This window comes from Triticum urartu, chromosome 4A, assembly GCF_056163025.1.
Source record: "Triticum urartu cultivar PI428250 chromosome 4A, HENAU_Tu73, whole genome shotgun sequence".
Classification (NCBI taxonomy): domain Eukaryota; kingdom Viridiplantae; phylum Streptophyta; class Magnoliopsida; order Poales; family Poaceae; genus Triticum; species Triticum urartu.
The window spans coordinates 305,524,371-305,596,459 of record NC_141876.1 but is presented as its reverse complement, the minus strand read 5'-3'; the positions used below and the strand labels follow the sequence as shown (position 1 = coordinate 305,596,459).

The 72,089-nt window shown below is 47.9% G+C and overlaps 1 long non-coding RNA gene and 1 pseudogene across 2 annotated transcripts; both read right to left on the bottom strand.

Annotated features, from left to right (window-relative positions):
• Nucleotides 1–56,716: 56,716 nt before the first annotated feature.
• LOC125553769 (uncharacterized) lies at nucleotides 56,717–57,840 on the bottom strand (annotated as a pseudogene). The gene is made up of 3 exons (XR_015601009.1): nucleotides 57,674–57,840; nucleotides 57,465–57,583; nucleotides 56,717–57,350 (listed from the first exon to the last, which is right to left on the bottom strand). The product of XR_015601009.1 is annotated as an uncharacterized LOC125553769 (transcript).
• A 762-nt stretch (nucleotides 57,841–58,602) lies between these two features.
• LOC147975672 (uncharacterized) lies at nucleotides 58,603–65,829 on the bottom strand. Its single transcript, XR_015601010.1, has 3 exons — nucleotides 60,324–65,829; nucleotides 58,825–59,695; nucleotides 58,603–58,737 (listed from the first exon to the last, which is right to left on the bottom strand). It is a non-coding gene; the product is annotated as an uncharacterized LOC147975672 (long non-coding RNA).
• Nucleotides 65,830–72,089: the final 6,260 nt, after the last annotated feature.

The following is a 72,089-nucleotide window of genomic DNA, read 5'->3' as shown; positions in this document are numbered from 1 at the left end:
CAAGGGTCTGCCGGAACCCATGATCCGACATTTGGCATGCCAGGTAGGGGTGTGCCAAAGCTTCCCTTCCATCGACCGGCGCTCCGTCGCTCCATCACTCCATCGTCGCTATGGCGGACGCTCACCGCACTCGAGCTGAGTGCCAGGATGCCCTCACTGCCTGCGTTGCTCAGACGGCTCCCGTCGGCGAGCCACCTCGCCGTTCCCCGTCGCCTGCCGCCAACGCCGCAACCGGCCCGGTGGGGAACGAGCAGCAAGCGTCCTCGCTGCACCCATCGGTGTGGCAGGAGGGCCGCACCGCCACCCCATCACTGACCCCAGCCGGTTCCTCGTCCGACGCACGTCGCGCTCCTGTGGACGTATAACACCCACGATGCGGCTATATCTCCCACGTGTCAGAGCATGACTTAGAGGCATAACCGCATAGTAGGCATGTCGCAAGAGGGGTCATCTTTACACATCCCATGTACTGAATAAGAAAGAGATAAAGAGTTGGCTTACAATCGCCACTTCACACAATACATAAATATAGCATTACATCATCCAGAATACAATCAAGGTCCGACTACGGAACCAAAATAAAGAAAGACAACCCCTAATGCTAGATCCCCGATCGCCCCGACTGGGCTCCACTACTGATCAAAAGGAAACAAAACAAAACAATGACCAAGGTCTTCATCGATCTCCTCCTTGAGCTTGGTTGCGTCACCTACACTGGTATCATCGGCACCTGCATCTGGTTTTCGAAGTACTCTATGAGTCACGGGGACTCAGCAATCTCACACTCTCGCGATCAAGACTATTTAAGCTTATGGGTAGTAAAAGGTAGTGAGGTGGAGCTGCAGCAAGCACTAGCATATATGGTGGCTAACTTATGCAAATGAGAGCAAGAAGAGAAGCAAAGCACGGTCGTGAACTAGAAGTGATCAAGAAGTGATCCCGAAACTACTTACGTTCAAACATAACTCCAAAGCCGTGTTCACTTCCCGGACCCCGCCGAGAAGAGACCATCACGGCTACACACACTGTTGATTCATTTTAAATTAAGTTAAGTGTCAGGTTTTCTACAACCGGATATTAACAAATTCCCATCTGTCCATAAACACGGGCACGGCTTTCGAAAGTTCAAAACCCTGCATGGGTGTCCCAACTTAGCCCATCACAAGCTCTCACGGGTAACGAAGGATATTCCGTCTCCCAGGAAGACCCGGTCAGACTCGGAATCCCGGTTATAAGACATTTCAACAATGGTAAAACTAGACCAGCAAAGCCACCCGATGTGCCGACAAATCCCGATAGGAGTCGCACGTATCTTGTTCTCAGGGCACACCGGATGGGCAAGATGTCGGGTTGGCATAGACCTTAGTTGCCCAGGGGGCGCCGAACATCGCCCAGTTTGGACCAACACTCAGAGGAGCACTGGCCTGGGGGTTTAAAATAAAGATGACCCTTGAGTCTGCAGAACCCAAGGGAAAAAGGCTTAGGTGGCAAATGGTAAAACCAAGGTTGGGCCTTGTTGGAGGAGTTTTATTTAAACCAAACTGTCAAGGGGTTCCCATTATAACCCAACCGCGTAAGGAACGCAAAATCAAGGAACATAACACTGGTATGACGGAAACTAGGGCGGCAAGAGTGGAACAAAACACCAGGCATAAGGCCGAGCCTTCCACCCTTTACCAAGTATATAGATGCATTAAAGTAAACAATATATAGCAATGATATCCAAACAATATCCATGTTCCAACATGGAACAAACTTCATCTTCACCTGCAACTAGCAACGCTATAAGAGGGGCTGAGGAAAGTGGTAACATAGCCAAACAACGGTATGCTTGGAAAGGTGGGTTAGAGGCTTGACATGGAAATATGGGAGGCATGATATAGCAAGTGGTAGGTATCGCAGCATAGAAAAAGAGAGAAACAACTAGCAAGCAAAGATAGAAGTGATTTCGAGGGTATGGTCATCTTGCCTGCAAAGTTCTCTGAGTTGACGTAAGCTTGATCCTCGTAAGTGTACTCAACGGGTTCCTCGATCACATAATCGTCTCCCGGCTCTACCCAAAACAAGAACACAAGCGAAAGACCAAAAATCAATCACGGTGCAATGCGCAAGCGCCATGATGCAAAACATGACATGACATGCGGGATTTGATATGCAATGCATATGCATGCTCTGGAAGGAAAAGATTGAACCAGGCCTCAACTTGACAAACCAATAGTGCCTTTGGAAAGATGAGATGATTTCGGTCGAAATCAATATAAAGATCACCGGAAACGGATGCACGGTTTGCAAATGGCAAGCAAAACAAGAAAGGCACAATTCTGCGATTAACAGCACGATGCCATCTAAAATGCAACAAGAAACTAAGCTACTGCACTCTAACATAGCAAAAAAGCACATGGTAGTCATATACTCAAGATGCTTGACCAAAGATGAACACTGAGCTACGGCTAAATCACACCATAGCAGGTTCAAACAAGCATGGCAAAAGTGCAAAAGATATCAGCATCACAGACTTAGTGAAAATAACATGTCAGGATTTAACATCAGGAAGCAATGTTTAAAGCAAGTAAACGACATGCTATAGGAACAGAACATAGCAATACAAGGCACGTAATGAATCTACTTAAAGCATATAACAAAAGTCCCTTACTGACCATAAGCCAAAAAGGATCATAACATAAGATGGCACCCATGTAAACATAGCAAGTTTCGTTAACAGATTCAGACTTGGCAGAAAACTGGGCATGACATAAACAGAATTATGAAGGCCTCTTTGCGAGCTCAATTTACACAACACAAGGCATTGCATGACAAGATAAGCATACTACCAGAAAGAAGACATGATCATGAAGCTAACCAAAGCAAGAACAAGCTCATAGCATGCATAGATCAACCACAACAACCATGGAAAAATTGATTAACATGTAAACAATCTGCCAGGAACATTTTATAGCAAAAGTAGAGTAAGATTGAGTCATGCTAGGGCACTCCATAAATTCAAATAGGGGCATGGATGGATAGACCACAACCATATGTCCAAATCATCCTTACTAAACATACTCAAAAGAAGCATGGATCTCTTTGTAGCAACATGAACACATGGCATAAAAATAACAACAGCGCAAAGACTTAGTGAAATTCTAAGTCTCTGAAATCAGCAATATCACGAGAGCTACTTTGCATGCTTGGTCTAGTCACCACATTGATCACAAAAATACATGGCATAAACCCCTGTAAAGATGGCATGGCATAGCCCAAAACACATGTAGAGCTCATGCCCATATGCAGCACACAATAAATGTAGCAAAAATGACAAATGCTCATAATCTGATAAGAATCAGAACCTAACATTTTATAGCACTCTTGCGTCAACGATTTGGGAATCAAGATGCACTCAAACAAGCATGGCACAATGGAACAAAATGAAGAGAACATCATGATGAACAATTTGATATATAGCACACACAAAATGGAGCTACGGATGAGGAGTTATGGCATGATGAAAAAAGGCATAAAAATATGAGCAAGGACAAAGACTTAGTGAAAACAACCGAAGAATCAAACACCGGAAAGAAGCACACAACGTATTAAACAAACCAACACATGAACAAGATATGATATGCGGGATGCGGAAAGCGAGGCATATGCATGATTTGACAAGAGATGAATGAACCTGGCCTCAACTTGGAAATCCAAGTGTGCCACTGGAAAGGTGAGTTGAAATCTCTTGAAAACGATATAAAGATCACCGGAATCGGAGTTACGGTTTGGAAAAGGCAAAGCAATTCAAATATGGCACCGGTCTGTGATAAACAGCAAGTAGCCATCTAAATGCAACAAGTTAAACATGCTACAGCACACAAACATGGCAACAAAATACATGGCAGGGATCCACTCATGATGCTTAACAAAAGATGAACACTAAGCTACGGCCAAATCATCCATTAACAGGTTCAAACAAGCATGGCAAAAATGCATTTCGTAAACAGATTTCAGACTTAGTGAAATTAACACTTGTCTGGAATTTCAGATCAGGTAGCATACTTTGGAGCATGAAAACTATATGCTACAGGACCTGAACATGGCAAAGTAAAGCATGGCATGGAGCTACTCAAGGAGCTTAACAAAAGTCCCTTAGTGACCTTGAGCCAAAAGGGGTCAGAAAATACATTTGCAAGCATGTGAACATGGCAAAAACATAATCAGTTCTCAGACTTGGTGGAAACTGGAGCATGCTGAAAACAGATATCAAGTAGGCATGTTTACGAGCTCGATGCACTCACTACAAAGCAAGGCGTGACAACCTAATCATACACCCAACAAGAATACACATTACACAAGCTAGACATGGCAAGAACAACAACATAGCATGCACGGATCAACTACAACATCCTCGGCAAAATCGCTAACAAGTAGACAATCTGCCCAGATTCACGAAATAGCAAAAGTAGAGCTCGATTGACTCAAGCTAGAGGTCTCCATAATGGCAAACAAAGACATGGATGGATAGAGCACTACACGATTAACAAAACATCCTTACTTATAATCCTCAAAAGAGGCACGACTCACTAGGAAACAACATGAACATATGGCATATTGAGATAAACAGATCAAGGACTTGGTGGAAATGCTAAGTCCCTGAAATCAGCATTAACGAATGCTCCACTTTGCAAGCTTTTTCTAGCCACCACACACATCACAAAAATACATGGATAGCACCCCTGGAAAGATGACAAAGCATATAACAAAACACATGCAGAGCTCAGGGGCATATCATGCACACAATAATCATGGCAAAAAATGACAAATAGCTATTTGGTGCAGCATATCTGACAATAAACTCAAATAGCACTCTTCCAACAGCATTTATGGCATCAAGATGAACTCAAATTAAAATGATGAAATTAGATGAAATGATGTGCTCTCTGAGACAAACATTTTGATATGCTAAACGCACAAAACGGAGCTACGGATGCAAAGTTACGACATGATGAACATGGGCATATGAAACATGGAAATCTCGGGGACTTAGTAGAAATTGGACCTCTCCGAGAAAGTCAACCCGGGACGGAGACGTGCGGGACGGAGGGATCCGGATCTGGACGGGGCGTTTGGATCGGGGGAGTGGTGGATCTGGTCCCAATCCACGGAACCTCGCCGGAGACGATGGAGATGGCCGGACTTGGAGGAGACCTCGCTGGAGCGTGGTGGAGGAGGACGCGGGGCTCGCCGGAGTTGCACCGGGGGCGGACCCGGCGACCCAAGGCGGCGGCGGGGCGCATGGCGGCGCCGGCGGGAAGGAGGCGAGGCGTGGTGGCGCATGGCCCCGGCGGCGCATGGCGGCGGCCGGAGCGGCGCAGGAGGCGGCTCGGGCGGGCGCGATGCCGAGCGGCTGGCGGCGGCGACCGGGCTCGGAGGGCCCCGCGCGGGCCCTGGCGGGCCGGCGGGTGAACCGCGGCGGCAGGGTTGAGGCAGGAGGCCAGGTGGCGCGAGCCGGTTGGCCCAGAGCGGCGGCCGAGCTGAGGTGGCACGACGCTATTGGGCGAACTGAGGTGGCGGTGGCGGCGGACCTGTCCGGCCGGTGCTGGGGAGTTATGTCCGGCGGTGCGAGGAGGAGTTTGCTAGGGTTTGGACTGCGCGAAAATTCGGGGAGAGCCACATATTTATAGGTAGAGGGAGCTAGATGAGTCCAAATGAGGTGCGGTTTTTGGCCACGCGATCGTGATCGAACGACCGAGATGATGGAGGAGGTTTAGGTGGGTTTTGGGCCAAATTGAAGGGGTGTTGGGCTGCAACACACACGAGGCCTTTTTGGTCCCTCGGTTAACCGTTGGAGCATCAAACGAAGTCCAAATGGTACGAAACTTGACAGGTGGTCTACCGGTAGTAAACCAAGGCCGCATGGCAAGTCGTGGTCCAATCTGGAAATGTTTAACCCCCACACATGAAAAGAAGGTAGAAAAGACCACCGGAGGAGATAGGAGCGCCGGAATGCAAAACGGACAACGGGGAAAATGCTCGGATGCATGAGACGAACACGTATGCAAATGAAATGCACAAGATGACATGCTATGCAATGCATGACACGCAAGCAATGACAAGGACACAACAGCGAATGACCGGACGACACCTGGCACATCGATCTCGGGGCGTTACATATTGGGCCACTTTGGAGGAGTGGTGGGCTGCAACACAAACGAGGCCTTTACGGTTCCCCGGTTAACCGTTGGAGTATCAACCGGACTCCAAATGGCACGGAACTTGACAGACGGTCTACCGGTGGTGTATCAAGGCCGCTTGGCAAATCTCGGTCCATTCCAAGAAAGTTTAACACCCGCTCGCGAAAACAGGCAAAAGGGGGCGCCAGAGGGCGTAGGAGTGTCGGATCGCAAAACGGACAACGGGGAAAATGCTCGGATGCATGAGACGAACACGTATGCAAATGAGATGCACATGATGACATGATATGCAATGCATGACATGAACAAAATGCAAAACGAAGACAAAACCCAACCACGAGGGAATCTCATATCGCATCTCCAGAAAAGGCAAGAGTCGGAGTACAAATATGGAAAGTTGTATCCGGGGCGTTACAGGATGCGCAGGCCGCGCTCCTCATGGCGAACGAGCTCCTGCGCTACCGCCCGATCGACGACCTCTACGAGGACTGGCTCGACCGCGTCGCCGAGCTCGTCCGCGTAGCAGGGGGCTCCCCGGTGCCATCCCCCTCTCTGCCTTGCCCTCCTCCAGGCACAGGCAACTTGGCTCGTGGAGCGCCTCCACCACCTCTGCCCCAAGACGGTGCCTTGGCGCCAAGGCGCGTGGCCCCACGGTGCAATCCACCGTGCCTAGTGCCCGCATGTGAAGAGAGAAGCTGCCAAGAGATTCCTTAGCCGCGAGAAGCTGCACCTGCGCTCCCCGCACCGCCCCGCCAAGCCCGCGTGCTACCCGCGGTGGTGGCGCGCGGGGCTCATCAAGTCCAAGCTCCACCTCCGAGACAGGCCCCGGCGACCACGGCCGGCTACCGATCCTTCACTCCCGAGCTAGTAACGTCTCCTGGCCGGGCAACTTCAAGCCGGATCTGCCTCCACGCTACGACGACACCCCCGACCCCGCGAAGTTTCTGCAGCTCTACGAGCTGAGCATCGAAGCGGCCAACAGCGACGAGAAAGTCATGGTGTACTGGTTTCCTATGGCTCTCAAGGATGGTGCCCGCTCTTGGCTCCTGAACTTGCTTCATGGCTCAATCTCCTCCTAGGACGAGATGCGTGACCGCTTCGTCGCCAACTTCTAGAGCACTCGCGACCGCCCGCCGGCCGTGGTGACCTGCGTCGCATCAAGCAACAACCGGGAGAGACCCTCCAGAAGTACATCCAGCACTTCAACAACACTCGCCCCAAAATCCCCAAGGTTACGGACGAGGCCATCATCTCCGCGTTCTCTGACGGTGTCCGCGACATCAAGATGAAAGAGGAGCTTGCTATCCACGAGGAGCTGAGCACATCTCAAGAGCTGTTCAACCTGGCAACCAAGTGCGCAAGGGCTGAGGAGGGGCACCTCTCCCTCCTCGAGCTGCCAGCTGCGGGCGTAGAGGAGAAGAAGGCCAAGGCCAAGGACGTGAAGCGCAAGGAAGCATCCATGCTCGTAGCGGAGCCAGACACCAAGCGAGGCAGAGACCAGCCCGAGTTATCCAAGAGCAGCCGACCATTCCGCGCCTTCCACAACTTGAACACCCACAACACCAGTGATTGTCAAGAACTCAGAGCCATTCATGAAGGACGCTTCGGTCGACACCCCGAGTGCAGCGACCAGGGTTACGGCCGAGGAGGAGGACGTGGAGGCGGACGCTGGGACGACCGTGGCCTGCACCAGGAGTGGCGCGACAGGCCTTGTGAGGATCACTGGCAGGATTATCCTCACAAGGGCGCCTGGAGGTTTGATCGCCCACGAGTCTTGGCGGCTTCCGGGGGACGGGACCGAGCCGCGACGGCAAGAGGGTGAGTGTGTCCTTCTTGCGACCCACGTCGACCGCGGTTTTTCTTTGCCCCCCCATCCTTTCTTCCGGGGTTTTTCAGAATTTCTTCGGAGCCCAACTTCATCACTTTTCCCCCGAAACAATCACACACCTCGCTGCCTATTTGTCCATGTGCGAGAACTTTTTGGGTTGTCGACCACACTAGGGCCTGTTCAAACACATTTTCACCAGTCGGTTAAAAAGGCCAATCCAAGTGATGAGAGGACACACGTGATCCAGATGTGTGGGGGTTTAGGGATCCATATGAGAAACAAAAGCACTTTCCCTGCCATGATTCTTCCCGAGTCAGTCAGGGGTGGCAGTCGACCTGGTTCAATTGTAAGGATGAACCGGCCCCAGGTCAGTCGACCGGTCTTCCTCCGTTTTCCACTGAGCGAGTAGAGAAGCCTTCTCCGATGAGAGTGACTCCAGCGGAGAAAGAGGAGGTTGCTATGCTGGTTGAGCGAGTGGTCCACCTTGTCCGTGATGGCGTGACTGGCATGGATTTGTTAGACGCATTTCTGAGTCGGCGCATTCTACCACTCCAAGCTCGTGACCATCCAATGTGGATGTACTCGGGCGTTGAGGACAGCACTCGAATCAACCCGGAGGAAGTCAATGAGGAGACAGTGGAGCTGTGGTTACAAGGCATCACTGGGAATAAGGACAACCCCAGGGGGTCCAAAAGGGTTCATCCACTCAAAAACACCACTGAACCCGACAAGGTTCAATTCTTTCCTTCCGAGTGTATTTTGCTTTGATATGTGCTTGCTCTTGAAACTGATTAATATCCACTCAACTCTATCCTTTGTAGATCTTTACCAACATGTACTCCATGCCCAATGGAGAGCAGGAGTAGGAGGGTGAGGCGAGTGGGGGTGACAGCAGTGACTGGCACTCTGATGGAGGAGGAGACAAGGAGAGTGAGGACTCGAGCAGTGGCGAGGAAGTCGACTCTCCGCCTTGCACAGAGAGGCGCTCCAAACAGAGGCAGGATCCAGCAAGCACTCGGGGCAAAACGACTCCGACTGGACAGCCTCCAAAGCTTACTCAGACGTCTTCTCCTGTGCCGACTGAAAAAGCTCCTAAGCAGCCCAAAGTCGTGACATCAAAGCCCCGAAAGGCTCTGCCCAATATTAAAGTGTACGTCCTCATCGCTTTTGGGTAATTGATGAGCCCAACTCTTTAGATTTTGCACGATTCAAACTTTGGTCGACTCACTTTCTTGTTTTGACTAAGTGAATTATGAATTTTGTAGTGCCGCCTCTGGGACTTCTATTTAACAAGATGACGATAATGAGGAGATGGAAGACGCGGTCACCTCTCATGCAGGTATAACTCTTTGCCATTATGTCATTACTTAATCTGCTCTTTTGACGGTCGAGTGAACTTCTGTAAACGATTGCTTTGCAGCTCCACCCAATGTCATTGAACTTCCAGATGATGACGAAGACGTGCCACAAAGGGCCATGGGAAGGAGGGGCAAGGCTTCGAGCAAGAAGGCATCCACTGGCCAAATGGCTCAATCGGTGCCGGTGACGGAGCCAGTGGTTCAACAGCCTGGAGATGCGAACCGGACTTCTGTCACCTTTGTTGTTCTAGTGTCGAGTGAACGCCCTTCATCATCGACTGTGCCCATCCTTGCTTCATCTGTTCAACGTCACGCCTCAGATTCTCTGGCTGCCGCGACTGAACCGTCGACTTCGTTCTTCACCACCCATCATGTCCCGGAGGACCAGGCAAGCACCGCTGCAGAAGCTATACGCCAAGCGGTCCTGATGATGGAGCGGGTGAAGACCGTGCACAAGAATAGTCAAGCTACTTATGATGCTAGTGCAGCCCTCCGAGCCAATGTCCAGGTAAGTTGGTTTCCGACTGAACTCCTATCTTGACACTTGTTCTTTAGGATATGCTACCCGAAAAAACTCTTCTTTGTGCATCCATCTGTTAGTCTGCACTTCGCACCTGCACACCCACTGGGTGTTTTAATTTATGTCGAATAATTTTTCCACTTGAGTCGACTAGGTTGTGTCGATTGTAGTTTTTGGACTAGTGGGGGCACGTAGAGTGCACCCACTGGGTCTAGTCCCCGAGGCCGCTGTCGAATGTGTGATTCGGCGGGGGCCTTGATAAAAAATATCTTATCCTTTAGTTCTTCCACTCGGTCTGGGTGGACCATGTCGAGTGGAACCTGAACCAGTGGGGGCACGCAGAGTGCACCCACTAGGTGTAGTCCCCGAGACCGCGGTCCACTACAGGCAGTCGGTTGGGGTCTGAGAATGACTATTGCTGGCCGTCGTGAGTTTGTTGTTTTTTTTCTTCCACTCAGTCTGGGCGGACCATGTCGAGTGGAATCTGAAGCAGCGGGGGCACGCTAAGTGCACCTACTAGGTGTAGTCCCCTAGACTACTATTGAATGTTTGATTCTGCAGTAGTCTTAGATTTCTTTTCACTCGGAAGCGAATAATCTTTGATCCTATCCATTGATGTATCTTTTTGCTGACTGCAGAAATCCTGTGAGCTCATCTCCAACTTTGCCGATTTCAAGGAGAAGCAGAGACAGCTCAACCTTGACTTGGAGTTGGCCAATCAAAATTTGAAAAAGGCTAAAGTCGAAGTAGCTGGTACGGAAGGTAACAACCTGTCGACTGTCTATCTTGACCATCTCTCAAGTTGTCTCTTCGTTCTTCTCTCCGAACAGAGTGCATATTCTTCAGAGAAAATGAAGCAAGCTCTGGTACAGAAGGACCTTGACCTTGCAGCTGCACAGAAGGAGGCTCAGGAGCAGACAAAAGTCACCGACAAGAAGCTGGCTTTAGTCGGGGCACTGGAGGAAGATAACGCCAAGCTAAAGGCATCCCTCACCGAAGCCAACAAAGAAGTGACCCATCTGAAGAAAGAACAAGTTGCTTTGAATGAGAAGATTGAAGGCATTTCTCGTAAGAGGAATGACCTGGAGGGTTATCTAGGGGCACTCGCCAAGAAGTTGTTCCTTATGCTCGTAGGTATTTTTCCTTATCTGATTGTTTAGCTATCATCGATTCACCATAAAACCGTCGAATCATTATTTCTTTGTGTTTATAGAATTCTGTCAAAACATTGAGGAAGAAACTGGGCGGATCGAGACAGGCCTGGACCCCATCCTTTCCCTTGTCGGTGATGAAGCTGCCATGAATGTGCTCCGACTGGAATCTCGTATCGCCAGTGTTACGGACTACCTTGCTCGCCTGAAGGTTGAGGTGTCGCGGATTGACTCAACGCTTTGGCCACAGGAGACGCTCCAGAATTACCTCGAGTCTTTGATGACTCGACTCAATGAGATCATTGGCCGAGTGCAGGAGTGGAAGAAGTCATCTGCTCGCTGTGGTGCTGACGTAGCTCTATCGCTAGTTCGATTCCACTACAAGGAGGCCAAGGAGGAATAGCTAGCAGCGATCAAGGTTGCCAATACCAGGAGACACGACTTCCAGTCTTTCATGGAGACCTTCAGTGCTGCCGCCACTTGAATTGCAGATGGAATCGACCTGGACGAGTTTGTCGAGCCTGCCAGTCCTCCACCCGCACAGTGAACAAACTTTTATAATCCGATTGAATTTGCCTCGGTATGGCGAGTGGTCTTATAACCGTTAAACTCTTTCAGGCCTGATGACCGAGTACTTTGAACTGTGCTCTGGAACCTCTTAGGCTTTATCTGAACTTGGTTGTTTGTGGATCTCTTGGCTCTGATTCTTCAGTCTGAATTGCTACTAACTTTGTGGTGCAGCTCAGTCAAGTGGATCATAGACAAGGGCATTTGGTGCCGTCCATGACCTGCCCGTCATCTTCTTTGCAGGTAAGGATGGAGTGGACATTGTATTTGTGTCCTAGCTCCGAGGATAAGGTCGTGGTCGACCTGCACCTCGTCGTCCTTTCGCATAAGGATGGAGCGGATGTCGTATTTGTGCCACAGCTCCAAGGATAAGGTCGTGGTCAACCTGCACCTAGTCGTCCTTGCGGATAAGGATGGAGTGAACGTTGTATTTGCGTCGCGGCTCCAAGGATAAGGTTGTGGTCGACCTGCACCTCGTCGTCCTTACGGATAACAATGGAGCGGACGTTGTATTTGTGTTGCAGCTTTGAGGATAAGGTCGTGGTCGACCTGCACCTCATCATCCTTGCGGATAAGGATAGAGCGTGTTTCAAACTTAGGCGAGTACGAGACTGCAGCTAATCCCCTCGAGTGGGAGGAATGCTCTCCACTCGGTAGGATTTTTTTGAAACTTAGGCGAGTACTGGACTACAGCTAAGCCCCCGAGTGGGAGGGTTGCTCACCACTCGGTAGGATTTTTTGAAACTTAGGCGAGTACTGGACTGCATCTAAGCCCCCGAATGGGAGGGTTGCTCACCACTCGGTGGGATTTTTAAACTTAGGCAAGTACTGGACTGCAGCTAAGCCCCCGAGTGGTAGGCATGCTCTCCACTCGGTAGGATTTTTGAAACTTAGGCGAGTACTAGACTGCAGCTAAGCCCCCGAGTGGGAGGGTTGCTCACCACTTGGTACGATTTTTTGAAACTTAGGAAAGTACTGGACTGCAGCTAAGCCCCCGAGTGGGAAGGTTGCTCACCACTCGGTAGGATTTTTTAAACTTAGGTGAGTATTGGACTGCAGCGAAGCCCCCGAGTGGGAGGCATGCTCTCCACTCAGTAGGATTTTTGAAACTTAGGCGAGTACCAGACCGCAGCTAAGCCCCAAAGTGGGAGGGTTGCTAACCACACGGTAGGATTTTTGAAACTTAGGCGAGTACTGGACTGCAGCTAAGCCCCCGAGTGGGAGGGTTGCTCACCACTCGATAGGATTTTTGAAACTTAGGCGAGTACTGGACTACAGCTAAGCCCCCGATTGGGAGGCATGCTCTCCACTTGGTAGGATTTTTGAAACTTAGGCGAGTACTGGACTGCAGCTAAGCCCCTGAGTGGGAGGGTTGCTCACCACTCGATAGGATTTTTTAAACTTAGGCGAATCGGATCCGCAGCTAAGCCCTCGAGTGAGAGGATTGCTCCTCACTCGGTGGAATTTTGTTTTTTGAAACTTAGGCGAATAGGATTTGTGGCTAAGCCACCCACTAGGGGATTTTTGACAAATGTATAAGTAATAACAATCATTCAGGAGGCTGCATAACCATGTCTTTGATAAACAAACTGAAAGGTACTTCTCATTACATCTCGACGGTCTGAATGCTTCAGTGTTAAAGTGGCGTATCAGCTCCGCATTCCAAGCGCGTGGCTCGTTCTTCTTGTGCTCCACATCGTACAGGTGGTATGCTCCATTGTGAAGCACTTTGGTGAGGATGAAAGGGCCCTCCCAAGCGGGAGCCAGCTTGTGTGGTCGTTGCTGATCCACTCGTAGAACCAGGTCCCCTTCCTGAAATGTTTGACCCCTGACATTTCTGGTGTGGAACCGATGAAGGTCTTGTTGATAGATGGTCGACCTGATTAGGGTCATCTCTCTTTCCTCTTCTAGAAGGTCAACAACATCTTGCCGGGCTTGTTCTACTTCTACCTCTGAGAAAAGCTCTACTCATGGGGCGTTGTGAAGCAAATCAGTCGGCAGTACCACTTCAGCTCCATATACCACGAAGAAGGGAGTCCTGCCAGTAGAACAATTTGGTGTTGTTCTCAGACCCCATAGTATTGATGGTAACTCATCTACCCATGCGCCACCTGCATGCTTGAGGTATCGCATCAATTTGGGCTTCAACCCTTCGAGGATCAAACCATTTGCTCTTTCTGCTTGTCCATTCTACTATGGGTGAGCGACTGACGCATAGTCGACCCGAGTGCCTTGGGAAGCACGGAAAGCTCTGAACTCATCTGAATCAAAGTTTGAACCATTGTCTGTGATGATGTTGTGTGGGACTCCAAATCTGAATGTTAACCCCCTAATGAAGCTGACAGCAGTGCCCGAATCGAGGTTCTTGATGGGCTTGGCTTCAATCCATTTAGTGAACTTATCGACTGCAACAAGAAGGTGAGTGAAACCACTTCTGCTAGTCCTCAAGGGTCCAACCATATCCAACCCCCAAACGGAAAATGGCCATACGAGTGGAATGGTCTTCAAGGCTGAAGCGGGCTTGTGAGACATGTTGGAGTAGAACTGGCAACCCTCACACTTGTCGACTATTTCCTTTGCTATTTCATTTGCTCGCGGCCAGTAAAACCCTGCTCGGTATGCTTTGGCCACGATTGTCCATGAGGACGCATGGTGACCACAGGTCCCCTAGTGGATATCAATGAGAATCATTCAACCTTCCTCTAGGGTAATGCATCGCTGGGCAACTCCCGTCACACTTTCCCTGTACAGTCAACCACTTATCACAGTGAAGGCTTTAGATCGACGGACAATCTGTCGCACTTCATCTTCGCCTTATGGAAGTTCTTTCCTGAGGATATATGTGATATACGACACTGTCTAGTCAGGGATGATGACCAAAACCTCCATGACTAAGTCGACCACACTGGGACTTCGACTTCAGTCAGATCAGTAGAACTTTTAGGTTGTAGGGGCTCTTCTGTAAGGGGATTCTCCTGGGCTGATGGTGTGTCAAGATGCTCCAAAAACACATTGCTGGGAATGGGCTCTTGCTTGGAACCTGTCTTTGCCAGGTCATCTGCAGCCTGATTCTTCAGTCGGGGAATGTGGTGAAGCTCTAGCCCTTCAAACATCTTTTCTAACTTTCTCACTTCATTACAATAGCCAGTCATAGCTGGGCTTCTGACATCCCACTCCTTCATTACTTGATTAACCACCAAATCTGAGTCGCCGTAGACCATTAGGTGACGGACGTCGAGCGAAATGGCCATTCGCAACCCATACAAAAGTGCTTCGTACTCAGCTTCATTGTTGGAGGAGTCAAAGTGAATCTGAAGGACAAAACTAAGTTTATCACCTCGCGGGGATACTAGAACAACTCCAGCGCAAGAGCCACTCAACATCTTGGATCCATCAAAGAACATACTCTAATGTTCCGACTGAACTTGAGTCGGCTACTGTTGTTCAATCCACTCGACGAGGAAATCTGCTATTGCTTGGGACTTGATTGCTTTCTTTGCCTCAAACTTGATATCCAATGGAAGGAGTTCAATCACCCATTTTGCCACTCGACCAGTTGCATCTCTGTTGTTCAGAATTTTTGACAATGGAGCATCGCTGATGACTGTGAATGAGTGATCTGAGAAATAATGTGCCACCTTCTTTGAAGTCAAGTAAATTCCATAGACAAGCTTCTGATAATGTGGATATCTCTCCTTGGACGGAGTTAAGACTTCATAAATATAGTACACTGGGCGCTGAACCTTGTAGGCTTTACCTTCTTCTTCCCGCTTGACCGTGAGTACTGTACTGACAGCTTGTCCAGTGCCTGCAATATAAAGAAGTAAAGGCTCTTTGCTGATTGGAGCAACGAGCACCGGCTAGGTGGAAAGCAGGGATTTGAGCTCTACAAACGTTGTGTCAGCTTCAGGACTCCACTCGAACTTATCAGATTTCTTCATCAGTCGATAAAGAGGCAATGCCTTTTCACCAAGACGAGAGATGAATCGACTCAAGGCAGCCAAACAACCAGTAGGCTTTTGAACGTCGTGTATGCGCACATGGCTTTTCATTCAGAGTATTGTGCCAACTTTCTCTGGGTTAGCATTGATCCCACATTCGGAAACGCCTGGAACTCCAAATGTACACCTTGACGGGTTAAGCTTGATATCATATCTTCTCAGGTTGGCAAAGGTTTCAGCGAGGTCAGTCAGCAGGTCGGAATCTTTACGTGACTTAACCACGATGTCATCCATGTACGCTTCCACATTCTGACTAATCTGAGTGAGCAGGCACTTCTGTATCATGCGCATGAATGTGGCGCCAACATTTTTGAGACCAAAGGGCATGGTTACATAGCAAAAACACCCAAATGGGGTGATAAAGCTGTTTTTATTTCATCGTGTCCATACAGTCGGATCTGATGATACCCGAAGTACGCGTCTAGAAAGGACAATCGCTCACATCCCGCAGTCGAGTGGACTATTTGATCGATACGGGGGAGACGGAAATGATCTTTCGGGCAGGCCTGATTGATGTGTTTGAAGTCAAAACACATACGGAGTGAATCATATTTATTGGGAACCATGACAACATTGGCGAGCCACTCGGAGTGGTAAATCTCTCGGATGAACTCGGCTGCCAGAAGCCGAGCCATTTCCTCGCCAATTGCCTTTCTCTTCTCCATGGCGGATCGTCAGAGGTGCTCTTTGACGGGTCTTGCTTTTGGGTCGACTCGCAAACAGTGCTCAGCCAGTCCCCTGGGCACACCTGGCATGTCAGAAGGTTTCCATGCAAAGATATCCTAGTTCTCACGGAGGAACTGGATGAGCGCTTCTTCCTATTTGCTGTCGAGTGTTGTTGATATATGAGTCAGAGCAGCATTGGGATCAGTCGGGTGAATATGAACTGACTTTGTTTCACCAGACGACTTAAATGCAGACTCTGAAGCAGGCTTCTTAGCTATCAACAAATCACTCGGATCTGCTATCTTCTTGTATTCCTCCATTTCTATTGCTGCCATCTGTTCATCGGCAATCTTTGAGCCCTTCTGGAAGCACTCTTCTGCTCGCTGCTGATTACCAGTGACTGTAATCATGCCCCTAGGGCCAGGCATCTTGAGTTTAAAATACACATAACACGGTCGAGCCATGAAACGGGCGTACGCAGTTTTTCCTGGGATAGCATGATAGGCATTGTGAAAATCCACGACTTCAAATGTCAACTTTTCTTTCAGCTAATTCTTTGAATCACCGAAAGCCACGTCAAGATTGATCTGGCCGAGTGAATCGACTTTCTTTCCCGGTATAACTCCGTGGAACCGCATGTTACTCTCACTGAGTTTGGACATCGGAATGCCCATCCCTCGGAGGGTCTCAGCATACAAAATGTTCAATCTGCTTCCACTGTCCATCAAGACTTTGGTCAGTTGGGTGCCTCCAACGACCAGGTCGACCACCAACGCTTGCCTCCCAGGGGTGGCAACGTGCGGTGGGTGGTCTGACTGGTCGAATGTGATAGGAGTCTTTGACCATTTTAGATACATCGTCATTGCCGGAACAACCATGTTTACTTCTCTGTTGATGACTTACAGTCGACTTTTGCTTTCAACATCAGCAAAAATCACCAAAGTGGAATTGATATAGGGAAATCTGTCATCATCCTCTTCCTTGTCCTCAACCTTATCGGACTCCTTTTCCTTCTCACCGGGTTGCTTTTCTCGGAACTGCTGAATAAGGACTCGGCACTGCCGAGTGGTATGCTTGGGATAGATAAGATTTCCCTCTTCATCCTTCATGATGTGAATGTGACATGGTAAATCCAACACGTCGTTCCCGGCTGAATCTTTCACCTTCTTAGGGTCCAGGGCCCTTTAGGTTTTCCTTTAGGTTTCCCTTGGGTTGCGACTGCAACCTCTCCAGGCGCTGCAGGTTCCGCTTTGCTCTTTTGCTTCCGATTGGAATTACCTCCTCTAGTGTCCTGGCCGATTGGTTTGCTCTTGCCACTGCGGAGTCGGTCTTCTTCTTCACCGTTGGCGTACCGAGTGGCTATCTCCATCATTCGAGTCAAAGACATGTCTCCTGTCCGACCAAATTTCAGGTTGAGCTCTCGGTACTGAACGCCCTCCTTGAAGGCGCAAACTACTTGATGGTGAGACACATTCTCCACAGTGTGGTGTAAAGTGGTCCACCTCTGGATGTAATCCCTCAAAGTTTCATTCGTCTTTTGCACGCAATGTTGCAATTCTGTCAATCCTGTTGGACGTTTGCATGCGCCCTCAAATGTTCTAACAAACACTCGGGCCAACTCTTCCCAGCTAAAAATACTGCCTGGAGCCAACTGATTCAACCAAGCTCTAGTTGACCCTTCAAGTATCAGGGGAAGATGCTTCATGGCAACTTCATCATTTCCTCCACTGATCTGCACAGCCACTCGGTAGTCCTCAAGCCAGGTGACAGGCTATGATTCACAAGTGAACTTACTGACCCCAGCCGCCAACTTGAAGTTGGGAGGGATCTCTGCAGCCCTGATGGCTCTGCTAAAACACTCGGGACCAGAAACATGTACGCTACTTCCAGTCGGGCGATCTCTATCTTGCCCATCTCTATGTGCCCGATTCCTGTCCACGAAACCTTGTACCAAAATGGACCTTGCGTCAAACCCTGGTTTTCTTGGCTCGACTGGCCTCCTCCACTCCTTGCTGTACGGGCGCCTATCATCATAATGCCGGGGCACGTATGATTCTCCCCTTGGAGGGGGCATAGGCACTCGACGTCGGGTCATCACGGTCGAGCCGGAGATCTTGTTGCTCATGATTCCGACCCATATACTACCATTGTTGATGCCCACGTCCCTCACGCCGCGGGGTTGATCTTGGGCTGTGAGCCGACTGAACAGTATCAGCCACCACAGATCTACTATGAATTCTGTTGCGCAACTGATATACTACAGTGTTCTGCTCTCCTGCTTCTCGGAGCAGCGCTCTGATCTACATCAAACCTCTACCAGCTTCCTACTGGGATGGCTGAATGGATTCTGCTATACGGGCCGCAGCAGTAAGATTCTGAATCGGAGTGTGGTATACCTGTCGTTCGGGTGGAAATAGCTGACGCTGCCGTCGACTGGACTCGGAGATCTGTCGGCAAGCACGGTCGTTGAGTGCATGCTAAAGATTCTCCAGTCGGGTGCGCTCAGCCAAAGTGTCCAAACGCGCTGCCTCCAAGGCCCGAGCCTCAGAGGACTTGCCGACAACGGGCGTGTGGAGGGCCTCCACATTGTGACGGTGAAGTTCCTCCCTCTGCTGAGAAGAGAGAGTTTCGGGGTGGTACTCCTCATGAACACGTGACGGATCGCCGCCGCCATCATCGCCGCCATTGCGACGCATGCCAGGCGGACTGCGAGGTGTGTCGTCCATCAGGACCTCCGCCGCCGGTCGTTGCTGTCGCACTCGGACAGTGTCTTGACGGAGCCAGTCGAACATGCTATAGAGAGATTCGTCGGACTCGATTGCCGTGACTTGAGGGGTGGCCGACTGACGCGCCACCGCGTGCTTCACCCACCACTGAAGCCGTGACCGACCGGATCGCTTGTGATGAAGAACAGCAGGGAGCGAAGATGCTGCGGGGGCCGACCGATACTGAGTCGATGGCTGCCACAGAAGAACGCCGCGAACGCACGCGCGAAAGTGCGTCGCCCCACAGACGGGGAGCGCCTCAACGTCGAGAGGAGCTCCCTGAAGCCAAGGGGAGTCGTCGGCGATAAAGACGAGCGCGCCAAGAAGGATCTCGCAGCCCTCAGCCAAACCTCCGCCAGAAACCATGATGACAGGACTCGGAGAAATTGCAACCTCACCGAAAAGTCGCTAAGACACCTGCCCCACGGTGGGCGCCAACTGTCGTGGTTCTAAATCTGATAGTAAAGTAGGGGGTAGGGATGTAGAGGCAAGATCCTAGCTACGGTGAGATTCTGCACGCAAGATGTACGAGTTCAGGCCCTCCGCGGTGGAAGTAACAGCCCTATGTCTCGGTGCCCGAAGGCTCGGTCGATTGGATTATGCATGAAGTTACAGGGGGTGTGAACCCTTGTGCCAGAGGAGGGGGTGGCTTATAAAGAGTGCGCCAGGACCCCGGCCATCCCACATTACACATGGTTCAATGTACATAAAGATGAGGCGTTACTGGTAATGCCAGTAATTAAGTCATATAACTGATCATTAATGTTGCGGAGTGAATGCTTGACCATTGCTACCTGGAGTGACTTTAGGCCTTCTATACTCCGAGTGGTTCCTGTACGGTCGAGTGATGATGTACTAGTCAAATGGAATTGGGATATCTGAGTGGAGATGTTGGTTGAGTGTTCATGTGTTGAGGTGACTCCAGTCGGTACAATCTGCTATCTTTTGATTATCTTTGACTGTAGGGCAGTGCCCTTGGGGGGTGTTTAGATCAGGTCTATTGCCCTACCCTAGGTGCACGGCATCATCAGCCTGGGTATGGAGATCGGTGGGTAAGCTGCACGGGCAAACCGGCAGATGTTGACAATGGAGGCCTTGCGGCGGTGGCGGCGGCGGTGGCGGGGACCTTGCTAGGGTTTCGAGTGAGGGAGGGTGTGTATGTGCACGCGCGCACGCCCGAGGAGGTTTTGGTGTGTGTGTGTGTGTGTGTGTGTGTGTGTGGAGGGGGCGCGAGGTATTTGAGGAAATGATGCTGGTACTAAAAAATTTACTACACAGGAGTCAAACACGGGATTGAAATGCCGGGCTATTGAAATTTTTAATGATAGTGCATCGCACACGGTCCGGAGATAACAACCGTGTGTTATGAAACAGAAAAACCCTCGAGGCAGGCAGATATTTTCTAGGGATGCAGGCGGGATTGGGAAAAAGAAACATCGCACATGGCCCGGAGATAACAACCGTGTGTTATGAAACAAAAAAACCCTCGAGGCAGGCAGATATTTTTGAGAGGGGGAGCCTCGTGGAGCCCAATGTACTGTGTGGATGTGTGCATGATAGGTGCACCAGCATGGCACACGGTTAGTTTGAGCGAACCGTGTCTATTGCATCACCCGACTTATCTAATGTTCATAAATTTGGCGAAAAATGACACGAACACACTTGCATGTGGACCAAATTTATGTATCAAAAGGGTAGTTTGATTTTCAAATACCAAATGCAACTTCGAGGTGGCACCTCTCTCGCAAAGCGCACTGTATTGCTTGCCCCCACCCCCACCCCCCTCGTGTCGGAACGAAGGGAATCCTAAGCTATGAATGCATGCCCCTCCCCCCCAACCAAGGTTCACCTAGCAAAGTGTGAAGTAGCTAGCAGCCCCCTTACTCTCATGTGTTGGCACGAAGGGAATCCTAAGCTATGGCATCCCCCCCCTACCGAGGTTCATTCACCTAGCAAAGTGCGAAGTAGCTAGCAGGCCCCCCTCCCCCCTCCCTCGTGTCAGCACAAAGGGAATCCTAAGCTATGAATGCATGCCCCCCCAACCGAGGTTCACCCTAGAAAAGTGCGAAGTAGCTAGCAGCCCCCCCTCCCTCGTGTCGGCACGAAGGGAATCCTAAGCTATGAATGGATGCCCCCCCCCAACCGAGGTTCACCGGAGCAAAGTGTGAAGTAGCTAGCAGCCCCCCTCCCTCGTGTCGGCACGAAGGGAATCCTAAGCTATGAATGCATGCCCCCCAACCGAGGTTCACCTAGCAAAGTGCGAAGTAGCTAGCAGCCCCCCTCCCTCGTGTCAGCACGAAGGGATTCCTAAGCTATGAAGGCATGCCCCACCCCAACCGAGGTTCACCTAGCAAAGTGCAAAGTAGCTAGCGGCCCCCTCCCTCATGTCTGCACGAAGGGAATCCTAAGCTATGAACGCATGCCCCCCCAACGAAGGTTCACCCTAGCAAAGTGTGAAGTAGCTAGCAGCCACCCCTCCCTCGTGTCGGCACGAAGGGAATCCTAAGATATGAATGTATGCCCCCCCCCCCCGACCGAGGTTCACCTAGCAAAGTGCAAAGTAGCTAGCAGCCCCCCCTCGTGTTGCCACGAAGGGAATCCTAAGCTATGAACGCGTGCCCCTTCCCCCCCAACCGAGGTTCACCTAGCAAAGTGCAAAGTAGCTAGTAGCCCCCCCCCCCCTCATCTCGCCACGAAGGGAATCCTAAGCTATGAATGCATACCCCCCAATCGAGGTTCACCTAGCAAAGTGCGAAGTAGCAACCCCCCTCCCCCCCCCACACACACACACCTTTAGTAGGCGGGCCAGAGAGGCATATATCTCACCAAGATGGATTGTAAAATGGATCAAGAATAATCCTCCTTGGTCGTACAACCTCTTTATTTTTGTTGGTCAAAGTGATGGCCGTGCATGCGACCCCGGAGATGGGCTAGCTCGCCAATAATCACATAAGTAGCTAGCCCCCAAAGACAACCACTGCATGTGTGTGGCCCAAACATATGTATGGAGAGGTGTCTTTTTGAGTAACAATGGAACAACTTTGATGTGGGACCGTGATTTCGAACTAGAAATCCCCAGAGTGAGTGAGGGTTAGGTTGACGATGCATATGTATGTTACACCACACTTCAAGCCAACGACGGGGATTCATGCATGCATGCGTGCATAGTATACGCGCTCAAACTTAATTAGGTCTAAATCTCACCATGACCTATACTACGATAACACGAAGCAAATGAAGAATCCGCCATGGTAACCTATCTTCTTGTTGGTCAGGTGATCATGGATGCCCACACGGGCCCACGAATATATAGGCTTGTTACCGATAACCACGCGAGGGAGTGTACCGTTCGAAGGGAACCACTACATGCATATGTATGGAGGTGATGCATGCATGCATGTTTGAATACACAACATTGATGTGGCGTGTGTGTCAAAAATCGTACACTAGCTCCCCACACAGAGTGAGATCAGTTCATGATGTGTCGTTGTACTAGCCTCTTTGACTCGATGGGAAGGATTCATGCATACACATGCATGTGTGTGTGCTCAAGATGTATCATGCATGTCATCCCAGAGGAAAAATAATAATCCCCTCCTAAGTCAAATTAACCTCTCTTGTTGCCAGGAAAAAAGTAGTGATGGACCAAGTGGGCCCACAAATGGAAAGCATCGATATCGCTAATAACCGCTTAAGTGGGAGGAAGAGGACAACCACCACCGCTTTGCATGTGGGCAAAACATATATATGTTGAATACCCAAAATGCACAACTTTGATGTGCCACATTGTCGGCGTTCTGGGAACGGGGGTCCCCAGACTTGCCTGCCTGCGGCCTGCGGCGTGGCTCAAAGGGGGGCCCAGCGCGGCCCATCTTCACCAACACAAACCCAAGACCCTCGCGAGGGGCCAAGCCTCGCGGGGAGGACGACGTGGAGCTTCCTCAGGCGCGGCCTCGTCAGGCTGGCTCACGAGGAGGCAGAGAGATCAAGGCGGGGTACCTCACGAGGTGCCCGTGATGCAAGCCATGACGACCGGGGGCGCCAGGCGGGTGCCAGCCCGCGCAGTGTCCTCCCTTCCTCTTTGGTGCAAAGGGGGCAAGCGCAGCCGCGGAGTACCGAGGCATCAAGCAAAGGTTGCCATTTCGGTGCAACGAGACCAAGACCAGGAGGACTATGAGACGGAGGTCACCGTGGAGCCCAAGACGGCGTCATCACCAGAGCTTTGCGCAGGCGAAGACTACTTTTGTCAGGATAGCTGATACTAGCTGTCCCCATTCAAATTAGCCTGGCATTGTTGGCTCCCTTCCCGCTCGATATTTGGGAAGAGGACCAGGGCCTCTATAAATAGGACCAGCCACCCACAGAGCAAAAGGGGGCCGGGGGGTTGGAAGGATAGAGAAGATCAGGTAGAGAGAGACAGGCGATTGAGCTCCTCACAACAGTTCATCGCCCCAGCCAAGAACAGACCCTCGCGAGGCTGTTCTTCCTTGTATTGTTCATCATCATCAGCCCAAGAGGCAATCCACCACACCACACACTGGAGTAGGGTATTACACCACAACGGTGGCCCGAACCAGTATAAACCTTGCGTCTCTTGTGATGTTCTTTCCTTAGTTTAGATCCTAACAAGGCGGAGGAGTGCAGGTAGGTAGGAGGCGAAATCTCCACGCGCACCCCAGTGTTCGAACCTCAAGTGTCTGCCGGAACCCGAAATCCAACATTTGGCGCGCCAGGTAGGGGTGCGCCGGGATTCGTCTTCCACCACCCCGTTCTCCTCCGACCATCACGCCCATGTCTAACACTCGTCGGGCCCGCGCTGAGCGCCGGGCCGCGCTCGCTTCCCACGTCGCCCAGACGGCCCCTGTCGGCGGGCGCCCTCGCCATTCCCCGTCACCTGCCGTCAACACCGCCACCGGCCTGGCGGGGGACGAGCAGCAAGCATCATCCCAGCATCCGTCCGTGCGGTAAGACGGCCGCACCGCAACTCCCTCGCTCACCCCAGCTGGTTCTTCGTCCCGCGCGCTCCGCGCGCCCATGGAGCCCCGCAACCTCTCCCCCGCCCATCGCGCTGCACCAACACCCCTGGTCGTCGCGGCCCTCTTGGGCGGCTCGCAGGTGCCGCCTACAAGTCACCACGTCAAGCTGTTCATCCACCGGGTCAGTGCCGCTTCCACACGGCAGGGGGCTCCCCTGGACCGGGCGGCGCCCGAGGCCGGCCTGACCTTCAGCTCGGAGGACCACCCCTCCAACTCGGCCTGCTTGGGTGCACTCCCCATGCTGTGCACCCCCACCATTTGCCAGGTGGCCGTCACCAGAACCCTCATTGATGGCGGCGCGGGCCTCAGCATGCTCTCGGTCGAGGCCTTCAACCTCCTCTGCATACCCCTGGAACGGCTGCAACCCAGCCGGCCCTTCTCAGGCGTTGGGGGCAAGTCGTCCAGCTCCTTGGGACAGATCCGGCTCCCAGTGACCCTCGGCACCTACGACAACTTCCGCACGGAGCTGGTCGACTTCGACATCGCCCCCATCGGCCTCCCCTACAACGCCATCCTCGGCTACCCAGCGCTGGCCCAGTTCATGGCCGCGATGCACCCGGCGTACAACCTCATGAAGATGCCCGGGAGCAGCGGTGTCCTCACTGTGCACGGGCACACCGGGGACGCGCTACGGGTGCTCAAACTTGCCTTCAAGACGGCGGCGTCAGCGCAGCCCGCCGACTTGGAGACCCCCGGGCCCAAGGGGGCTGCACCCGCCAAGAAGAAACAGTTGTTCACCCAAGACAAGGCAGAAACCAAGCAGATACCCATCGATGAGGACGGATCCACCAAGGCCACTTTCACCATAGGCGCCCACCTCAAACCCGAGCAGGAGAAGGCCCTGGTCGGGTTCCTGCGCGCAAACAAGAAGGTATTCGCTTGGGAGCCTGACCAGTTGGCAGGGATCCCCAGGAGTGTAATCGAGCATCACCTCAACGTGCGCCCTGTGAAGCAGAAAGCCAGGCGGCAGTCCACAGAAAAGCAGGCCTTCATCGTCCAAGAGACCCGCAAATTAGAAGCCGCTGGGGTCATTCGCGAGGTTCGATACCCGGATTGGTTGGCCAACCCTGTCGTTGTGCCAAAGAAGGGAGGGAAGGAGTGCATGTGTGTCGACTTCACCAATCTCAACAAAGCATGCCCGCAAGATCCGTTCCCGCTCCCCTGCATCGACCAGATCATCGATTCCACTACGGAATGCAAACTGTTATGCTTCTTGGATGCCTTCTCTGGGTATCACCAGATCAAGATGGCGGTAGAAAACGTCGAGAAGACAGCCTTCCTAACCCCGTGTGGGGTGTACTTCTACACATGCATGCCATTCGGGTTGTGTAACGCAGGGGCGACCTACGAGCGGCTGATGCACATCACCTTGGGCCCGCAGCTCGGGAATAATGTTGAAGCTTACATCGATGACGTTGTGGTAAAGTCTCGGGAGGCCGGGACCTTGATACAAGACTTGGAGGAAACCTTCGCGAGCCTCAACGCAGTGAATCTACGGCTCAACCCAGAGAAGTGTGTGTTCGGAGTCCCCTCGGGCAAGCTCTTGGGTTTCCTCGTGTCCCACCGAGGCATCGAGGCTAACCCAGAGAAGGTCAAGGCGGTGGAAGACATGAGCCCACCAAAGACCCTCAGAGAAATGCAGAAGCTCACGGGGCGCGTCACCGCGCTAGGGCGCTTCATATCCAAGTTGGGGGAATGAGAACTGCCCTTCTTCCAGCTAATTAAGAAAAAGGGGCCCTTCGAGTGGACTGAAGAGGCCGACAAGGCGTTCCAGGATCTCAAGAGATACCTGACCAGCCCACCGGTCATGGTGGCTTCGTGCCCTCAAGAGCCCCTGGTGCTTTACCTCGCCGCCACTCCCTACTCCGCCAGCGCAGCCTTGGTGGCAGTCAGAGAGGAGCGCTGAATCAAAACTGCGGCAGTAGCCCGAGACAAGGCAGAACAGGGACAAGGAAGGCCTACGGAAACTGCCACCGCGGCTGAGGAGGATGGCCAGTCACGGGAGGCCTCATTACCTCGAGAGGCTCCACGGTCTCCAAAGGGAGCCACCAGCACTGACGCACTCCACCTCGTTGAGCACCCAGTGTACTTCGTCAGCACGGTGTTGCGGGATGCAAGGGCACGGTACCCCATGCCTCAGAAACTCCTCCTCGCGCTACTGGTGGGCTCGCGCAAGCTGCTGCACTATTTTCAGGGTCACCCCATCAAGGTCGTCTCATCATACCCCCTGGAGAGAGTGCTCAGGAGCCCTAATTCAGCTGGAAGGGTCGCTGAGTGGAACATAGAACTGCAAGCATTTCAGCTCGAATTCAGCACGATCAGAGTCATCAAGGGAGCAGTGTTGGCGGATTTTGTGGTAGAATGGACGGAGGCGCCAGGCCTCAAGGCCGATGAGGATCGGTCCCTGTCCCTGGGAAGCGAGGCGCCAGAAGGCTGGGTCATGTACTTCGATGGGGCGTTCTCCAGGCATGGCGCTGGGGCTGGGGCGGTGCTTATATCGCCCGCTCAGGACAAGCTCTATTACGCCATGCAGCTCTGTTTCCAGCAAGGTGAAAAGGTCTCCAACAACATAGCGGAGTATGAAGGTTTAATAGCGGGCTTGAAGGCCGCGGCTGCCCTGGGGGTGAAACGCCCCACCATCAAGGGCGATTCGCAGCTCCTTGTCAATTTCTCCAACAAGGTGTATGAGCCGAAGGATGAGCACATGGAAGCCTACCTAGCGGAGGTCCGCAAGATGGAGAAGCAGTTCTGGGGGTTGGAGTTGCAGCATGTGCCCCGTGGTACCAATCAGGAGGCCGACGACATCGCCAAACGGGCGTCCAGGCGGTTACCTCAGGAGCCTGGTGTTTTCGAGGAGCGGCTCTTCAAGCCATCAGCCCTGCCGTCATTATCGAACACGGCTCAGCCCCGGGAGGAGCTCCCCCAGCCACCTGCCTCATGGGCTCCGGCCTGTGGCCCGGCCTCAGGAGCACGCCTGCTCCTGACGATGGAACCTCAGGAGTGATGTTGGATCGCGGAGCTCCGGAGTTACCTAACGCAAGGGACCCTGCCGGAGAAGGAGGAGGAAGCGGAGCGAGTGGCACGCCAGGCCACGGCATACTACATCAAGGATGGAGAGCTCTACCGGAAGCAGCCAAACGATGTATCCCTATGCTGCATCTCCAGGGAGCAAGGGAAGGAACTGCTGGAAGACATACATGGCGGAGACTGTGGACATCATTCATCATCACGGACCCTCGTCGGCAAGGCGTTCCGCAGTGGGTTTTATTGGCCCACCGCGCTCAATGACGCCGTCGAACTAGTGAAAGCTTGTGAGGCCTGCCAGTTCCACGCCAAGCAGATCCATCAGCCAGCAGGAGGCTTGCAGACTATACCCCTTTCGTGGCCATTCGCAGTCTGGGGGTTGGACATCTTGGGCCCGTTTCCTCGGGCGCCCGGGGGCTACCGCTACCTCTACGTCGCCGTGGACAAGTTCACCAAGTGGGCTGAAGTAGAGGCGGTCCGCACCATTCCCGCGGGTTCCGCGGTCAAGTTCATCAAGGGCATCGTGAGCCGGTTCGGGGTGCCGAATCGCATCATCACGGACAACGGTTCACAGTTCACCAGTAACCTCTTCAAAACATACTGTGCTAACCTTGGAACGCAGATATGCTACGCTTCGGTGGCGCACCCCTGAAGCAACGGCCAGGCCGAGCGAGCCAACACGGAGGTCCTGAGGGGCCTCAAGACCAGGACGTTCAAGAAGAAGCCGGAGGCCTGCGGCAGAGGTTGGTACGACGAGCTTCAGTCCGTGTTGTGGTCCATCCGCACAACCGCGACCAAGCCGACTGGAGAGACCCCGTTCTTCCTGGTCTACGGAGCCGAAGCGGTCCTCCCTCACGAGGTCAGATGTTGCTCCGCGCGGGTCCTGGCGTTTGACGAGGCACAGCAGGACGCCATGCGGGGGATGGACCTCGTGCTGGGGGAGGAACGTCGCCGAGAAGCCGCGCTACGAGCGGCGAGGTACCAACAAGCACTGCGGCGATATCACTGCCGCAACATCCGCCCCAGAACTCTCGAGGTAGGAGAGCTCATGCTCAGGTGGGTTCTCTCCAGGGAGGGGCTGCACAAGCCCTCTCCCATGTGGGAGGGCCCGTTCAAACTTGTTCATGTTTCCAGGCCCGGCTCCGCGCGCTTGGAGACTCGGGAGGGGGTGCCAGTCCAGAATGCATGGAACATCCAGCACCTCCGGAGGTTCAACCCCTAAAAAGGCCCAGAGCCTGTGAAGAAGGCGAATGCCTGTGAAGCTATCGCGTGGAAAAGGCCCAGAGCCTGTGAAGAAGGCGAATGCCTGTGAAGCTATCGCGTTTTGGAAAAGGCCCAGAGCCTGTGAAGAAGGCGAATGCCTGTGAAGCTATCGCGTTTTGGAAAAGGCCCAGAGCCTGTGAAGAAGGCGAATGCCTGTGAAGCTATCGGGTTTTGGAAAAGGCCCGGAGCCTGTGAAGAAGGCCAACACCTGTGAAGCTCGCCGCCCGTGACACTCTCACGTAATAATGAGTTGGGGATGTACACGCCCTGGAGTCTCAGGAGCGTCGGCCTCAGGCCCTGGGGCTCCCTCCCACGCCTAGTGGCAGCACTTAGCTCCGCGCTGGTGAGAAGACATCGAAGACTAGATTAGGTGCCGGATGCGGCTTTTCATTTTCTTTCCGCAGTTGGCTTGTTCCTTCTCTTTCAAAGTTTTATTGAAGTTGTCGCCGTCTTTGGCTTGTGGTTCTTCGACTTTTCACTCTCCTGCCTTGATCTCTCTTGTGCAAGGCCTCGCGAGGGGGGCAGCTGAGCGCCCTCGCGAGTGTTCCTATCCTAGTCATTCAAAGAGTTCGCGACCTGGGCCCCTTACAGGAGCACCCCTCCAGTCCGTGCCCCACGGGCACCGCGACACAAACAAAGGGCCTAGGTCGGTCACCCCCCACGGCCGGGGCCGGGAACTATCCACGCTCGGGCACGTAGCCGGAAGGTACGGTAACGAAAGCAAAACGATGATTAATAGAAATAACCCAAACACGCCCCCGCGGGGCTCCACACTATTGTCTTTGTTACGCAGGAAAAAGGAAAAGAAAGAACAAATCTAGTGCAGCTCGCCTCACACCGGCCCGCAGGGAAGGCCCGAGCTGCCTCCGGAGCTCAGGCGGACTCCCTCTCGCGCTTCACCAGGGCGCGACGGCGGGCGGACACGTTGCCACCTCCCAAGCAGATGCGACGGCGTGGAGGCTGACCACGGCCACCACTAGAAGAGTCGCCGCCTGAAGAAGAACCGGAGAAGCTTGAGGAACCCTGAGCGCCGCTGGCCGCGCGAGCGCTGCCCTCTCCATCATCGCCGGAGCTGGGTTCCCAGCCGCGGTCATCACCCTCGGGGCAACACCCTACGCGGCGACCATCTTCCCCAAACACCCTCACGTAGAGGGTGCCATCGCCGTCGAACTTGAAGAGTAGGGTGCACCGACGGCTTAGGCCACGCGCGCGGGCAAACGTCTGCCAACCGCGGGCCAGGAACAGGCTCCCGGCCGCGGAGACCTCCAGTGAGACCCATGAGGCCCGGCTGCAGCAGCCGTCGGCCTGGAGCCAGAGGCCGCCCGGGGCGCCGGTCGGGAGCTCACCAAGGAGGAAGCGAGGAAGTGGAAGTTGGGTGCTGGTCGGCCCCGCCGACCACACGACGAACTCCGGCAGCACTTCAGCAGCACGAAAGCGCGGCCTAGGGGGACGCGCAGCCGGAGCGCGCGCCCCGGCCGCAGCAATCCGCCTGTCGCTGTGCTGAAGATTGCCTCCATGGCCGCGGGGAGCCACCATGGTGGCCACAGGATGTTTGCGAGGGCGCCCTCGACCGCGCTTGGGTGGGGTAGAGGCGGGCTCAACCTGGCGAGCCTTCCCCTTCTCTGCGGCCGAGAACCTCCTTGACGGGGCCATGAAGAAAAGGAGAAGCAAGGAGGGATGAACTGGAAGGGCGCGCGCCGGTCCATACTTATAACTGGCGATGGCCAACCAACGGCCCCCACAATCGCAGGTAATTATGGCCCGCTTTGCATGCAGGGACTTGTCCAATCCGTGCAGTTGCCGAGGCGCCAGGGGGAAGTGGAGACGCCCACGACCAACCAACCGCCACGCGGCGCCCAAGGCCGCAGGTTGTTAGGGTCCGCGGCGCTTCGCTCTTGCCCTTCCGCCTCCCTGCACGGCCAAGTCCGGGCGCGCCTTGGGCCCGGGGGCTACTGTCGGCATTCTGGGAACGGGGGTCCCCAGACTTGCCTGCCTGCGGCCTGCGGCATGGCTCAAAGGGGGGCCTAGCGTGGCCCATCTTCACCAACACAAACCCAAGACCCTCGCGAGGGGCCAAGCCTCGCGGGGCGGACGACGCGGAGCTTCCTTAGGCATGGCCTCATCAGGCTGGCTCACGAGGAGGCGGAGAGATCAAGGCGGGGTACCTCACGAGGTGCCCGTGACGCAAGCCATGACGACCGGGGGCGCCAGGCGGGTGCCAGCCCGCGCAGTATCCTCCCTTCCTCTTTGGTGCAAAGGGGGCAAGTGCAGCCGCGGAGTACCAAGGCATCAGGCAAAGGTTGCCGTTTCGGTGCAACGAGACCAAGACCAGGAGGACTACGAGACGGAGGTCACCGTGGAGCCCAAGACGGCGTCATCACCAGAGCTTTGTGCAGGCGAAGACTACTTTTGTCAGGATAGCTGATACTAGCTGTCCCCCTTCAAATTAGCCCGCCATTGTTGGCTCCCTTCCCGCTCGATATTTGGGAAGAGGACCAGGGCCTCTATAAATAGGACCAGCCACCCACAGAGCAAAAGGGGGCCGGGGGTTGGAAGGATAGAGAAGATCAGGTAGAGAGAGAGAGAGGCGACTGAGCTCCTCCCAGCAATTCATCGCTCCAGCCAAGAACAGACCCTCGCGAGGCTGTTCTTCCTTGTATTGTTCATCATCATCAGCCCAAGAGGCAATCCACCACACCACACACTGGAGTAGGGTATTACACCACAACGGTGGCCCGAACCAGTATAAACCTTATGTCTCTTGTGCTGTTCTTTCCTTAGTTTAGATCCTAACAAGGCGGAGGAGTGTAGGTAGGTAGGAGGTGAAATCTCCACGGGCACCCCAGTGTTCGAACCTCAAGGGTCTGCCGGAACCCGAAATCCGACACACATGCCTCAAAAACCGTAAACCATGCACCCACATAGAGTGAGGTTCATATCAAGCGTACTACAAATGATGGTCCCCTTCCCCCCTCTTCGCCGCATACTATATGCTCATGTTGTAATATATGTAACCCAAAAGAATCCTCATCGATGGTGAAACTAATTAACTTCTCCCGATGTAGGTCAAAGGGATGCATGCATGCATCGACGATGGCCTCTGGGCCCACAGATGGAAGCGTCACACGTGAGTGTCCTAGCTAGGATATGCATGTGTCCCGAAAAGGTGTTGTGTGACATTTGAATAACCAATTTCACAATTTTGACGTGGCACGTGCCTCCGAAACCAAAAAGTCCCAACACTGAGTGAGGTGTACTTGTTCACGGACGCATACGTATAGTATATATGCTAGTCCCCTCCCACCTCTTTGACGCGTACTATATACCACCATAACATAAAGAAAAAAGATTCTACCTTGCTGGTCAAATTAACCTCACTGCCGGTTGTTCGTCAAAGTGATGGACGACGACCTCGCGGGCCTACAGAAAGCGTCACACGCGAGTATCGAGTGTCGTGTAGGACAACCATCAACTGCATGTGGCCAAAACATTTATGTATGACAGGGTTGTGTAATGTTTTAAATAACAATTTCATGACTCTGATGTGGCACCGGCCTGCCTAACAAAACGGCCAACCCACACGGTGGCTTACAACTCGTAGTGTACTGCAAGCCACCCGCCACCCCCAGACGCACACACACACACACACCACGAATCTACCGCAACTACGATGCATGTCAAACTAATTATCCCATGGTGAACATATGTTACCAAAGGAGGGACGTTTTAATTTCAAAAAAATCATAGAGATCATTAAGATGTTTTAGTACATTGATTGATTGATTTTCTACGGGTATAATGTGCAAAAGTTAAATTTGAGCTACATGCACACGTGACAGTGCACCTAACTGGATTGCAAAAACACATGTGTATCACTTGGTGCATGTTTACTCCCCGTGCAACAAATTTCAAACATTGAGAATCTTGATTTCTAAATTCTAGTACATCCAAAACGTATTTGAACTTCATGAAACTTATAGTGTTGCCATATGGACACCAATACAAAGTGGCATTGTGCTTTTTTTTGTCAAATTTGAGACCAGTTTTGATGTAATCTTTATCTAATTACAAACAAGATATTATTAATGTGGGGACCCCGACTCATGAGTCATGATCACCGAATGCACGTGTAAAGTGATCCCAGAGATCAATGCTCACTGAACACACAGAAGCTGAATAACAAGAGTCTTACATCCATACGTATCGTATTACACAAATTATGACCATTATGGTCAGGTCTTACATAGATAAAGCCACATGGGCTGAATACCAAATAAACTTAAGCAACGGAAATTCTTCGTCGATAAGTAGAACCCATGCCATCTGCCTTAACCCTACAGGCATTCTGACTGGGAAACGACCTAGTTCGCATGTTCGTCTCCAAAGAACTCTTCTTCGAACTCCTGTTCTTCCATGCCTGGCCAATTAAATAACCAGTGGCAAGCCAATGAGTACTTTGAATGTACTCGCAAGCAACCCATGTTTTGGTCAAAGTACAACAATGCATGATATAGGTAAATTTTTGCGGAAAGCTAGTTTTTGAGTGCTATGACATGTTCAACCACGTGTAAGACATGCATCAGGAGAATTCAGTTAACCACAAGGACAGGTTACAGATATCAACATAAATAGAGTGGGCATCAACCCAACTCAATCATGTCAAGTCCTTTGACTTGACCCACGTAGATCTTCCCACTTATCCAAACACACACACTGGTTGGTAACATGTGGACGTAGCCCAAGAGTGGTTACCCAACTGTCCTTGACTGTGGACATGGCTATTCGAATAGTTTTACACTCTGCAGAGGTTGCACACTTTACCCACAAGATCCGGGGAGCTTCCGTGTCATCCACGACCCGCGGTACCTCAAGTACCCGGGGTAAGCACCCGATCACTATCTTTCCCTAGATGACACTAACAAGGAGTCCAGTCGTTGTTCCATATCCTCACGATGTACATCATACGAGACTCACTCGAGATCGTATCATCCGAGAGGGGACACAACGGTGTATCCGGTGCCCTGTGAAAACAGTCATGGCCGCCCTACCTGGCACGACCCCGTCCCGAGAGAGCGCACCAACAACTCTCCCGTCACTAGTAATGCGGGCTCCAAGCTAGTATCGGCCTAGGTAATCAATAATGCCCTTTCCCATACAAGGGTAGAGTGGTTGCGCATGTAAGGTTGGAATAACGGTCGCAACTTAAACCAATCTGTTTTGAAAATCAACACCCACACTTGCCTCGGTACACCACTTCGTCATCAAGTGGTTACCCAACTCATCATCTCCCTCGGGCATAAGTGGCACCCGACGGGGTTTTCGAAAAGTCCTTTGAAAATACTTTGTCTCCACCATGCACATTCCAGTCCCTTTTTGCGTAGCAACTACTTTAGCATCCTATCTACTCCCACCGGCATAACCCTCATAAGGAGGTAGGGTCATGCACAATGCAAGTATCAACAAGGAAGTAATGGAGGCAACCCATCAAACTGGTTACCATCTCATCATGATTCTGATGCAACACTAATAAAGTGCTATACGACATGCATAAAAAGGGTTTCATAGACATGGTCAAAGGGTTGCTTGCCTGGCTCAACAAAGTCTTCTGGGTCTTCAAAGTCTTCTGGTCCAACTCCTTCGTCAGCAACACAATCTATCGTCGCAAAATAATAACGAGAAAAATAAGGCAATAATAAAACAGAAAAGCTCAGAAAAATGTCAACTCATTTTTGTTAAATACTAGGTTGAAAACTAAGAAGGGGAAAATTCCTAGTTTTGGATTTGGAGTAGCGGAATAGGAGAAATGGATTTACAAAGGTATATTTAAATGCTTAAAATCACATTTAAATATTTACAGTCAAGAAAAAGGTTGTTGGATTTGAATGAAAATTGCACCATTAAATAGGTTGCAATACTTTAGGAATTTAGGAATTGGAATCAATTTATTTGGACATATATTTTATCCTGTGGAATTCTTGGAAAAGTGATAGAAAAAGAAAAAGGAAAGGGCTCTGTGCCTGCTGGGCCAGAACAGGCGCAGCGCAGCAGGCCCAGCCAGAGAGGCCGCCCGGCGCACTGGTGCACGCGCGCGCCAGATTTAAACCTGACGAGCAGGGCCCAGGCGTCAGGACGTGAGGCTGAAGGACGGGCCCCATGACCGTCGTCGTCAACCCTGGGTCAGAGAGGGCGACGAGCTCACCGGCGACGACGCAGGGCACGGCGAGGTCGGGCGAGGGCACGGCTGGGCTCAGCGTCGTGTCGCCGTTCAGGTGGAGGTGGAGTTGGACACCGGAGCAGCCTGGTTCGCCGGCGACGAGGTCACGCGGCGGAGGTGCTTCGGGCGTCGATGGTTCCGGCCATTCCCGGCTGCAAAAGAGTGGGGAAAGAGAGAGAAAGGGGTCAATGGTGCTGCGTGGTTCTAGATCAAGAGAGAACGGGGGCGGAGGAGGCATGTACCGCGCGAACGCCGACGAGCCGAGGCGGCGGAGCTCGAGCTCGATCTCGAGCTCGAGCGGCTCTGGGGACAAATGGGTGGTGCAGGAGGTGGATTAGGAGTGTGGGGGAGCGACAGGGAGTGATAGAGAGGCTCGGGGTCGCCTTTTATAGGCTGGCCGAGGTCCACCGTAGGCGCGGCCCACGGGTGCCCGCGGGATCGGCTCGGGTGTCCGTTAGAGAGGGAATGGAGGGCTCAGGGTGTTCGTGAGAGTGGTCTAGGGTGCTAGGGAGAGAGAGGAGGAGCGGGGCGAGCTGCGGGCGGGCCATAGGAGCGGCGCGAGCATTGGCCGAACGGGGCGGCGTTCTGGCACGAGCTGCAGTAGAGAGAGGAGGGCGCGGGAGCAAGTGGGCGCCTGCTGGCGTGGAGCGGACGTCGAGGGGCATCGACTGGCGCGCGGGGGAGGCTCAAGGTGGCCGGGAGGCGCGGTGTCAACGGTCGGGTGCCCTGCCAGGCGCTCCAGAGCGCGACTTTGGCCGGCATCCGCGGCTTTCCCACGTCCGCGCGCGTCCACTTGCGTCTGGCAGCTGAAGGGGGCATGGGCTAAAGCTGGGGAGTGCCTTGGATGCTCTGGAAGGCTGAGAGGAGAGAGGGAGGCTGAGAGAGAGAGAGAGAGAGAGAGAGGAATCCACTGTCTAGAGAAGAAAAATGGGTTCTCCCCCCTTCATCATTGCTTCCTCGGGCAGCAAAGCACATAGGTGCTAGAGGGGGACTAGGAGGGGTCGTGGTAGAAAGTTGAGCCTACGGAGATTAGTGGAAGAGGCCAAAATGGGATTTTTGTAAAGTGGCAGAAGGTGTTTGATGCTGGTTTGGGCAAATAGATGGTTTCCATTTGCCATGAGACTCCACAGGGTGGAATGACACATATAATTAGGGTCTTCCACCAATTTTGAGCTTATTTGGGCAAAGTTGCCAATGCAACTTTTGTAAACCCTAGAAATTAGCAGAAATGAACTTGTGCAGATCTAGTTGATCAAATCATTTCTCCTTGATGCACCACTTGGTGTAGTGGCCTCATTTGGTCATATGAACATGATCACAAAAGTTGGGGTCAAGGAGAGAAAGTTGGTAGTACAAAGTTGTTCAAATTTGATTCTGGTCAGAGAGGGTTTTGGTGCATTTTGGTGAACCAAACTGACCTTAATTGAGATGAGGATTTGCAAGGTGACCACAATATGCATTTGTGACTTGCTGCATTTTCCTTGGATGTTTATGAAAATATTTCTTGTAGAAATATTTCAAATCCTTGAAATGGGCAGAAATAGTTTTGGGAGGTTTTGTCCAATATTTTGAACATGACCATGTGTTGAAACTCTTATATATGGAAAATATATGTCCACTAAGTTTCCTTGATTTTTGTAAAATATTTTTGAAACATTAAAATAATTTTTCCCTATTAAAGACCATTTATGGCCTTAAGAAAAAGCTTTTAAATAAAATAGGAAAATAACTGTTAAAATTATATTTTTGTGGTTTATGGGAATCCTATATCTAATAGGTTTCAAATATACTCTTTGAAATATTTTTCATACCCCAAATCAAGTACTTGTAGTGCAAACCTCAACTCAGGGGTTTTTGGAAAACTAAATTTTGAAAATACTATTTGGCCAAATTATTTTTATAGGAAAATACTATACTGTACTATACACATGGCATGATCATTGGGCAGAAGTTTGGGGCAAGGAGATGAAGTACAGAAGGTGGAGTAGTTGACTTTAAAGAGCACTTGAAAAATCACTCAGAGAAAACCAACTCCAAAATAAAAGCAAAATAATGCAAAAGTTTTTGTTGGTCCAACTTTTCATGCTTTAATAATGAAAATGACATGTTACAAAATGCAGGGTGTGACAATTAATAATTGGGAACCAATATCCCAAATGGATTATTTATTTGAACCGTGAGCGTTAGACCAACAATGGATACGTGTCATGCTTAGGTTAAGCAATAAAGCGGTAGCATTAATCATCCAAATAGAAAAACAATATATGTGCCGCCGCGCGACCCGTGTGGCGTGCCAGCAGGCGAGAGTTGACGGGATGCATCCGCCGCGCACGCAGACGGGGAGGCGTGCGTGCAGGTGTGTGAATTGACGGAGGCGTGCGGGTAGCTGTGAGAAACTTTGGTAGGCATGCCATCAGTCCGGTGCGTAGGCTCACCGGGAGGCAAGCCATCGGTTTGACCGCCGCCCGCCTCTCTCCCACAACTCCCACTACTCCATATTAACGGTCGCCCGAGCGGCCGCACCCCCCATCCTTGCTATGAACACACAGTCCTCTCTCTCCGCTTGCATCCTCGACGCCGCTCTCAGTCCTCAAAGCCGTCAGTGTATGAGGATGCCGACGAAGTGCCTCATCGGAGGGAGTGGCGACGCCGGGGCTATTAAAGCACCAGACCACGGCATGGAGGTGGAGACAGAGGTTGCCGTCACCGCTGGCGATTTATCGATGCGCCCTGACGTCGTCGACGGCATCGAGCTTCCACAGCCAGAGGCGGAGTTCCACACTGACTCCGACGACCACTCCGGCGACGACTCTGACGACCACTCTAGCGACGACTCCGACGACCACTCCGGTGTCGACTCCGACGACGACGGACAGCTGGTTAGTCATCTATACCCATTTATGTGTCAAATAGATCATCAGTTTTCTCTGGTTACTCCTGCCTCCCCCTTTTTTGAATAGACATCCTATGGTTATGTTCTCCCAATCCATGAAATCTAAGTAAGTTTCGTTAGATCTGTGTAGTGTATTGATTGTTTGAATGGTACAGGTGATAAGTGATTAGTTGTTTCATCTGTGCAAATCATTTATACTAGTAAGACGACTAGGGTTAGTGTTCGTGCTAATAATTCCTAGCCAGGGCTTGACAATTGATTTTCAATTACTTACATATGTTTGTGCCATTATTTTCTTCAAGATTGGTCTGTACATAGACAATTGTGCTTAAAAATTGAACCATAATCTTTGGATATGTATAAATAAATAACCATAAATTCCTAATCATACTTCACGATGTGTAATCATTGATTTGATGCCAAATTTGTTTTACTATTTGTATAGGTGTTGTCTGACGATGTGGACAGCGAGGATGAAGATGTCCAGAGGAGGTACAACAGGCAAATCTTGAGGGAGCTTTATGTGGGAATGCATAACAGACGTATTAGGACCTGGAATGGCGGCTATGGATGCCCATTTTGCAACCAGAAGCTTCATGACGCGTATATAAGTGTTCTGGCGCATGCAAGAGGACGGGTCGTTGGCTCCTTCAAGCAGAAGTATTCTCGCAAGGTGGCACACGGCGTGTATGACGAGTACCTGGAGAAGCTTCAGGATCGTGCCGGCTGTGAGATGAGATGTGGGATGGATGGAACTATATATGTACGCTTGAGTATGCTTAATACTGTTGAACAATGTACTACTTATGGTTGAACTATGCTTATCTACGTGTACGCTTATTACCTATGTCTGTGTATGTTAAATATTTTGCCAAATTTTGGTAAAAATTACAATGGGGACCAATAAACCAGGACGGAGGTAGTACGTCAATCACACACGGTTCCCAAAATTGGAACCGTGTGCAATGACTTTCATTTTGCTTGCTGTGTCAATCACACAAGGTTCGCTCTAGCAAACCGTCGCCCCCAAAATTCTTTGTGACAGAAAACCCTCACCACCCAATTCAAAAAAGAAAAAATAAAACCCTCACCATCCCCACGTCACAAAAACCCTCACCCCGCCGCCACCCCCTCGGCCCCTCCGGTACGTTCCCCATTCACACCTGCAGAAGCTCCTCCGCGTCTTTGCCATGGAACCTCCTATCGCGGCGTTAAACACTTAGCTCGACGCCTGCCGCCGTCGCCAGGCTGCCGGCAAAGCCCACCGCATTTCGCCACTTCCGCTTGCCACCGCCTATCGCCATCGACTTTCTCGACGCTGCTCGTGGTCGACCTAGCTCCGCTCAGTTGGGGAATCTGCCGTACTGAGGGTTCTTTCTCATGGACGAAAAGGTAACTAGTTTAACGAGATATTATCTCATCTCTTATCCCAGTTCATCTGCCTCCTTTAATCACCCGGCGAAAATCGCCGTGAATTCATTTTTATTCGAGCTGATTTGAGGGTCTTCTTTCATTCATAGAATGTATAGTGCGCCGACACTTCAGGACTTTGCGACTGCCGCCAGAGATTCCATCTCTCCGTACCAGATAACTTGAGCACGCGCGCGGTATGTTCAGTCTCACCCTAAATCAGTGGGCATGGCCTACTTTCCTGAACATATTCTAAATATTGCTACATTTGGATAAAAGGTGCCACATGCACCATATACGTCAAAGGGGATTTTTCCCCTCTTCTTTCTATATTAGGCAAATTAATGATGTGTTGTTCTTTCAATTACTCTCATTTTTCCATGACATCATGTTTACCCTATCTATTTATTTATAGATTTTTGTCCTTCGATTTCAACTGTTGTACAGTTCTTTCAATTTGGGCCCATATTTGCATGTTACCATATTTTCTTTAACAATCCTACCATTTTCTGCAGAACATCCCTCTGTATGCAACACATTATGTAGTGCATAATTTTTCCCTTTACATAGATCAAGGCTGCACGGATGTCATACTGCATACAAACCATGGATTTACAATCGTTGCTACTGTAAGACTTGATGAACGTGGTGACTCCTATTTTGGCACTGGCTTTTGGAATGAAATTGCAAAGTTTTATGTACTGAAAGCTGGCACTAAAATTGCACTACACATAAAAGGGCCTGGTCATGAGATATATGCTAACATCCCTGACAAAATCATCCGTCCAGACTTTGTTCAAAGTAAGTTTTCTTTTCAACTATCTGCATATGTTGACTTACCCCGCAATGTCAAATGAATTGTGTAGTATTTAAGCAACCAATTCTTATTCCCTTTTCTTACTATATTACTACCTAATAACTTCTAGTTACCAATACACTTTTCTATTGCCCTGTTTTAACTAAATATTCCCTGTACTCCCATTTCTATCAGAAAGCACCGCTGACAAGGAGACTCCGGAGGTGGAGAACAGGACTACCAACAAGCGGAGGCGGGGCAAGCTAGAACCACAAGCAACTCCAGCAGGCCTAGACTTAATCAGCAGCCTCCCCGATGATATGTTGAGAGTCATCGTCTCCCTCCTCCCAATCAAATATGGGGCGTGGACAACCCTCCTTTCCCGACGGTGGTGCCCCCTATGGAACTCCAGCCCTCTCGACCTCATTGACACCCACGAGCTCTGCCATGGCTATCGCAAAAGCTTGGATGCGTTCTCGAAGATCCTCGGCAGTCACCTTGGCCCAAGCAAAGGCCTTAGAATGGGCAAGTTCCGTTGCAACGGCAAGGACCAAGCCAAGCTTGATGACTGGTTCCGATCCCCCGCCCTAGATCAGCTCGAGGAGCTCACTTTTGATGATGGGCATATGCGGTCGCTGCCAATGTCTACACTCCATCTCGCGCCCACGCTGTGCGTCGCCAAGTTCAGGAACTGTCATTTCCCGCCCCTTAATGACGCGCCCACTCTTATTCTACCACGACTGAAGCACCTCGAGCTCGTCGCCGTCTGCCTCTCAAAGGGTGACATGGAGCGCCTGCTCCGTGGCTATAATGCACTCGAGTACCTTCGTCTTCAGGCGATCAATGGGTTGAGTACCTTCCACATCACCTCCATGACTCTCCGGACTATTTGTGTGCGTTGCTGGTGCGGCAATAAGACATCACAAGATGTGTACCACAGTATGGTCATCTAGGACACACTGCACTTGAGAGATTACTTGTAGTTGATCAAAAAGGTCCAACAAGAATCAATGTCATTTCTGCGCCGAAATTGACAGTGGTGGGCTACTCGTCTGACAAATGCTCTGAACTTGTTATTGGATCCACACCCGTTCAGGTACAACAACCACCTTCTACCTCTCCTACAAATTAACATTATTTCTAAATTTGAAGATGTTTGCTCATCTGTCATTCAGAAAATGATTCCGACAAGCTTGACCCCGAAACTGCGCACAGTGAAGGTCTTGGCACTAGAATCTATCGGGCCCGACCTGACGCGAGTTGTCAGTTTCCTGAGATGCTTTCCGTGCCTGGAGAATCTATATATCGAGGTGAGTTTCCTTTCCTGTTAATTGTTAACCATAAGGGAGTTCAATTTGTGACACCTTTTTCAAAGTTTACAATGAAAATGTACTACGATTTCTGAAGGTTCTTCTGGATGATTTCAGTACATACATGACCCCCTCATATTCGTTGCTTGATCCATATGGTTACAATCAATAAGCATTTCTCCTTTGGATTCATCTGTACTAGTTTTTGTAGGGAACTTTTCATCCACTCCAACCTCTTGTGAAGAAGGCTACATTTTTCTAGAATGTAATCAAATGCCCATGTTAATCATGTCAGATCGAAGATGGCATGTTAGTGCATTTTACAAATCCTGCAAACCAAATAGCTAGGTGATACGTCCATTTTGCATCATGCTTTTATATTGATATTTATTGCATTATGGGCTGTTATTGAACATTATGTCACAATACTTATGCCTATTCTCTCTTATTTTACAAGGTTTACATGAAGAGGGAGAATGTCGGCAGCTGGAATTCAGGGCTGGAAAAGGAGCAAATATTAGAGACCTATTCTGCACAACTCCAAAAGTCCTGAAACTTCACACAAGCACGTTTCAGAATATATAAAAAAATATTGGGCAAAAAAAGTACTAGAGGGGGGCCAACCACCGTCCATGAGGGTGGGGGCACGCCTTACCCCCTGGGCGCGCCCCCTGCCTTGTGGGCCCCCTGGTGGCCCTCTAATGCCCATCTTTGGCTATATGGAGTCTTTCATTGAGGAAAAAAATCAAAAGCAAGCTTTCAGGATGAAACTCCGCCGCCACGAGGCGGAACCATGGCGGAACCAATCTAGGGCTCCGGCGGAGCTGTTCTACTGGGGAAACTTCCCTCCGGGAGGGGGAAACCATATCCATCGTCATCACCAACGATCCTCTCATCGGGAGAGGGTCAATCTCCATCAACATCTTTACCAGCACCATATCATCTCAAACCCTAGTTCATCTCTTGTATCCAATCTTTGTCCCAAAGCCTCAGATTAGTACCTGTGGGTTGCTAGTAGTGTTGATTACTCTTTGTAGTTGATGCTAGTAGGTTTATTCGGTGGTAGATCATATGTTCAGATCATTTATGCATATTAATACCCCTCTGATTATGAACATGAATATGATTTGCGAGTAGTTACGTTTGTTCCTGAGGACATGGGAGAAGTCTTGCTATAAGTAGTCATGTGAATTTGGTATTCGTTCGATTTTTTGATGAGATGTATGTTGTCTTTCCTCTAGTGGTGTCATGTGAGAGTTGACTACATGACACTTCACTATTGTTTGGGCCTAGAGGAGGGCATTGGGAAGTAATAATTATATGATGGGTTGCTAGAGTGATAGAAGCTTAAACCCTAGTTTATGTGTTGCTTCGTAAGGGGCTGATTTGGATCCATATGTTTCATGCTATGGTTAGGTTTACCTTAATACTTCTGTTGTAGTTGCGGATGCTTGCAATAGGGGTTAATCATAAGTGGGATTCTTGTCTGAGGAAGGACAGTACCCAAGCACCGGTCCACCCACATGTCAAATTATCAAAGTACCGAACACGAATCATATGAACGTGATGAAAACTAGCTTGATGATAATTCACATGTGTCCTTGGGAGCACTTTCCTTTATATAAGAGTGTGTCCAGGCTTGTACTTTGCTACAAAAAGGATTGGGGCATATTGCTGCACCTTATTTACTTTTATTACTTGTTACTCGTTACAAATTACCTTATCACTAAACTATCTATTACCGATAATTTCAGTGCTTGCTAAGAATACCTTGCTGAAAACCGCTTATCATTTCCTTTTGCTCCTCGTTGGGTTCGACACTCTTACTTATCGAAAAGGCTACGATATATCCCCTACACTTGTGGGTCATCAAGACTCTTTTCTAGCGCCGTTGCCGAGGAGTGAAGCGCCTTTGGTAGGTGGAATTTGGTAAGGAAAAATTTATATAGTGTGCTGAAATTTACTTTCACTTGTTACTATGGAACATAATCCTTTGACTGGCTTGTTCGGGGTATCTTCACCCCGACCAGTAGAGCAAAGAGTTGCTCCTCAACTGTGATGCCCCAAGACCGGAGCTTCAGAGGCCTTCCATGTTTTCTGAGTTTTCGTCGTGTGAGTTGTTGGTTTGTTGCATTCATCTTTGCATCATGTGCATTGCATCATGTCATCATGCCATCATATCATTAATTTTTGCAAATCAACTAAATAAACCGTCTGGATCTTCGATCCGTTTAAATTGAGGGAACTCACATGGTGGTTTCTCTTTAAAACATACCCTCCTGATATTTAGGGAGATATTATAAAATATTCCATTTTTGGAATTCACCATAACACACTCGCAGATCCCAATGCCTTTGTTATCACAACTCTTGACCTCTAACTTTGCCATATATCCTTTCGTCATTTTCTGGAGCTCCACCTAAATTCTCAACATTTTTGGGCACTTCGAAAAACATGTCCTAGTTCAAACCTTTTGAATTAAATTCAAAGGAATTTGAATTCAATCTTTCAATCATGACCTTTTCTATTTTCTTGGATCATACACATTTTGTGAGTCCGGGAAAATTATCTGCGTGTTCAACTTCTTCCCCTAACCCCTCTTTCTTTTTATCCTCTTTATTTGTTTTCTGTTAAAAGAATCAAGAAGAGAAGAGAGAGGGAGAAGGGAGCCCATCAGATAGCCCACCACCAAAATGGCCCAGCAGCGCATAGCCCAGCAGCCATCTTGCGGCCTGACCTAGATGGCCCGAGGCCCAGCCGCAACCTTCATCTCCGCTTGATCCATCTCTCCCCTGCCGCCGCCTCCACGCTCGCACGCATAGTCGTGCCGATCCCCTCGCCCTCTCCTTGATTCCCTCCTCCTCACACGCATGCACCAGAGAGAGGGATCCCGATCCCAGCGAGCCACGCCTGCGCCTCCTTGCCCTGCGCCGGCCAGCGTGCCGCCCGGCGGGCCCTTCCCTGATGTCGCGCCCATTCCCCACCTCTACCTCCGGTCGCCGCCAGTGTGCAGCTCCACGGGAGCCATGGCCTTCGTCGTCGCGCCGCCTTGCCTTCCTCCATCGACCTCGCGCCCGTCTCCTCGGCCGGACGGCCACCTCGCCGGTGACCAAGCGCCCCGCCACCAAGAAGTGTCGCCACCTCTTTCCCTCTCCCCCTCTGCCTCGCCGTTACTCCTCTACGCACTAACGACCAGCGACCAGACGAACAGGAACCACGTCGAGGCCCCCACTGCTCGTTGGCCTCTGCTTCCTTGCTCCCTTTTGCACATCCTGTCGCCCAAGCCGCCAGTCCTTCATGTCGTTCCGTCCGTCTCCAGCATGGCTGCCGTCGAACTCCTCGGCCAACCGGGTCGTGTCGTCCCTTCATCATGCCCGCCTCCTCTCCTGTCGTGGAGCCATGGCCCAAGCTCCACCTGCAGCCGCTGCTTCCCATCTCCTCCCCTACTCCTTTGCTTTGGGTCCCAGTGTCCCTAGATCGCCAGCAGCGTCAGCCTGCAGCCCCGCACCATGCCCTGAACTGCCATGGGTGTTGACCACCTGATATGGCTTCGTCTCTCTCCATTCCGCTGTTGTTCTGGAACCAACCAAGACCCCGACGACCATGAAGGAGTTCGACTACACGGCTATGACCTCGGAGTTGGACCGCAAGCGCCAAGTACCCCTCCGGCAAGACCACGAACGATGGAACGACAACTGACCGAAGACGCAAGTTCCTCTTCGGACATGTACAACTACCATCCCGTGCAGGTCGCCAAGTACCACGACACTGACGACCCTGAACATCTACGAGAACATATGCTCCACTACCGTCGACCCTCGAAGACTCCTGGACGTCAAGTTCCTCGCGTGACCCTGAACATCTATGGATACTTGTGCATCTAAGAACGTGAACCACTACCGTCGTACCCCGAAGGACTCGGATTCGCCAAGTTCCCCTCCGAACCGGGAACCACTACTTCCGCTAACATCGAACCTAAATTGTCCGGAAACGCATGCTTCGAAGGTATAACCCCGAGACGACCGCCCATGGACCGTATGCATGAGTTGTATGAGATGCATGTTGGTTGTTGTAATCCGCCCGTGAACGTTAGTTGTTCCCTTGTTTGACACCGTCGTCTACCTCTGGGAACCCGGTATCCGCGAGCACCTCACCATTCTTGCCCTATCCTTTTCACCGGTATCTCCATGAGCTACCGGAACCCGGAATGTTGTTGTGGCACCATTTCCGTTGTCGTCGCCGTGGCACCCCTTTCTTTTCCGCCACGGTGACAAATGCTTCATAATATGCTCTTGTTAACATTTTCATAAAAAAATTGCATAAACTTGAGCATGTCATCCACATCATGATAACAACATCAAGAATGTTTAAATTGTTGTTGCTTTGAATTGCTAAATGCATATGGGGTTTTACCGGATTTGTTGTTTGTTATATCCGGCCCCATTTTAAATTGTTAGATGGTTTAGTTTTGTTATGTTTCACTCTCTTGCCATGTTTAACAACATTTAATATTGTTGAGTACATAAACAAGATCAAACTAAATAACTTGTTGTGGTGTTCTGTCAATATGCAACTCGTTGCATATTGAGCTCCACTTAACTTGTAGTTTTGTTTGTGCCCTTTGCCATGCCATGCATATTTAAACCGGACATACATCATACTTGTTTGCGCATCATGCCTTGTTTATGTGATGGTTGTTTACTTTGTTGTTTGCTTCTTTACGGTGTTGCTTCTTCGGGTTAGTTCCGATAACATCTCGTTTGTGAGGATTCGTTCGACTACGTTCGTTTGTCATCTTCATGGACTTGTTCTTCTTCCTTGCGGGATCTCAGGCAAGATGACCATACCCTCGAAATCACGTCTATCTTTGCTTGCTAGTTGCTCGCTCTTTTGCTATGCCGCAATACCTACCACTTGCTATATCACGCCTCCCATATTGCCATGTCAAACCTCTAACCCACCTTGTTTGGCTATGTTACCGCTTTGCTCAGCCCCTCTTATAGCGTTGCTAGTTGCAGGTGCAGATAGAGTTTGTTCCATGTTGGAACATGGATATGTTGGGATATCACAATATCTCTTATTTAATTTATGCATCTATATACTTGGTAAAGGGTGGAAAGCTCGGCCTTATGCCTGGTGTTTTGTTCCACTCTTGCCACCCTAGTTTCCGTCATACTGGTGTTATGTTCCTTGATTTTGCGTTCCTTACGCGGTTGGGTTATAATGGGAACCCCTTGACAGTTCACTTTGAATAAAACTCCTCCAGCAAGGCCCATCCTTGGTTTTACCATTTGCCACCTAGCCATTTTCCCTTGGGTTCTGCAGACTCAAGGGTCATCTTTATTTTAACCCCCCCCCCCAGGCCAGTGCTTGTCTAAGTGTTGGTCCGAACCTGTCAGCATCCGGTGGCCACCAGGGGCAACTCTGGGCTGGCCTACCAAAATCTTGGACAATCCGGTGTTGCCCTGAGAACGAGATATGTGCATCTCCTATCAGGATGTCGGCACATCGGGTGGCTTTGCTGGTTTTGTTTTACCATTGTCGAAATGTCTTATAACTGGGATTCCGAGTCTGATCGGGTCTTCCTGGGAGAAGGAATATCCTTCGTTGACCATGAGAGCTTGTGATGGGCTAAGTTGGGACACCCCTACAGGGTTTTGAACTTTCGAAAGCCGTGCCCGCAGTTATGGGAAGATGAGAATTTGTTAATATCCGGTTGTAGAGAACATGACACTTAACTTAATTAAAATGCATCAATCGCGTGTGTAGCCGTGATGGTCTCTTCTCGGTGGAGTCCGGGAAGTGAACACGGTTCTTGTGTTATGCTTGAAGGTAAGTAGTTTCAGGATCACTTCTAGTTCACGACCATGCTTTGCTTCTCTTATCACTCTCATTTGTGTAAGTTAGCCACCATATATGCTAGTGCTTGCTGCAGCTCCACCTCACTACCCTTTTCCTACCCATAAGCTTAAATTGTCTTGATCGTGAGGGTGTGAGATTGCTGAGTCCCCGTGACTCACAGACTACTTCCAAAAACCAGTTACAGGTGCCGGTGATACCAGTGCAGGTGACGCAACCGACCTCAAGGAGGAGCTCGATGAAGATCTTGTTCGTTGTGTTGTTTCATTTCCAGTTGATCAGTAGTGGAGCCCAGTCAGGGCGATCGGGGATCTTTCGCATTAGGGGTTGTCTTTCTTTATTTGGTTCCGTAGTCGGACCTTGATTGTATTCTGGATGATGTAATGCTATATTTATGTATTGTGTGAAGTGGCGATTGTAAGCCAACTCTTTATCCCTTTCTTATTCAGTACATGGGATGTGTAAAGATTACCCCCTCTTGCGACATGCCTACTATGCAGTTATGCCTCTAAGTCATGCTCCGACACATGGGAGATATAGCCGCATCGTGGGTGTTTCAAGTTGGTAATCAGAGCCTTCCCCGACTTAGGAGCCCCCTGCTTGATCGAATCGTTGGCGTTGTTGAGTCTAGAAAAATGTTTTGAGTCTTATAGGATTATATATATCGGAGAGTAGGATTCTTTTTACTCCTCAGTCCCTTTGTCGCTCTGGTGAGGCCTCTTGACATAGAGTTTTGACTCTTCTCTTCTCAAATTTAATGAAAAAAATTACGATCACGCGGGTATCTTGGAATCGTTCCGATGGTTTTGTGATGAGAACATTGTTCTTGGTGCCTCCTGACATTTAGGGGTTGGGGCAGTGTCCCGTGGAATTGAGCTCTGAGGTGTTGTCATCACAATTTTATCGTTGCAGTTCTGGAATACCTGAGTTTCGCCGACATCGAAAATCTCTTTTATGCAGTTGTTGGTGAGATAACCTCGACGCCACCCAGTACAGGGGCGGGAGTTAGGGAGTATTGCCATAACTCGTATAACGGATGCTTTTCGAAGGTTGAGGTAAATGATTTCCGAAGGTTTCTTGGTTATGTGTTGAAGGATGGATACAACTGGATGTAGGATTTGCTAGTTTTGGGTGAGATATTATGCTTCCCCTGTATCCCGAACACCTGATTGCATAACCAGAAAGTTTCAGGAGTTTATAAGTGGGAATTCAAGTAGCTCCTAGGATATCTTTCCGACAGATGTATGATATGAAATTGGGGTTCGACGTCTAGTGGTCCGCCTATCCACGGTTTGTTTTATAGTGGTCTCGTTGTGTCTTAAAGAGTCCTTGGCTATGCTGACTCGGGGATGCTTCGTATGTCATGTGCACTGCCTTGTACATGATGGTGTTGTACGATCGAGCCCATGTGGGCCCCACCACGAAAACTTCGGACGAAATCTCTATCATGTGTTTGTTCCGGCTTATTTTGCAAGCCAATCCTTTGTTTTGTTTTCATTGTGGTATTCGAGTTGCTTCAATGTCAAGTGTTGATTCCATGCCTTCCCTAAGTGGTGTTCTCATATTTCTATGGGAGTGCTAATCCTTTTCGATCATCGAGATGGTCATGCCAATTCGTTTTCAACCGGCATGTTTCTCTTCAAGTGAATCCGATCATTTCAACATTCGCAAGATCAACTCAAGTCTTCTCAACGTTGTTTGTTTCATCCGTCCCAAGTTGCCTTTGTTTTCCCGCCCTCCCACCCTTTTTTCTTCGAGGACTCGAATTTCTTAATCAAGTATCAATTTTATTCATGTGAAGACTCTTCATTCCTTTCCTTCAATGTTCTTATCCGGAGATTATCAAGAAGATACTAACGGAGCTTCAAGTTATCATTATTCGTTCTCTTTCTTCTCCGGTGGATTCAATTCAAGCTTTGTCGATCATATCCTTTCCTCGTTTCAAATGTTTTCTCATGCCAGTGCACCTCTTAATCATTCACTTCTCGCTATTCAATTTTTCCGGAGTGCTGAAGATATCTCAGAAGATTCGTGTTTCCACTCTGCATTTGTTCAAGCTCTTTTGAGGATGTTATCCCATTGAATCCAAGTAATTCAACCGGTGCTATCTCTCTTTTAAATCATTCAACGGTGTTTCTCTTGAGTGGGCCCTAACCCATAGGTCTTTTCCCAGGATCTAACCTGACTCCTCTATTTTCCTGGAGTTATTCTCAAATTCATTTCAAAGTCTGACGTAATTATCATCAGTCATATGTATTTCTCCAAGACCGGTCAAATTCTTTTCATCGTTGGCTCAATCTCTTCGCTTTTGATTCTCCCGGAGTGTCTAAACAATTCATGGTGGTGTTTCTCGTCGTTATTCTCTGATTTTGAAGACCGAAGAAGAGTTTCTCTTAAATCTTGATCCATTCTCTTCAAGATTCATGGTTCTAGCTTGATGCCCTCCTCTCATAATTGTTTTGATTGCGAGAATTCTTTTCACCTATCCGGAGCAATTCATGAGTCTTTTGAGTTTGTTTCTCCGAAGGCCATCATTTCGGGTTTATTCATTCTCAGCTTTCAGCTCTCATTCTCCAAATCTTACCGGTGCTTCGTTCAAGTATCCCCTAATCAGCTCGGGCTCTCTTCGTTCACTTGTATCTAAATCCTAGCAAGCATCTTCGTTCATTTGCAAATTCTTCCCGGTGTTTCTTTATATATTTTTTCTTTGTTCATTTTCAATTCTTACGGTGGTTTGCTCAAGATTCTATTCCATGGTTATCATATTAATTCATCCGTTGTTTCAATCCTACCGGTGGTTCGTTGAAGACCTTCCCAAGTTTGACGCTATATCTGTCTTAATCCTTTCTACGAGAATAAGTAGCATGCCAAATCCAATGTGGGTCATCAATTTAATTGGTGAAGGATACGCATAACGTAATTCTTATTCTTGTTTCATCCAACTGATTAATTCCTTATTCCGGAGGCTCATCAAATTCTCGGTTTCATTTGTTTCATATTTTCTTTTCCCAAAGTTCCAAGCTCTCTCAATTATATCGTCGCGAAGATCCATCTAAATCATTGCAAGGATTCACCTTGTGTTTTCAACTTATCTTTCCTTTCGTTTGGTCATTCTTTTGTTACCGGAGTTCTTCATGGAGGCTCTACATGATGGTTCATCAAGGATTTAATTCCTTCTCGAATTGTTCGTCGAGATTCTTTTCAGAGGAGTTCAAGCATTCTTCATCTTGCATCCCAAAGTCCAATTCGTTCCATCTTATCATTTGAGGTGATGTTATGCCATTCGTGACAATTTCAGTTCGTGTTTCATGATGCAACAATTGCCAAGAATGAGATAGTTAAACCCACCAATTTCTTCGAGCATGAGCTCTTCTCAATCATTCAATCGCTTTGTTGGAGTTATCTTGGGTTATATTTCACCTAAAGCTTTCCCTAAGGATTGTTGCTATTTATGGTGCTTATAAATGACCCAAGTCTTATTTTATCCTTCTGGTGAAATAAGTTTCTCGTCTGCTTGTTTATATCAATCAAATCCATTGTTTTTCGTTAGTGGCAGAATTTCACCTCAAGTTTTTTGAGATGTTTTCCATAAGCCCATTACAAGCTTACTCTTTTCGTTGTTGGATTCCCAACAACTCCGTTCGACACTTCTCCTAAAGATGCTTTTTCAAGCTCATTTGAGGTAGAAGATGTCGTTTTCTCCTCTGTTCTTTTGATTCCATTCTCACATTTGTTCTGAAGGCATTGTGATGTTGCTCTCTTCGACCCATCATCTTGTTTTGTTAAGGTCATGTTCTTTCCTTTGCTAATCCATTCGACCGGAGTGTTGTGTCATCCCTTCAATTTATTTTCATCTTATCAAGTTTTCTTCTCTTTTCTTCCAGAGTGCTCTCCAAATTATATCATTATTATGCCTTCTCTGTCTTGTTTTAACCGGAGTGTTGTGTCATCTGCTCAAGTTCTTTTCGTCTTATAAAGTCTTGCATCTACTTCTTGTCCATTGTAACCTTTTCTTATGTCTTTCAACCCACAAGGTTCCCGTAATGTTCCTCCTTTCTAACGGAGTGTTTTCAACCTCGTTCATCTTTGTTGTATTCTTTCTTCCAATTTGTTCCACCTCTCAAGGTTCTTTGGTTTCATTCGTTTGCCAAAGAAGCAACTTAGTTTTACCTTTTCTCTTCCTCTTCCGTTTTCCCTCCGGTGCCATCCTAGATCTCGGGACGAGATCCTCTTGTAGTGGTGGAGTGTTGTGATGCCCCAAGACCGGAGCTTCAGACGCCTTCCATGTTTTCTAAGTTTTCGTCGTGTGAGTTGTTGGTTTGTTGCATTCATCTTTGCATCATGTGCATTGCATCATGTCATCATGCCATCATATCATTAATTTTTGCAACTCAACTAAATAAACCGTATGGATCTTCGATCCATTTAAATTGAGGGAACTCACATGGTGGTTTCTCTTCAAAACATACCCTCCCGATATTTAGGGGGATATTATAAAATATTCCATTTTTGGAATTCACCATAACACACTTGCAGATCCCAATGCCTTTGTTATCACAACTCTTGACCTCTAACTTTGCCATATATCCTTTCGTCATTTTCCGGAGCTCCACCTAAATTCTCAACATTTTTGGGCACTTCAAAAAACATGTCCTAGTTCAAACCTTTTGAATTAAATTCAAAGGAATTTGAATTCAATCTTTCAATCATGACCTTTTCTATTTTCTTGGATCATACACATTTTTGTGAGTCCGGGAAAATTATCTGCGTGTTCAACTTCTTCCCCTAACCCCCTCTTTCTTTTTATCCTCTTTATTTGTTTTCTGTTAAAGGAATCAAGAAGAGAAGAGAGAGGGAGAAGGGAGCCCATCAGCCAGCCCACCACCAAAATGGCCCAGCAGCGCGCAGCCCAGCAGCCATCCTGCGGCCTGACCTAGATGGCCGGAGGCCTAGCCACAACCTTCATCTCCTCTCAATCCATCTCTCCCCTGCCGCCGCCTCCATGCTCGCACGCATAGTCGTGCCGATCCCCTCGCCCTCTCCTCAATTCCCTCCTCCTCACACGCACGCACTAGAGAGAGGGCTCCCGATCCCAGCGAGCCACGCCTGCACCTCCTTGCCCTGCACTGGCCAGCGTGCCGCCCGGCGGGCCATTCCCTGATGTCACGCCCGTTCCCCACCTCTGCCTCCGGCCGCCGCCAGTGTGCAGCTCCGCGGGAGCCATGGCCTTCGTCGTCGCGCCGCCTTGCCTTCCTCCATCGACCTCGCGCCCGTCTCCTCGGCCGGACGGCCACCTCGCCGGTGACCAAGCGCCCCGCCACCAAGCAGCGCCGCCACCTCTTTCCCTCTCCCCCTCTGCCTCGCCCTTGATCCTCTACACACCGACGACTAGCGACCAGACGAACAGGAACCACGTCGAGGCCCCCACTGCTTGTCGGCCTTTGCTTCCCTGCTCCCTTTTGCACATCCTGCCGCCCAAGCCACCCGTCCTTCGTGTCGTTCCGTCTGTCTCCAGCATGGCTGCCGTCGAACTCCTCGGCCAACCGGGTCGTGCTGTCCCTTCGTTGCGCCCTCCTCCTCTCCTGTCATGCAGCCATGGCCCAAGCTCTAGCTGCAGCCGCTGCCGCTGCTTCCCATATCCTCCCCTGCTCCTTTGCTTTGGGTCCCGGTGTCCCTAGATCGCCAGCAGCGTCGGCTTGCAGCCCCACACCATGCCCTAAACTGCCATGGGCGTTGACCACCCGTTGCGGCTTCGGCTCTCTCCATTTCTGCTGTTGTTCTGGAACCCGCCAAGACCCTGATGACCATGACGGAGTTCGACTACACGGCTATGACCTCGGAGTTGGACCGCAAGCGCCAAGTACCCCTCCGGCAAGACCATGGACGATGGAACGACAACTGACCGAAGACGCAAGTTCCTCTTCGGACATGTACAACTACCATCCCGTGCAGGTCGCCAAGTACCACGACACCGACGACCCTGAACATCTACGAGAACGTATGCTCCACTACCGTCGACCCTCGAAGACTCCTGGACGTCAAGTTCCTCACGTGACCCTGAACATCTACGGATACTTGTGCATCTAAGAACGTGAACCACTACCGTCGTACCCCGAAGGACTCAGATTCGCCAAGTTCCCCTCCGAACCAGGAACCACTACTTCCGCTAACATCAAACCTGAATCGTCCGGAAACGCATGCTTCGAAGGTATAACCCCAAGACGACCGCCCTTGGACCGTATGCATGAGTTGTATGAGATGCATGTTGGTTGTTGTAATCCACCCGTGAACGTTAGTTGTTCCCTCTTTTGACACCTTCGTCTACCCGTGGGAACCCGGTATCCGCGAGCACCTCACCATTATTGCATGACTCGCTCACGCCCTATCCTTTTCACCGGTATCTCCTTGAGCTATCGGAACCCGGAATGTTGTTGTGGCACCATTTCCGTTGTCGTCGCCGTGGCACCCCTTTCCTTTCCGCCACGGTGACAAATGCTTCATAATATGCTCTTGTTAACATTTTCATAAAAAATTGCATAAACTTGAGCATGTCATCCGCATCATGATAACAACATCAAGAATGTTTAAACTGTTGTTGCTTTGAATTGCTAAATGTATATGGGGTTTTACCGAATTTGTTGTTTGTTATATCCGGCCCCATTTAAATTGTTAGATGGTATAGTTTTGTTATGTTTCACTCTCTTGCCATGTTTAACAACATTTAATATTGTTGAGTACATAAACGAGATCGAACTAAATAACTTGTTGTGGTGTTCCGTCAATATGCAACTCGTTGCATATTGAGCTCCATTTAACTTGTAGTTTTGTTTGTGCCCTTTCACATGCCATGCTTATTTAAACCGGACATGCATCATACTTGTTTGCGCATCATGCCTTGTTTATGTGATGGTTGTTTACTTTGTTGTTTGCTTCTTTCCGGTGTTGCTTCTTCGGGTTAGTTTCGATAACGTCGCGTTTGTGAGGATTCATTCGACTACGTCCGTTTGTCTTCTTCATGGACTCGTTCTTCTTCCTTGCGGGATCTCAGGCAAGATGATCATACCCTTGAAATCACTTCTATCTTTGCTTGCTAGTTGCTCGCTCTTTTGCTATGCCACGATACCTACCACTTGCCATATCATGCTTCCCATATTTCCATGTCAAACCTCTAACCCACCTTTCCTAGCAAACCATTGTTTGGCTATGTTACCGCTTTGCTCAGCCCCTCTTATCGCGTTGCTAGTTGCAGGTGAAGATAGAGTTTGTTCCATGTTGAAACATGGATATGTTGGGATATCACAATATCTCTTATTTAATTAATGCATCTATATACTTGGTAAAGGGTGGAAGGCTCGTCCTTATGCCTGGTGTTTTGTTCCACTCTTGCCGCCCTAGTTTCCGTCATACCGGTGTTATGTTCCTTGATTTTGCGCTCCTTACGCGGTTGGGTTATAATGGGAACCCCTTGACAGTTCACTTTGAATAAAACTCCTCCAGCAAGGCCCAACCTTGGTTTTACCATTTGCCACCTAGCCTTTTTCCCTTGGGTTCTGCAGACTCAAGGGTCATCTTTATTTTAACCCCCCCCCCCCCCCCCGGGGCCAGTGCTGGTCTAAGTGTTGGTCCGAACCAGTCAGCAGCCGGTGGCCACCAGGGGCAACTTTGGGCTGGCCTACCGGAATCTTGGATAATCCGGTGTTGCCCTGAGAACGAGCTATGTGCAGCTCCTATCAGGATGTCGGCACATCAGGCGGCTTTGCTGGTCTTGTTTTACCATTGTCGAAATGTCTTGTAACCGGGATTCCGAGTCTGATCAGGTCTTCCTGGGAGAAGGAATATCCTTCGTTGACCGTGAGAGCTTGTGATGGGCTAAGTTGGGACACCGATGCAGGGTTTTGAACTTTTGAAAGCCGTGCCCGTGTTTATGGGCAGATGGGAATTTGTTAATATCCGGTTGTAGAAAACCTGACACTTAACTTAATTTAAAATGAATCAACAGTGTGTGTAGCCGTGATGGTCTCTTCTCGGCGGGGTCCGGGAAGTGAACACGGCTTTGGAGTTATGTTTGAACGTAAGTAGTTTCAGGATCACTTCTTGATCACTTCTAGTTCACGACCGTGCTTTGCTTCTCTTCTTGCTCTCATTTGCGTAAGTTAGCCACCATATATGCTAGTGCTTGCTGCAGCTCCACCTCACTACCTTTTACTACCCATAAGCTTAAATAGTCTTGATCGCGAGAGTGTGAGATTGCTGAGTCCCCGTGACTCACAGATTACTTCCAAAAACCAGTTGCAGGTGCCGATGATACCAGTGCAGGTGACGCAACCGAGCTCAAGGAGGAGCTCGATGAAGATCTTGTTCGTTGTGTTGTTTCGTTTCCAGTTGATCAGTAGTGGAGCCCAGTCGGGGCGATCGAGGATCTTTCGCATTAGCGGTTGTCTTTCTTTATTTGGTTCCATAGTCGGACTTTGATTGTATTCTGGATGATGTAATGCTATATTTATGTATTGTGTGAAGTGGCGATTGTAAGCCAACTCTTTATCCCTTTCTTATTCAGTACATGGGATGTGTAAAGATTACCCCTCTTTCGACATGCCTACTATGTGGTTATGCCTCTAAGTCGTGCTCCGACACGTGGGAGATATAGCCGCATCGTGGGTGTTTCATCAACCTACTGAACCTACTGAAAATGTTTACATTGAAATTCCTTCGGGTATGATAGAGAAAGTGCTAGCTAATCCTTTTACAGGAGATGGAACATTACATCCCGATTTGCACCTAATCTATGTGGATGAACTTTGTGGATTATTTAAGCTTGCAGGTATGCCCGAGGATGTTATCAAGAAGAAGTTCTTACCTTTATCTTTGAAGGGAGAGGCATTGACATGGTTTAGGCTATGTGATGACATGGGATCATGGGACTACAACCGATTGAAATTAGAATTTCATTAGAAGTTTTATCCTAGGCATCTTGTTCATCGTGATCGTAATTATATATACAATATTTGGCCTCGCGAAGGAGAAAGCATCGCTCAAGCTTGGGGGAGGCTTAAGTCAATGTTATATTCATGCCCCAATCATGATCTCTCAAAATAAATGATTATTCAAAAATATTATGCTCGGCTTTCTCTCAGTAATCGCTCCATGCTCGATACTTCTTGTACTGGATCTTTTATGATGAAGACTATTGAATTCAAATGGGATTTATTGGAAAGAATTAAGCGCAACTCTGAAGATTGGGACCTTGACAAAGGTAAGGAGTCAGGTATAACACCCAAGTTTTATTGTGTTAAATCTTTTATGGATACCGATGCTTTCTGTGAATTTAGCACTAAATATGGACTTCACTCTGAGGTAGTAGCTTCTTTCTGTGAATCCTTTGCTACTCATGTTGATCTCCCTAAGGAGAAGTGGTTTAAATCAATGTTGAGGAACTCGGTAACTGGTAACTGCTCGGTCGGCTTGGGAGTAAGGATTAATCGGTGAATCGGCCTATTAACTGGATTAATCGGTCGAACATTAATCGGTATATTAAATAGGAATTTAGCAATATATATTCAAAAAAATTTGTATTGTACCACACTCCCATGCTCCTAACTATATGATATAGCAAAATATGGTACTATAGGCATATGAAAAATAAAAATCATAAACAAGATCACAAGAGATAAAATTGTTAACCCGGATATAGGAAATAACAAACAATATGCATCCAACATATCAAGATAAATATGCAACCACACAGTACAGTATGCAATCCAACATGTCAATATAAATGGCAGCCACACAAATAGGGAATACAAAATAAATGGCACCACACAATATGCATCCACATGTAAAGATAAATAGCAGCCACACAAATAGGAAATACCAAATATAATTCAAAATAAGGTTCACAAGACGAATAGGTAACAAGGTTAAGTTTAGCTATATAGATAGAAATAGCCAAATAACTAACATGCTAACAAGGTTCAGCCATACACATAGAAATAGGTATCAAGGTAATAAGGATTAAGAACATAAGGTTCGGGCACACAAATAGCAAGCAAAATAAGTTTGCGATGAATGGCTCAAGGCTGCGGGGGCTCCTCCTCCTCATCATCATCATCATCATCTTTGGTTGCCATCACCCCATCATCATCGGACTCGTAATCAATCTCATCATCCTCCATATCTACCGCATGATCAGATTCATCATCATCCTCAACGTATTCTTCAACTTCATGGAGTTCTCAACTCGTGCACTCCTACGAAGCTCTGTAGGTTCGCTTTCCCCCATTGCTTCATCAATGATGTTGTATGGTACCCCCGTAGTGGGATCAAACTCATCATCAATGTATGCCTCTTCACATATCCATTCTTGTGCTCGTGATGCATCTTCACCAAGAAGAACATCACTAGAAGAGGATAACTTATTTCTTTTATCAATCATCCTTCCATTGAATTGGATATAAACTAGATTTACCCTATGGGCCACATCTAGTTTATTTCTCCTCTTTGCATCTACCTACAAAATGAAAATGGAAGCCTCATGAAATTAATTGTGAGAAGAATATTCAGATTTGACAAATTGTGAGAAGAATATTCAGATTTGACTAATTGTTAGAAGTCTAAGAGTTACCATTTCAAAAGTGCTGCAATTTCTTTCGCATCCAGATGAACTTGTGGTCAAGTTGAGTACCCTTATGGCCATGTGTTGCAATGTAGGAGTTTGTAATCCATAAGTTGACCACCAATCAGCTACAATTTGAGACAAGTGAAAAAACATGCAATCAGCCCATAATTTCATAAATGTCATAATAAGTTTTTTTGCTTTGAGAACATGCTTACCGGCATCGAAATTGTTATTCTCCATTGCTTTAAATGCAGCCACCTTCCCAACATACCCTCTTTCTTTTTAAACTTGGTGAAGTCAATGTTAAACACCTTATTTTGCTTGATGTCATCATCATAATAAAATGTCTCCATGACTTCCATAAGCGCAGCCACTACCTCCACATCCGTAAAGATGCTCGGGTCAGCATAACTATATTTGGGATTCAAGATGTATGCTGTCATGTGCAATGGAGAATCCAGCCTCCCACTCATCTTGGTATTCATGGCATTAGTGATCACCAAATAGTCTTTTTCTGAATTTTCAACAGCAACCTTGATTTCCCTTTTTGCACTTATTAGTTCTCCATACATAGAGGCCATAGATGGACCATCCCCATCAGCCAACCGAAGCACCTTCACCAATGGCTCAAAAACCTTGCAAGGTAACATAAAAATGATCAAATGAGTCATATAAGCACGTGCAAACAGCCCCAACATTAGAAATGCACAAGTTAGAACTACAACTATGACTACTTGACAAGATGCAAACAGCCCCAATGTAGAAATACATATATGCAAACACCCCAACATATGACTAGATGTAAACAACCCCCATAAACATACCTTGATGCAAAATGATACATTTTTCCAAAAGCCCCTACTCATTATTGTGGCGTTGGCCGCCTTTCCTTTCACCGTTTTCGTGTGCTTGCATGCTTCCCATTCATCACTACAAACCATTGCCCTTAGTTCTTTCTTTTTAGAAACCAAACTTTGCAACGTAAGAAATGCCGAAACAAATCGTGTCACCCCCGGTCTAACAATGTCTCTTTTTTTCGTGAAAGACCTCATCAAGGACAATGTTTTATGATGTGCATAAAGAAAAATCGTCATTTGCTTAGCTTTGATGATTGTAGGGCCAAATTGCTTCAGCTTCCCAATTGCTTCCACCATCAAATTGAGGGTGTGAGTTGCACATGAGCTCCAAAAGATTTTTGGCCATTTTCCTTTGATCATCTCCTTTGCTCCCATGTTGTTGGAAGCATTGTCCGTGACCACTTGCACAACATTTTCAGCACCTACAAGATGGAAAATCTCAAAATCAGCACCTACAACATGATGAAAATCAATGAACGAAAGTAAACTTGAGACTTCAAGAATCATACCAATTTTTCAATGCACTCAACTACATAATTGAAGATGTATAGACTTGTGTGTGCATTAGCCGACGCCTCCTTTGATTCAAGAAAGGCGGTCCCTAACTTGCAATGCACGCACAAATTCATTATACTTCTTCTTTTCTTGTCGGTCCAAGCATCGGCCATGATAGATCACCCGGTTTCCACCCTCTCAAGCTCATGTGGCTTCATCAAATCCTTTGTTCTTTCCACCTCTTGCAGCAACATCTTCTCTCGGAGCATATATTCAGAAGGTGGCTTCCATTTAGGACCAAACCGACCAAGGGCTTCACAAAACTGCTTGAAGTCATCATCATTGACAGGATTGAAAGGAAATATTTTTCTTGTACATCCATCTAGCCAAATATTGCCCTACCATGTAAGCTTTCTCCTTGTCAATTGCATCATTTATGTTCTGTTGGAACTTATTCAATGGGATGGAAGGATCAATTGGCATCACATATTTATCAATAGGCCCTGACTTGTGAGCTTCACCTTCTCCAATTGCATGAAGCTCTTCCTCGTTCTTGTCATCATCAACTTGAATGACAACCTCAGCACGTACTTCTTCATCATGTTTTTCTTTCAGCTTCTTCTTCTTTTGTGGTGCCTCATAAGCATCCTTACACCTTTTCTGCTGATCTGGTGTGGCTACATTGCAACTTGTCACGCTTCCCTTTACCTGCCCAATATGTTGCTTCATCCTATTGATGCCTCCACCCATCTCCTTTCCACACAACTTGCACTTCACTCGTTGTAGATCTAAAGGATTGATCAAGGTTGCAAACTCCCACCCCATGTCATCTGAATTTCCTTTGAGAGTATGAGAACTTGCACCGGTAGAGGCAATCATAGACCCCTACAAATATATTGAATGAGCAAACATAATAAGTATCAATGAGCGATCTGTAGTATTAAATAATTAATCTATAGTCTATAGATCATACCATAGAAAATCAGATTTGTTATGACTTTGGAGTATGTTACAGTAGCATAAGAAATCCCAGCTAGGCAACTATTGCACGTACAGATCCGCCCAAATTAAGATAACCTGCACCTAACTTGCTAAACAATGCGTTTTTAATGTATAGATCATGCCACAATTAATATTTAATATACCCTAAGCAGAATATCCATGGATTATTAGTTCATTGCTTTAATTGGAGTGTTTCTGCATTAAAATTTTAACACATCAATTATTACTATAATAGACAGGCATACTTCAAGCCATCCATCCGTCTACTAACTTACTGTAATTGGAGTGAATGTCCACTGAATTTAGTTGGAACAACCCATCCATCTACTAATCTTAATTAGTTACATACTTACATTACATCTACTCCCCAAATAGATCATCACGACTCATACATATTAATCAGTGATCACACTCACACATCTCATTGTATGGCTGTATGAAATTGGAAATTGAATCAATGATGTACCAGACCACAACGGCTATAGAGACTGAGAGGGGAAGAAGATGTTACCTTGCTGACTGGTGAAGCCATGGAGGAGTAGGTTGGCAGCGATGGCAGCAGGCAGTCGGGAGCAGATGGCGACTAGCTGCTAGGATGAGAGATTGGGAGGAGCCCACGGGTGAAGGAGTCCAACTGGTGGATGGGAAGGAGGAGCAGGTAGTCTAGCGGCCGGGCTACTACAGCATGCAGCGGCGGAGCTACTCGACCGGACATCGGCGAGGACCTGCCAGCCGCCAGCCAGTTCAAGGCTGGATGGGAAAAGGAGTGGGAGGGGTGGCAGGAGCCAAAACCTAGCTAATTTAGGAGCGGGAGGGGGGCAAGCGGGCCAAAATATTGGGCTTTTGTTTCCAACAGTTAACTGGTCATGGCGACTAATCGGTTTGACAACCGATTACTCAGGCTGACAAACCCGTTAATCGGCTTGGGCAATTAACACCACGAATAGCCACTATTCGAGTCGGCCACCTAGCGAGTAGCGATTAACTGGCCCGTTAACTGATTTAATCGCCGATTTCTTGTACAATGGTTTAAATATAATCCTCCCATTGAAGTAAAAGTAGTTGCACCTATTAAAGTTGAAGAAAAGACTATCACTTATAATGATCATGTTGTTCCCACTGCTTATATTGAGAAACCACCTTTCCCTGTTAGAATAAAGGATCGTGCTAAAGCTTCAACTGTGGTTTGTGAGAGCAATACTAGAACACCTACTCCCTCTGAGCAAATTAAAGTTGAACCTAGTGTTGCTATGGTTAAAGATCTCTTGGCTGATAATATTGATGGGCATGTTATTTACTTCTGTAATGAAGCTGCTAGAATTGCTAGACCTGATACTAAAAATAAACATAGACTTGTTGTAGGTATGCCTGTTATTTCTATTAAAATAGGAGATCATTGCTATCATGGCTTATGTGATATGGGTGCTAGTGCAAGTGCAATACCTCGTTCCTTATACAAAGAAATTATGCATGATATTGCACCTGCTGAGTTAGAAGAAATTGATGTTACAATTAAGCTTGCCAATAGAGACACTATTTCACCCGTTGGAATCATTAGAGATGTTGAAGTCTTGTGTGGGAAAGTTAAATGTCCTGCTGATTTTCTTGTTCTCGGTTCCCCACAAGATGACTTTTGTCCCATTATTTTTGGTAGACCCTTCTTGAATATTGTTAATGCTAAGATAGACTGCAATAAGGATATTGTTTCTGTTGGTTTAGGGGATATGTCTCATGAGTTTAATTTTGCTAAGTTTCGTAGACAACCCCATGATAAAGAATTGCCTAGTAAATATGAAATTATTGGTCTTGCTTATATTGCCGTGCCTCCTAATGATCCTTTAGAGCAATATTTGCTAGACCATGAAAATGATATGTTTATGAATGAAAGAAGGAAAATAGATGAAGTATCTTTAAACAGGGACCTATTTCAAAACACAACTTGCTTGTTGAAATCCTAGGGGGTCCTCCTCCACCCAAGGGTGATCCCGTGTTTGAGCTTAAACCATTACCTGATACTCTTAAATATGCTTATCTTGATGAGAAAGAGATATATCATGTTATTATTAGTGCTAACCTTTCAGAGCATGAAGAAAAGAAATTATTGAAAACTCTGAAGAAGCACCGTGCTGCTATTGGATACACTCTTGATGATCTTAAGGGCATTAGTCCCACTCTCTGCCAGCACAAAATAAAATTGGAGAAAGACGCGAAACCGGTTATTGATCACCAATGACGGTTAAATCCTAAGATGAAAGAAGTGGTAAGAAAAGAAATACTAAAGCTTCTGGAGGCAGGTATAATTTATCCCATTGATGATAGTCAGTGGGTAAGTCATGTCCATTATGTCCCTAAGAAGGGAGGTATTACTGTTGTTCCTAATGATAAAGATGAATTGATTCCACGAAGAATTGTCACAGGTTATAGAATGGTAATTGATTTCTGCAAACTAAATAAAGCTACTAAAAAGGATCATTACCCTTTACCTTTTATTGATCAAATGCTATAAAGACTATCCACACACATTTTTTTCTTTCTAGATGGTTATTCTGGTTTCTCTCAAATACCTGTGTCAAAAGAGGATCAAGAAAAGACAACTTTTACTTGCCCTTTCGGTACCTTTGCTTATAGACGTATGCCTTTTGGTTTATGCAATGCACCTGCTACCTTTCAAAGATGTATGACTGCTATATTCTCTGGCTTTTGTGAAAATATTGTTGAGGTTTTCATGGATGATTTCTCTGTTTACGGAACTTCTTTTGATGATTGCTTAAGCAACCTTGATCGAGTTTTGTAGAGATGTGAAGAAACTAATCTTGTCTTGAATTGGGAGAAGTGCCACTTTATGGTTAATGAAGGTATTGTCTTCGGGAAAAAAAATTCTGAAAGAGGTATTGAAGTTGATAAAGCTAAGGTTGATGCTATTGAAAAGATGACATGTCCTAAGGACATTAAAGGTCTAAGAAGCTTCCTTGGTCATGCCGGTTTTTATAGGAGGTTCATTAAGGACTTTTCTAAAATTTCTCGGCCTCTGACTAATCTCTTACAAAAAGATGTTCCTTTTGTCTTTGATGATGACTGTGTAGAAGCTTTTGAAATACTTGAGAAAGCTTTGGTTTCTGCACCTATTGTTCAGCCTCCTGATTGGAATTTACCATTTGAAATTATGTGTGATGCTAGTGATTATGCTGTAGGGGCTGTTCTAGGACAAAGAGTTGATAAGAAACTAAATGTTATTCAATATGCTAGTAAGACTCTAGACAATGCTCAAAGAAATTATACTACTACTGAAAAAGAATTTTTAGCAGTTGTGTTTGCTTGTGATAAGTTCACACCTTATATTGTTGATTCCAAAGTAACTATTCACATTGATCATGCTGCTATTAAATATCTTATGGAAAAGAAAAATGCTAAACCTAGACATATTAGATGGGTTCTCTTGCTACAAGAATTTGATTTGCATATTATTGATAGAAAGGGAGCTGAGAACCCCCGTTGCAGACAACTTGTCTAGGTTAGAGAATGTTCTTGATGACCCACTACCAATAGATGATAGCTTTCCTGATGAACAATTAGCTATCATAAATGATTCTCGTACTGCTCCATGGTATGCTAATTATGCTAATTATATTGTTGTTAAGTTTATACCACCTAGTTTCACATACCAGCAAAAGAAAAAGTTCTTCTATGATTTAAGACATTACTTTTGGGATGACCCACATCTTTATAAAGGAGTAGATGGTGTTATTAGACGTTGTGTACCTGAGCATGAACAGGAACAGATCCTACGCAAGTGTCACTCCGAGGCTTATGGAGGACACCATGCTGGAGACAGAACTGCACATAAGGTATTGCAATCCGGTTTTTATTGGCCTACTCTCTTCAAGGATGCCCATAAGTTTGTCTTGTCTTGTGGTGAATGTCAGAATTGGTAATATTAGTAGACGTCAATAAATGCCTATGGATTATTCACTTGTTATTGAACCATTTGATGTTTGGGGCTTTGATTATATGGGACCTTTTCCTTCCAGTAATGGGTACACACATATTTTAGTTCCTGTTGATTACGTTACTAAGTGGGTAGAATCTATTCCAACTAGTAGTGCTGATCATAACACCTCTATTAAGATGCTTAAAGAAGTTATTTTTCTGAGGTTTGGAGTCCCTAGATACTTAATGACTGATGGTGGTTCATATTTCATTCATGGTGCTTTTCGTAAAATGCTTGCTAAGTATGATGTTAATCATAGAATTGCATCTCCATATCATCCACAGTCTAGTGGTCAAGTAGAATTAAGTAATAGAGAGCTTAAATTAATTTTGCAAAAGACTCTTAATAGATCTAGAAAGACTTGGTCGAAGAAACTTGATGATGCATTATGGGCCTATAGAACTGCATATAAAAATCCTATGGGTATGTCTCCGTATAAAATGGTTTATGGTAAAGCATGTCACTTACCTCTTGAACTAGAACACAAGGCATATTGGGCCATTAAAGAGCTCAATTATGATTTCAAACTTGCCGGTGAGAAGAGGCCTTTTGACATTAGCTCACATGATGAATGGAGAACCCAGGCTTATGAGAATGCCAAATTGTATAAAGAAAAGGTTAAAAGTTGGCATAACAAAAGGATACAAAAACGTGAGTTTAATGTAGGTGATTATGTATTGTTATACAACTCTCGTTTAAGATTCTTTGCAGGCAAACTCCTCTCTAAATGGGAAGGTCCTTACATCATAGAGGAGGTCTATCATTCCGGTGCCATAAAAGCAACAAATTTGAAGGCATTAATCCGAGGGTGGTGAACGATCAAAGATTCAAACATTATATCTCAGGTAATCCCATAAATGTTGAAACTAATGTTATTGAAACCATAATCCCGGAGGAACACATAAGGGACACTTTCCAGAATGTTTTAGACTCCGAAAAGGAATAGGTACGTGGTACGGTAAGTAAACCTACTCCAAAACAGTTCTAATGGCAATTTTTATCCGTCTTGGAATATTTAAGAAAATAGGAAAATAAGAAGCAGTACGGAAAGGACATGAGGCTTCCACAAGGGTGGAGGGCGCGCCCTACCCCCCTGGGCGAGCCCCCTGCCTCGTGGGCACCTCGTGTGCTCTCCGGACTTCGTTTTCTTGCACGATACTTCTTTTGGTCGACAAAAATTCATTATATAATCTCCCGAAGGTTTTGACCACCGTACCACACAAATATCTTCTGTCTTTGTTTCGAGCTGTTTTTCTGACAGATCTAGATTACCATGGCGTCTTCAAGTGCCCCCAAGGACAAGTTCTTTGAGAAGATCATCAACCCTTACCTCGCGGAGGTGCTGCAACACCCTCAAACCATTGAGATGCGTGAGGGGTTGCTGCACATTCGCGATGTTGAGGGACCAAGGAGGACCAAAAGCATGGAGACAAGGCTCGAGGCAATGGAGCAACAAGTTTTCAAGTGCCAGGAGATGGTGGAACGTGGAATCTACTCCAATCATATAATGATGATGGAGTTCACCAACAACCACAAGCTGGATGACAAGAACATTGGGGAGGCCATCTTCAAGCTTCAAGAGAAAATCGAGCGCATCCAAGCCCAGATCTATGACCTGCAAGACCAAAACTGTGAGTATGAATATAGATTCAAGAGGATGAGTTTGGCTACAGATTTGAGGATCCCGGAGACTCGATCATCCTTCAATGATGGTGAGCCTATGCCTTGGAAGATGGACGACAAGCCTACATCATCAACAACTCCATAATCACCACCTCCGAGGAAGGAAACATAAACACATGGGTATGGGCACTCTCCTTAGCAACAGCCAAGCTTGGGGGAGTGCCCCGGTAGCGTATCACCATCACTTTAATCTTTACCGTTTTTCTTAGTTCGATCCTTTTGGTTATATCTTGATCTAGTAGAATAAAGTTTTAGTATGAATGTATGATCTAGTTCTTTAGTTTTGCTTTATGATCCTTCTATGTAATCGAGTGCGTGAGCTATATATAATAAAGATTAGTGTTGAGTCAAGGGCTTGATTATCTTACTATGATCTTGAGGGAATAAAATAAAAGAGAAGGAATAAATAGAAATAAAGAGATCATATGGATCTTATGGAGAGTAATGACTTCGCATATAAAGAGTATGATGAATAAAAGTTGTTGAGAGTTGACAAACATAGTTTTAGTCATCGTTGCAATTAATAGGAAGTAATAAAGAAAGAGAGGTTTTCACATATAAATATACTATCTTGGTGTAACGCCCCGAGACCGATGTGTCAGGTGTCTTCCAGTTATTCGTTGTCGTTGTCATGTCATTTGCTTGCGTGTTGCATCTTATCATGTCATCATGTGCATTGCATCATCATGTTTTAAAGCTTGCATTCATCCGGGTTCTCCGAGTTCTCTCCGTTGTCCGTTCTGAGCCCAACCACACTTGCACGTGCCCGCGGCATGTCCGAAATAGTATTTTATAAGTGGCTGGAAAATGTTCTCGGAATGGGATGAGAGTTGACGTGTGGTCTTATTATAGTGTAGATAGACTGCCTGTCAAGTTTCATCGCATTCGGAGATCGTTTGATGCCCCAACGAATAGCTATAGCGGCAGTATAGCTGGTCTAACGTCAGACATTTTCAGTCTCCAGAAACCGTGTCGGGCTGCATCTCTCCCCTCTTCTCTCAGACCAACCCGCTCTTCACAATTCGTCAGGCCCAACCTAGGCTCTGTCGTCAGTCCGCGGACCTCCTTGCGCGCGTCTGAAAGTCGTCCCGAACCCGACCCGTACTGTCGCCACCGTTGTGTCCGGATCATCCCCAAACATCTACAAAACGTCACCGTTTTTTTGGACTTCCTAATCTAGTTTTCTCGAACCGCCCGATTTTGATCGGAAGGTCCGAATCTACCCTAAACTTACCCTCTTTTCCTTATATAAAACTCCCTAGTCTAAATCTGGACAAACCCTAACTTCTAGGGAGATGTCCCATCGATCCCTCTCAGCCGCGCCACTGCTTCCTCTCCGTCCTGCTCGTCCGCGACCCCTGCTTCCTTGTCCAGTTCCCGGCCGCCAAATCCCACGCCGCCGTTGCTCGTTTTTCCTGTCGAGAAGAGGAGGAGAATGCCTCTGCTCACTGCGTTGACTCTCTGCATCGGCCACGTCCAGCCCCGATCCGCCAGCGTCTCGCCTCGATCTGGAGAGGCCCAACTCCACCACCCGTTGGGCCGCTCCTGCTGGCCTGCTTCCCCGGCCCAAGGCCCGCTGTGAGCAGCTCTCTCAGCCCCTCCTCTCTGTTCAGCCCAGCAGTGCACCAGATTCGGCCCAGTGTATTTTTTCAGTTCAGCGATTTATCTTTTTTCCAGAGCCGTCCAGTTTTACAGAAAAGCCCTTGTTGATCATGCATTTAATAATTCCATAACCGTGCACGGGATTAAAATGATCTCTATATGAAACTTGCTTAGAATTTTGTCTAGATTCATAATATTCAACTTTCATCTATGTTTGAAAAGTTTAAAATGTTGTTTGATTAAATTTGCTCCTATGCCATGTTAAAATGTTTTATTTCATAACTAAATAACCGTAGCTCGGATTTAAATAATCTTTATATGTAAATGGGATGGAAAAATGCCTAGTTTAACATGGTGGATTTATTTTGCATGTTTAATAACTCTAAAATTGTGTTTAGGGCAGAACAGTACCATAACCAAAATATGCACATGAGGATTTACTGGAATTGTTGTCTTGTTGTTCCGGCCTCATTTAAACTTGCCTAGATAGGTAGTTTTCATTTGCTTCACCATCTTGCCATGTTTAACAACATTTAATATTGTTGGGTACATAAACAAGATCGAACTAAATAAGTCATGTGGTGTTTCGTCAATATGCAACCCGTTGCATATTGATCTCCACTTAATTTGTAGAATTGCTTGTGCACTTTGCCATGCCATGCTTCATTAAACCGGACATGCATCATACTTGTTGTGCATCATGCCATGTTGTTGTAGTGGTTGTTTACTATGTTGTTTGCTTCTTTCCGGGTTGCCTTTCTCGTGAGCTTCGGTTCCGTTCCGGAGTTGTGAGGATCCATTCGAATACGACCATTTGTCTTCTTCATGGACTCGTTCTTCTTCCTTGCGGGATTTCAGGCAAGATGACCATACCCTCAAAATCACTTCTATCTTTGCTTGCTAGTTGCTCACACTTTTGCTATGCCTATGCTGCGATACCGACCACTTGCTTATCATGCCTCCCATATTGTTAAACCAAGCCTCTAACCCACCTTGTCCTAGCAAACCGTTGTTTGGCTATGTTACCGCTTTGCTCAGCCCCTCTTATAGCGTTGTTAGTTGCAGGTGAAGATTGGAGCTTGTTCCATGTTTGGATCATGGATATTTTGTTGGGATATCACAATACCTCTTATTTAATTAATGCATCTATATACTTGGAAAAGGGTGGAAGGCTCGGCCTTATGCCTGGTGTTTTGTTCCACTCTTGCCGCCCTAGTTTCCGTCATATCGGTGTTATGTTCCCGGATTTTGCATTCCTTACGTGGTTGGGTTATAATGGGAACCCCTTGACAGTTCGCCTTGAATAAAACTCCTCCAGCAAGGCCCAACATTGGTTTTACCATTTGCCACATAGCCTTTTCTTTCCCTTGGGACGGCCAACCCAAGGGTCATCTTTATTTTAACCCCCCCGGGCCAGTGCTTCTCTAAGTGTTGGTCCAACCCAGAGCACCGTGCGGGGCCGTCCCTTGGCAACTTGGGTTACGTTGGCTCCTGTACGCTTAGCTTATCCAGTGTGCCCTGAGAACGAGATATGTGCAGCTCCTATCGGGATTTGTCGGCACAGCGGGTGGTCTTGCTGGACTTGTTTTACCATTGTCGAGGATGTCTTGTAACCAGGATTCCGAGTCTGATCGGGTCTTCCCGCTAGAAGGAATATCCTTCATTGACCGTGAGAGCTTGTGATGGGCTAAGTTGGGACACCCCTGCAGGGATTTGAACTTTCGAAAGTCGTGCCCGCGGTTATGGGCAGATGGGAATTTGTTAATGTCTGGTTGTAGAAAACCTAAAGTTGACCTTAATTAAAATACATCAACCGCGTGTGTAACCGTGATGGTCTCTTCTCGGCGGAGTCCGGGAAGTGAACACGGTGTTGGAGTAATGTTTGGCGTAGGTTGTTCTAGGATCACTTCTTGATTATAGTTGTTCGACCGTGCTTTTGCCTTCTCTTCTCGCTCTCATTTGCGTATGTTAGCCACCATATATGCTAGTCGCTTGTTGCAGCTCCACCTCATACCTTTTACCTTACCTATAAGCTTAAATAGTCTTGATCGCGAGGGTGTGAGTTTGCTGAGTCCCCGTGACTCACAGATATTTCCAAAACCAGCTTGTAGGTGTCGTTGAACCGTGCAGATGACGCAACCGAGCTCAAGGAGGAGCTCAATGAAGATGGTATTCGTTATGTCGTTTCCGTTTACAGTTGATCAGTAGTGGAGTCCAGTTGGGGTCGATCGGGGATCTGTGTAGCTTTTGGGGTAGTCTTCTTTTATTTTGGTTCCGTACTCGGACCTTGATTGTATCTGGATGATGTAATGCTTTATTCTTGTATTGTGTGAAGTGGCGATTGTTAGCCAACTATGTATCTCTTTTCCCTTATGTATTACATGGGTTGTGTGAAGATTCCCTCACTTGCGACATTGCTTTCAATGCGGTTATGCCTCTAAGTCGTGCTTCGACACGTGGGAGATATAGCCGCATCGAGGGCGTTACACTTGGACATCTTTTATGATTGTGAGCACTCATTAAAATATGACATGCGAAAGAGTTGATGTTGGACAAGGAAGACAATGTAATGGGTTATGTTTTCTTGCATCTGAGATAAATTATATTGTCATGGACCATCCAACATGTTGAGCTTGCCTTTCCCTCTCTTGCTAGCCAATTTCTTTGCACCAAGTAGAGATACTACTTGTGCTTCCAAATATCCTTAAACCCAGTTTTGCCATGAGAGCCCACCGTATCTACCTATGGGTTGAGTAAGATCCTTCAAGTAAGTTGTCATCGTTGCAAGCAATGAAAATTGCTCTCTAAATATGCATGATTTATTAGTGCGGAGAAAATAAGCTTTATACGATCTTGTGATGTGGAAGAAATAAAAGCGAGGGACTGCATAATAAAGGTCCATATCACAAGTGGCAATATAAAGTGACGTTCTTTTGCATTAAGATTTTGTCCATCCAACCATAAAAGCACATGACAACCTCTGCTTCCCTCTGCGAAGGACCTATCTTTTATTCTTGCGTTATACTTCATATAAGAGTCACGGTGATTCTTCACCTTTCCTTTTTACATTTTATTCTTTGGCAAGCACAATGTGTTGGAAAGATCCTGATATATATAGCTAATTGGATGTGAGTTTTTATGAACTATTATTGTTGACATTACCCTTGAGGTAAAAGGTTGGGAGGAAAAACTATAAGCCCCTATCTTTCTCTGTGTCCGATTAAAGCTTCATAACCATAAATATCGCGTGAGTGTTAGCAATTGTGAAAGACTAAATGATGGTTAAGTATGTGGACTTGCTGAAAAGCTCTTATTGACTCTTTCTGATGTTATGATAAAATGCAATTGCCTCAATGACTGGGATTAGAGTTTGTTGGTTCTCAATGAAGTTTATGATTCATACTTTAAATTGTGATTGAATTGTTACTTTAGCATAAGAGATCATATGACAATATATATATATATATGAATGATCATGATGCCCTCATGTTTGTATTTTATTTTTATCGACACCTCTATTTCTAAACATGTGGACATATTTTTCAATTTCGGCTTTCGCTTGAGGACAAGCGAGGTCTAAGCTTGGGGGAGTTGATACGCCCATTTTGCATCATGCTTTTATATTGATATTTATTGCATTATGGGCTGTTATTACAAATTATGTCACAATACTTATGCCTATTCTCTCTTATTTTACAAGGTTTACATGAAGAGGGAGAATGCCGGCAGCTGGAATTCTGGGCTGGAAAAGGAGCAAATATTAGAGACCTATTCTGCACAACTCCAAAATTCCTGAAACTTCACGGGATCACGTTTCAGAATATATAAAAAATATTGGGAGAAAGAAGTACCAGAGGGGGGCCACCTACCGTCCACGAGGGTGGGGGCGCGCCCCCTGCCTCGTGGGCCCCCTGGTGGCCCTCCGATGCCCATCTTTGGCTATATGGAGTCTTTCGTTGAGGAAAAAATCAAAAGCAAGCTTTCGGGATGAAACTCCGCCGCCACGAGGCGGAATCTTGGCGGAACCAATCTAGGGCTCCGGCGGAGCTGTTCTGCCGGGGAAACTTCCCTCCGGGAGGGGGAAAACATCACCATCGTCATCACTAACGATCCTCTCATCGGGAGGGGGTCAATCTCCATCAACATCTTCACCAGCACCATCTCATCTCAAACCCTAGTTCATCTCTTGTATCCAATCTTTGTCCCAAAGCCTCAGATTGGTACCGGTGGGTTGCTAGTAGTGTTGATTACTCTTTGTAGTTGATGCTAGTTGGTTTATTCGGTGGAAGATCATATGTTCAGATCCTTTATGCATATTAATACCCCTCTGATTATGAACATGAATATGATTTGTGAGTAGTTACATTTGTTCCTAAGGACATGGGAGAATTCTTGTTATAAGTAGTCATTTGAATTTGGTATTCGTTCGATATTTTGATGAGATGTATGTTATCTTTCCTCTAGTGGTGTCATGTGAACATCGACTACATGACACTTCACCATTGTTTGGGCCTAGAGGAGGGCATTGGGAAGTAATAAGTAGATGATGGGTTGCTAGAGTCATAGAAGCTTAAACCCTAGTTTATGCGTTGCTTTGTAAGGGGCTGATTTGGATCCATATGTTTCATGCTATGGTTAGGTTTACCTTAATACTTCTGTTGTAGTTGCGTATACTTGCAATAGGGGTTAATCATAAGTGGGATGCTTTTCCAAGGAAGGATAGTACCCAAGAACCGGTCCACCCACATATCAAATTATCAAAGTACTGCGCGAATCATATGAACGTGATGAAAACTAGCTTGATGATAATTCCCATGTGTCCTCGGGAGCGCTTTCCTTTAGATAAGAGTTTTTCCAGGCTTGTCCTTTGCTACAAAAAGGATTGGGCCATATTGCTGCACCTTATTTACTTTTATTACTTGTTACTCGTTACAAATTACCATATCACAAAACTATCTATTACCGATAATTTCAGTGCTTGCAGAGAATACCTTGCTGAAAACC